Source organism: Vicugna pacos, chromosome 11 (genome assembly GCF_048564905.1).
Source record: "Vicugna pacos chromosome 11, VicPac4, whole genome shotgun sequence".
Taxonomy (NCBI): domain Eukaryota; kingdom Metazoa; phylum Chordata; class Mammalia; order Artiodactyla; family Camelidae; genus Vicugna; species Vicugna pacos.
The window spans coordinates 98,896,838-98,967,733 of NC_132997.1; the positions used below are offsets into that span (position 1 = coordinate 98,896,838).

General features: G+C 52.2%; 3 long non-coding RNA genes across 5 annotated transcripts; 1 reads left to right on the top strand and 2 right to left on the bottom strand.

Moving 5' to 3' along the window:
• Positions 1-14,264: 14,264 nt before the first annotated feature.
• Positions 14,265-15,300, bottom strand: LOC140699481 (uncharacterized). Its single transcript, XR_012077687.1, has 2 exons — positions 15,021-15,300; positions 14,265-14,578 (listed from the first exon to the last, which is right to left on the bottom strand). It is a non-coding gene; the product is annotated as an uncharacterized lncRNA (long non-coding RNA).
• Positions 15,301-29,679: 14,379 nt separating this feature from the next.
• On the bottom strand, positions 29,680-34,577 carry LOC140699480 (uncharacterized). 2 transcript variants are annotated; one of them, XR_012077685.1, is made up of 3 exons: positions 33,446-34,565; positions 31,373-32,297; positions 29,680-29,970 (listed from the first exon to the last, which is right to left on the bottom strand). It is a non-coding gene; the product is annotated as an uncharacterized lncRNA (long non-coding RNA). The 2 variants fall into 2 exon arrangements; XR_012077684.1 differs by lacking the exon at positions 29,680-29,970 and having other exon boundaries at positions 30,329-32,297; positions 33,446-34,577.
• LOC116278685 (uncharacterized) lies at positions 34,540-37,379 on the top strand. Of its 2 annotated transcripts, XR_012077686.1 has the most exons (3): positions 34,540-34,712; positions 34,800-35,517; positions 35,948-37,379. It is a non-coding gene; the product is annotated as an uncharacterized lncRNA (long non-coding RNA). The 2 variants fall into 2 exon arrangements; XR_004188017.2 differs by having other exon boundaries at positions 34,540-35,517.
• Positions 37,380-70,896: the final 33,517 nt, after the last annotated feature.

Below are 70,896 nucleotides of genomic sequence, written 5' to 3' on the forward strand. Positions count from 1 at the left end.
GGTTTTCCTCTGACTGGAATTAGTCAATAGAGGGGGCTCACTGCTGTGTGGCATTCTGTAAAAGAGTATCTGAAAAAAAGAAAAAGAAAAAGAAAAACTCGGGCATGCTGCCCACACATGTATTTTGTTTGGAAAGGACCATTTTCCGAACTCCAGGGATGAAAAGGGATCTAATTTATTAGCATTTCAAAAATCGTCACGGCTACAGGATGGGTAAACAGGGCAATTGTGATTAATCTAAATTGAAAAGGCACATTTTGTTTATTAGACCCCTAAACTATCCAAGCTAGATGTTTTGTAATAGTTCAGATTTTTCCTTCCCTCCCTACCCTTCAGAAGTGACAGAGAAAAATCTATGTCTTGGCTGAAGTCATCTCAGATAAATTAATATCATTTTTCATATAAATTTGTTTGGGGACACTTGAAACTGGAGCATAACCTATTGGTTTCATTATCTGAATGAAGTTTGAGAAACCCTACAGCTGTTTGCTGTCAAAATTTAAACCTACTGTCCATTTCAACTGGTTTTCACTTAATGTACATTTCACCTGGTGGCTCAATAATGTTTTAATATAAAAGTACAGGCTCGTGAAACATACGCTTAGGGCTCCTCTGAAGCTTAATGGCGACAGAAGGGGTAACAATTAGCAGTTTTGTTTTCCCGGGCTTGAAAGTTTTTCCTGGGCTGCTTCCAAAAATTTAGTTCCTCATTTCTTGACCTTTTTGGAGTTTGGAACCAATGAACCACGTTGCCTTCCATAAGAGTGTCAAGCGTAGAATAAAACATTGCATCACATCATTTTTCATCATGGCCAGATGAGGTCTGAGTGGGGGAACAAGAAACAGGAAAGAGCCAACATCTGAGAAATTGGCTCTGTAAGCTGGAATGTGATTCTGCTCGAAGGGGCCACTTTTTTTCCCCCTTTCTCTCCAGAACAGGCAGGTTGTAGACAGATCTGGGTCTTAGCCTGCCACCCCAAGGGCCCCAATGTCAAGACATAGTGATAGAACACTGTTCATTTGTGCAACATCTGTAACACATATAGCAAATTATTAATAGCCCAATATGCCAATCTGCCACTGTGCATTTTTGACATAGTGGGGCCGGGAGCACGGAAGTTTTGCAGCCCAGAAATGAAAACGGTGCTCCCGAAGAAAATTAAACACAGGTGCTTTGAGGTTGCGCATTGGAACGTGAGCAGTGCCGGCTGTTTTGGGCGGACCGAAAGTGGCAGCTCTTCCAGCCCAGCTGAGAAGGTGAACGGCGCTAATCTCCTGCGGCCATGGGCGTCGACGCTATTTACATGGTGCTGTGTCACTGGGCGCTGGTGTCTGTGATGCTGGCGGTCCCGTGAAGAGCCCATTATGCACGGAGGGTGCTGCGGAGGGCCAGGGAGGGGAAAGCCCTTTGATTACAAAGAAAACACAGCCGAAGCCACAGCACAGATCAAAGTCCACGGCAAGTGGGAGCTGCTTTAGATTCACCACGTGTCGTCCCCCCTAATTGTTGGCCACCACTCAGGATTTCTGAGGCAGGACTTTCCTCATTCCACTGCCAACCTCCCCCCTTGTTTTCCGTTCTCCTTCTTTTTTTCAGTCGATAAAATGTCCTGTTCGTTGCTTACAAATTAACACACCACAAGCGTCCTTTTTGTTTTTTCTCCTGGAATGTCATCATTTGAATTTCTTAACTATCTACATCCATATCCCCGCAAAGGTGCGTGTGCGGCCTTCCTTTAGAAGCCGCGTTGCTTAGCGTCTGCAGATTCAAAGACTGTGCTTGAACTTTCCGCCCTCATTTAGCGGTTTGCCCTTGACTTTGCGTTAAATCTTGAAGACGCGGCTCCAAGGAACTCAGGGAGCCCCAGATGAGCCCACGTGAGCCTCGCGTCTCCTGGTTCTCACCCTGCCAGCCCTGTTTCAGGAGTGGGCGCTTCAGGGATGAACCCACCACCTGTCCGCACACCATCCTGCTGCGGGGCGGAAGGCGGTGAGAGAGAGAGAGAGAGAGGACGCGTCCCCAAGGCCAGCTGCAGCAGGGCAGCATCCTGAACCCTGTCAGCGTGGGGGTCCTCGGTCTTTGCCAGAGCTGCCTCGAGCGCCCAGTGGCCTGATGGGTCACTGGGAGTTGTCCCCCAGGAAAGGACGGTTGAGCTGGAGAGTATTTAGCTCTGTGCATGCAAACAGGAGACGAGGAGGCTGCCAGGAAGGAGCTTTGCCAGGAGGACAGCTGTGGCGAGAGGGCGCTGGCCAGGCTTTCCATCACCTCCCTTTAGCCTGTTCAGCCGAGCCTGAGAGACTCAGCCCACCTGCCCGTGACAGGGCTGGACCACCTCCAGGGCAGGAGAGGACGCAACCCGGGGAAGGCAGAGAGCAAAGCTGCCCCACCCCCAGCTCCAGGGGAGACGGGGAGACGGTAGGAGAGCGGGGTGGGCAGGGCTCATCGGGGACCTTAAAGGAGGCGTCTTAGTCGGTTTGGACTCCTGTAAGAAATGTACCAGAGGCTGGAGGGCTTCTAAGTGACAGAATGTTATTCTCGCAATTCTGGAGGCCAGAAAGCCCAAGATCAAGTTGCTGGCAGAGCGTGTGTGTGGTGGGGCCCTCTTCGTGGGTCATAGACAGCTGTCTTCTCTCTGGGTCTTCTCGTGGTGAAAGGGACGAAGGAGTCCTCTGGGCCTCTTTTATAGGATGCTAATCCCATTCGTGAGGACTCCACCCTCACGACCTGCTTACCTCCGAAAGTTTCCGTCTGCCAATACCATCCCATTGGGCATTGGGTTTCAACATGTGAATTTGGGGGAGGAATTAATACTCAGTTCATTGCAGGAGGGGCTCTTGTCCTCTGTCCTGTCTTGACCCCAGGAGGCAGCTGCCAGTGACAGCCTGGCATATGTACGGACTCCAAGCACCCGCAGAAGAGAGTGAGGCCAAAACATGAAACTCCGCCCCAGCCGACAGGAGTGGTCACGGCAGAGAAGGCAGGATGCCCTGGAGATGGCTAGACTGCCGGGCACCCCCGCCACACCCCTCCGCAGACCCCTGGGTAGGAGGGAGGGGAGGCGAGGGCAGCCTCGGAGCAGCTGACCGCTTCTCTCCGAGAGAAAACTGAGAACTGCCTGAAGGGCTGCTTTCAATCATCGGGTCCAAATGAGCTGAACACCAGGCTGGTTGCTTAGCTCTTTTCCCTCCTAATCAATAGGTGGGTGGTGGTGAGCAGCGCTGGATTAGTTACAAATAAAAGAATGCTGCATTTCTCCTCGCATGAATTGCGACGTGTCAAATTCTGGGAGAGCTCCCCGATCCAGCAGACTCTGGACCTGTTCACCGCATTTCCTCCCTGACCACGCAGAAAGGCTCTTAGGAAAACTGCTGGGACAAGTGGAGCCCCTGGGACGTGAGTGTCTTCTGCGATTACAGCCGAAGGATCCGCTGGGTGACCGGAGCTACTGGGATGGGTCAGACGTGTCCTGAAACCCCTGTGTGCCACGCCCTGTACTAGGCACGGAGGGAAAATGAGGCAACCTTGGGAGGCCCATAGGTTAGGGGCTGAGAAAGTCACCAAAGAGGAGCTGCGATCAGGCTGACCCTGAACGACAGGGGTGTCCTTCCATTTTACGGGGGAGCACAGTCCATTGGCACGTTACTGACACGATGTACCTGGATTTGCCACTTTTTATCTTTTTCACCTCCTTGTTTCTTCTTCTTCCTTTGCTTTTGCTGTTGGGACCCAGGTGCTAGTCATTCCGTCTCTCCTTGTCGACGCGCACACTTGGCTCCGCATTTTCCTCCCCTCTTGGTCACTGTGTGCGTCAGGCCTCTTCCACTCACCCCCAGCCCGCCTCCTCCCCCATCCTGCGCCCTGTGCCAGGAGGCTGAGCTGGACGCAGCATCAGGCTTCTTTGCCCTGGGCGTCCAGGTCTGGGCTCGGGCAGCGGGAGCATCTGCTGGAAACTAGAGGTGGGTGGGGTGCTTGTGCTCAGCCTGTGGGTCTATCCCATTTCACCTCCAGCTCCCAAAGATGGTTGCAGTCCTTGGAGGAAAGACCCTAGCTCCTGCCGGGAAGTCCCTCCGCATCCCGTCTGTGTCCAGGCTCCGCATCCTGCTGGCCCTGCTCCGGGCTCTTCCCTCCAGGTTAGGAAGCAGTGGGACTCACTGGTCCTCGGGTCCCTGCAAAGAGACCCCTGCTCATCCCAGTTTGAGTGTGCCCACTGCTTCCTGCTGGGACTGCCTGAGAAAAGGCCTCTTCCTTGGAAAACGTCAGGTGAATATTTCTCTAAAATGATGTAAGAACAGATTCTGAATCTTTCCCCCCAAGATACTCTACTCCTCCACTTCTGTCGTGACCCTCGGTTGCCTTCCGTCCCTCTGGTCCTGCAACAAGGCCTGGGAACGACTTATTTCCCCTTTTCATAGCCCTTCTCTCACTCCTGGGTTTGCCAGGTAATTTATTACTAGATTTCAAGATTTTTATTAGGATTTCCTCTGCACTGGGTCTCTTCCGTGTCAGGAAGCTCAGGCCTCTGCAGACAATCTCAGATTTAACCTCACAACGCAAGACACGGCTGGCAACCGTTTTTTCTCTTTATTGTCCTCTGTCCCTGTTCTGATAGGTTCATTTGAACATTATTTTTAGATTAACCGTTCAAATAAGTGTTCTGGATCAGTGAGGGGGACCCTGCTGCTCAGATGCTTATGGAAACACTCGAGCTGTCCGTATGGAGCACTTGAGCCCAAGGCCACTCGTCTCTTACCTTCATTTTCAACGACCCAGTTAGGAAACCTGCGCTCCACCTGTCTGCTCCTGGGATCTGGGGTCTGGACGTTCGGTTTGAACATGGCCCAGGAATCATGAAGAGCTTTCTCTCTGAAGACCAGAGCCGTTGATGTGCAGTTTCCTCAACAGCTGAAAAGTGGGATTATCTTTCAGTTTGGGAGATAATAGTGAATGGATTCTTAATCCATTGTTTGGGAGTATTTGGCTCCAGAAAAAAAAAAAAAACTTTTATACCGTTTCAGCCTTTGGATGCAGTTTCGGAGAATTCTCCCCAATACTATGTAATCAATTTCTTTTTTTCAAAGTGCGATAAAACCATCAAGTATTAGATAGACTCTGGATGTTCAGTGTGTTTGAGCCACAGTCTGATCTTAAAAAAAAAAAAAAGCCACTTGAGCGTGAATTTTAAAAATTGTATTTCAAGCCTAAAATGCCAGATTCAGGCAGTTCAAGAAACCAGGACTTCGCTGAGCCGTGCCTCTGGAGTGAGCTACTCAAGGTGGCTGGCAGGCGCCACTGAGGCCAAGCGGGGGTAACCTAACACCGTCCCACGTCCCGGAAGTTCAAGGCTTTTCCTCTCATCCTTCAGGGCATTTCCGTGGGGAGAAGCTGTGCGGTGCGTGCTCTTTGCTCAGAGGGGAAGCGTGCGGCCCCTCACTCTCCCTGCTTGGCCCCGGCCCAGACTGCCGCTGCCTCCCGTGAACCCAGTGGGTCTGCGTAGCATCAGGTGCAGTGACCCGTGTTCAGGTGCAGTGTGATCCAAAGTCCTGTTGCAAAACAAGCTTTTCAAACGGATCACGGTTTACAAAATAAACATTAACTAAATTAAACATCTCCTCTCCAGTAGCATCCACGGGCTGCGACGAAGTGTCGACTAGCTGGAAGGCGGTGAGCACCTCCTCTGCCCAGGGGCCGCGCCATCCTGCCCTCAGCGGTCCCTCCCGCCTGCCCAGCCCAGCAGCGCTCCCCTGCTCGCAGGCCGGAAGTGTCCCTAACTTGGGCTGCAACGCCAGCGACACCACGGTGGCCAGCGGAGCCAGGGGCTGCTTCTGCGTCCTTCTCCGGCACCTCTGCGGCCGGGGATAGACGTGCTCCAGCAGAATTGCGGCTGAAATCCTTTCTCGTGTTTTCCAGCTCGAAGTGTGTGATTCTGAAGGGCGGTTTCTTACATCATCAGCTCAGACTTCAGTGGGACACTTGAGCTACTTACTCACTTTTAAAAAATTATTTGACTACAACAGAACATTATGCAAGAATGACCATCGTACACAATCTCAGGTGGCATAAAATTACGTGGGGGCAGGGGAATCACACGGAACGAGTGTTACCGGGACAGACTCTCCGCAGCGCCGTGCACACTTCAAGAACGCAAGGTCACGGTCAAATCCTGATTATTTTCACAGTTCACGCTCATGGAAAGGACACAGGTGGAACTGCACCTTGGCTCTTTTTCCTCTGAAACTGTGATTTTTTAACTGCTGGGAACCACCTGGGGGCCTAAGGACCACACAGTGTAAGCTGCAAAATCAGGGCATTGTCCCCGGCGTCCCCTTCAGTCACCGGCCTCCCGGTCTTGCCTCTGCGGTTGAGGCCATGGCAGGTCAGCCTGCTGACCCTGGGATTCCTAAGGCTCCCTCTGCCCTGTGAACCAGCGAGGCCAGCTCCACTCTGCACACCAGGACGCCAGCTATGGGTGCTTGTCTCTTCCCAGACGTCAAATGTGACTCATCCCCGAAGGCTTCCTCTTGTGCCAGATTCCACCTCTAACTGCGACTCTCAGGGAGAGTTTATGACGCCCACTTCGGATTCCCACAGGCGACACCTCAGGCTCTTGTTCTGCTTAATCCACTTGCCCTCGTCAAGTCCAAACCAAAAGCTGCAGAAGATTTGATACTTTAATAAATACTGACTGTATTTCATTATCACTGTCCTTCCATGGACAGAAAAACATTTAATATGTTTATCCTAAAAATTGTATTTGCCTGAATCCTTTGGAAGCGTCCTGCACGGCACATTGAATATTAGGTTTTCCCTTCTGGATTACAGATAACATTGGAAACCCATTTCTTATATTAAAATGTTTCCAGAAAAAAAAAGAAATTGTGTTCCCTTGCAAATCTTAAACCATGGTGGCATGGCCAAAAGCATTAGAATAATCTAGAAAAGGGCAGAAATACTTTCCCAACACCCTTCTTCTCTTGCTGCTTCTATTCTCTGGAACCCTAAGCAAGCTCTGTTCCTCCCCAGTCCTTGACCTTGATGAGCGGGTGGCCAAGGCCACTCAGAGATGGATCTCTCAGTGACGCTGCCACCCAGGCACCAAGCAGGAAGAGATGCGGCCGCAGAGGGAGTTGGAAAGCCCCTTCTGGATGAGGTCCTGGGACAACCTTGGCATCAGCCAGAGAAGAGGAAGAGGAGAGAGAGGGGAGGAGGTGGAGGGGGGGACTGAAGGAGGCAGAGATGCTGCAGTGAGGAAGGCGGTGAGTGAGGGAAGCCAAGGACGGTTCCCAGCCTGGCCGGCTCTCCCTGCGGACCCCGCATCCTGGAAACCCAGCAAGGCGTCCAAAAGGGAACATCAGGGGTGAGAGAAGCCTCAAGGTCCGTGCTTTCTGGACCAGGCCTGAGCCTTTAATGATGCATTATCTGGTTTGTCAAAAAAAAAAAGAAAAGTTTTATTCCATAGGAAAGAAAAACTTCGGCTGAACTGCTTGAATTATTAAGGCTCAGTCCAGCAGTTTCCAAGGGCTTTTGAACTTAGATTCTTTTACGGTTTTATAATTTCGTTCTTCTGGAAACCTCTCTGAATTTTCTCCCAGTATAGAAGAATAATGCATCACCATTCCAAGATGTTTTTATGACAAGGTGATTTCCTCCCGGAGTGCGAGGTAAATTATGAGGTTGAAAATCTTGTTGCATCGTGAAAGCACTAATATTTCATATTCATGTGGAGCGCTTTACAGTTCTCAGACTCCATTCGTACTTGTTCTCATTTCATCCTCCCAAACACACAAGGGGAGGGGGAAGCCTCGTCTTTCTTGGCTCCGCAGATGAGAAACTGAGAGTCAAGGCGGCGAGAGCTTTGCTGGGATCCAGCAGGGAGAGGGCATCTGCCTCGGGGTCGCTGCCCTGCCCCTGCCCACCAGACCCGTGCTCCCCAGCAGGGATTGCTGCAACAGGCAGCGGGGATGCGAGTTTAAAGATTTTCATCCTTAAGTCACCGAGGAGGGTGCTGAGGGTGGGCGACACCCCAGGACCCCCTACCCCAAGGGGAGCAGAGTCATAGGGGAGTCCAGACCCCCAGCTCGGGGCCCACGTGCTCTCTCGAGTCTCCACTCACTGCTGCGCCCCCTGCTCTGACAGCCCCTTCCCCTGAGAACGGTGGTGTGCCTGGAAAACAGCAATTTGTTTTATTGCGGTTGGGATCAATATCGAACCCGGAAATCATCTTTGTTCTCCTCCTGTCTTAGTTCCAATGCCTTAAAATAGAAGCACGTCTATGTCGTGTTCAGTGGTGCAAATTCCCACCTCTCCTCGGGCAGGGAGTAGTTGCTAAGTTAAAAACACTTTCACGCGTTTCCAAGGCAACCTGGAAACAAACGTGGTCCCCCTCAGAGCCCGGCTGAGCGGTGCTCGGCCCCAAATTTCCATCCAGCTCTGCGGGCTTCAGGTGCCAGAGGGGAATAGGGAGGGGAATCCTGGTGAGCGGAGCTGGCCCTCGGGGCTGTCCTGAAGGCGGGGGCCTGCTGCTGTCCCGCTTCTGTTCCCGTGTGCACGCTTCCTTTTGTCACAGGACGCGGGATCAGTAGGCACCTCCACCTTCTACTCGTTTCTAAAATAAAATGAATTAGATCTTGGCAAAATCAGTAAAAATGTTTGCAGAAGCAACATTTTTTTGAATAGTGCAGAGAAAACCGGAGAACAGTCGTGAAGAGCATTAAGGTCTCCCATTACTTTAGGCTATGAGGAAAATGAGGGGCTATGAGACTATATTAGAGAAAAAGATGTAATATTCTATTGCTGGGTTTATAGCTACGTATAAAATCCAAGTACACTGCTCCCAGCCGCTCGCCCTCATCCGTTCAAGCCACTAATAAACGGTGAGTTTCTTTAGTTTAAAGATTGTGACTCTCACGTTTAAGCTTTCGTAACTGTTGGGAGGAAGAAAATTAAAGCTGCATAACGTCATCTCTTATTTTCCAAAAAGGCAAAACAGACAGAAATGCATGCAATCCGAATCTTCTGCAGAGAAGAGGGACGTGTCTTCCATGGGCGTGACACACACGTGTCCGTCCTCTCTCACACAGAGAGGGCCTTATTTTGGAAAGAACAAGGGAGAGCTCGGAGGGACTGCCGCGTCGGGGGGCAGAGTGCGGAGAGGAGCCCCGCGGGGCGGGCTCCATCCTGGGAGGCAGCGGTCTGGGCCAAGGAGGCCAGAGACACTTGCTTGTTGCCAGTGAGGCCCTTCAGCAAAACCAAACAAAGGAGCTCGCCAAGAAATTTTTTTCTTCTACCTAACTTTCCCATAAAAAGATTCAGGTAAATGGAGCATGACGGGCCCATTTAAGCCAATTTCAAAGTTATTTGAGTAATTGGTTATTAAGATAACAGTCTCAAATTTCAATTCAGCAATTATTGTCTTAAAGACACAGACTCAGGCATCAGGAGAAAAGCGGGCGTTTTAAAGGGAAAGAGCCCAGTTTTCAGAGAAACAAGGCGTCTCCGTGGGCCGGGGGCTTTTCCCTTTGCCCCAGAAGGGGCCTCGTGTGCTCGCAGGGGGCAGAGTCCAGAACGCAGCATAACTGCGCTTCCAGGACCAAGACCGCTCTCCTGGCCTGGTCGTTGTGGAGACCCAAGGGCCTGACATGTCTCTCTCTCACACACACACACACATGCACGTGCACACGCACACACGTGCACGCGTCCTCACCCGAAGTTGAGGCCCACAAAGGGCCGTCTCCTCGTCCCCTGGGAGACAGAAGCGCAGCCTCGCACGGTCTCCTGATGGGAAAGACGGCGTTGGCAGGGGTTCCTGGTGGAAGGCCAAGTTTGCCTTTCTAATGATGGGTGGGATTACCTCCAAAAAGCCTCACAGTAAAGAAACACAGAACGCTCAGCTGACTCCCAGCTCATCAACCCCCTAGGACGAATGCCTATGGCCGACCATTATGAGCTACCAGATAATCACTGAGCCCAGGCTGCGGGGACTTACTTTTAGACACTGGTTGCTCAAATGTTTTCAAAACAGACAGAAATCCTTGATCCTGAGTAGACAAGGGAAGCCGTTCATCAAAGCTGCCAAGCAATCCTTTAGAGAAAGCGAGCGGCCATAAGAGGTACCACTGCCCGAAAGTGGGTCCCCCGCGTCTCCCAGGCGCCAGACACAGCATTTTATACGAATCAGACTCCTCTCCTTCTGCAGCGGTCCCAGAGGGGAGGGCGTTATCAGCTGGGGAATCTAGGCTTCGAGAGCTTGCGTGGCCTGCCCGAGGCCCTGGGGTAGCAGGGCACGTGTAGGTCAGAAGACAGTCACCGAAGCCAGGCTCACAGTCACCAGACTAGGTCGTCACTGGAGTGTCGTATCTGATGCTCCTTTTCTCGGGGACGCCAACCTTAAGAGACTTCCCGGAGCCAAGCAGCTGACTGTCCACACGCTCATCACTCGTGCATTCACTCAGGCACAGACATTCACTGAGGTCTTACACTGAGCGCGCAGGCTCCTTGAAAGTAAAATAAATGCCCACAGAAAGGAGGCGTGTTTCCAAACTAAACAATGGCAATTAGTCCATTCAGTTTTGAAAGTCACTGCTGAGCTCGGACAACGGGGGAATCGAGCTCCCTGATCACAGCAGGGTCCATGAAGGATGCAGGGCTCACGTCCAGCTACGTGACACATCACTGCCACCACACTGCGCCCTTCCAAGCTCTCCCAGCTGTGGTTCTGCTCTCCAGCTACAAGGAATGGGAGGGTCTCTGTGCAGCAGCACACAGAGCTGCCCCAAATGGGTCCGCCAGCAAAGGAGTCTTTCCAGTCGCTGCTGAGCAGAGCAGCTCAGCCTGCAGAGACCGGAGGGAGGTAAAGGCAGGGAAAGGGCCGGTGTAACACCTGCCTGCCCCACCCCGCATCTGCCCCCCCACCTCCCCCCTCCTGGCCCCCCCACATCTGTCCCCCCCGCACCTGCCCCCTTGCACCTGCCCTCCCTGCGCCTGCCCCCCAACCCGAAGCTGCCCCGCCCGAACCTGCCCCGGGAGCCGACATGTACTACATTTTTCATCAGAGAAAATTCTTTTCAGGTAGGCAGTTTAAAAAGTGGAGGTTTCCAGCAATTCCTGAACCTTGCAAACAGATGTATCCATTAGACTCACAGTTCATTCTCCTTACTTTACCTCCTTTGGAGCTTCTTCCCAGACGTAAGCAGTCCCCAGCAGGGATCCGACAGTATGAACTTAAAGACAGATATTTCTTGAAGAAGGGACTTGAATATACAGGAGAGGTGACCGAGTGCCAGCACTTCTGGTCGGCTGGTCGGAGGTAGAAAAGATTTCAGTGATTTAGGGAAACTATTTGGTCTTACAGCTTACACCTGCTTCTTAAAAATGTCTTTCCAAAGATTTATGGTAAAGCACAGGGAACCAACTGTATTCAATATCTTGTAATACCCTATAATGGAAAAGAATCTGAGAAAGAATATGTATGTACATGTATAACTGAATCACCTTGCTGTGCACCTGAAACTAACACAACACTGTAAATTAACTATACTTTTGGGGAAAAAAGTGGTTAAAAATGTCTTTCTAAGATATTAGAATCATAATGCCCCATAAATATCATCTGTTTACTCTAAATTTTCAAACTTTTGTACAACCCTTTTGTTCAAACCAAGTGTTATGGAGAGGAAGGCTGATCCAATGTAGCGCACACACAGACACACACACAGGCACACACACACACACACGCTCACAGTGAATGAATGGGCCCCATCCCTCCCACCACCTGTGGCCCATGGAAGGGGTCTATGGAACTTCTAGGACCTGGGACCCGGTAGAAAAACACTGCTCTGGTCCATCATTGATCTAATAAACAGGAAACCGCAAAGCAGACCCTCCTGACACAGAGCAAGTAGCAGGACTGGCTTTGGAACTCGGAGGCTGGTTCCCCAGCCTGGGCCGTGGACCGCCCCTTCTACAGCATGGCTCTCCCCAGTCCTTTCCCATGTCACCTCCTCCAGGGAGCAGCAGGCCGGCCAGGCTTCCCCACGCCTCCAGCCCTGGAGGCTTGCGTCCCCTCTGTACCCACTCCTGCGTGAGCCCACCCAGGCCCGTGGTTCCAGGAGCACCTGCCTCCCCAGTGGCACGCTTAGCCCTCCCCTCCTCCTGGACCCTGGGCGGGAACCCGCACCCACGCATGGTCATCTTCTCCCTGCGCATCTCCCGGATGCGGGCGTCCTCCTCCACTCCCAGAGGACGCGGGCTTTAAACGTCCACGCCTCACCCCCAGCCCCCGGCCGGGGCAGCCTCACCTTTGCAGGTCCTGGCTGTGCCAGGGGCCTCTGGGGACACAAGGAGTCACATTTACAGGAATGTGTTAAAGGACACCAGCCGATGGTACCTTGTAGGAGTCCGACGTCCCTGAGCTCGGTCTGTTTTTATGTGGCATTGGGGTTTTGGGGGGGGGCAGGGTGAGGTAATTAGGTTTGTTTGTTTGTTTGTTTTAATGGCGGCACTGGGGATTGAACCCGGGACCTCATGCATGCTAAGCACATGCTCTACCACTGAGCTATGCCCACCTGCAGAGCTCAGTTTATTTTTATTCTTATTTCCAAATGAGGAAAGTTTTGGCCCCAAGCAGAGACATCCTGGGGCAGGCTGGGGGGTCCCCCAGGTAGTGTGGGGCAGGCCAGGCTCTCTGGAACCTTCGGTCGGGCTCCATCTGCTGCAACACCAGGCCTCCTTGTGGAGCGGGATCAGCCCCTCACTCACTGGGGTGGCACCCAGGGCTCAGGCGGTGCCCGGTCCAGGGCAGGAGGGAGCCCTCAGGCCTATACTCTCTAAGGTCACCTGCTGGACTTTCCAGAACTCTCCCTGATGCTCAGACTGGCCCAGCGGGTGCCCTCTGCCCAGCTCAGGGCCCCCTCCAGGCCTCCAGGAGAATGCGAGGACCTCAGCCACAGACTCTGAACACCTGCACTGAGATCAGAGCTGACTCTGACACAGGCCATCCTTGGAAAGCACAAACAAACCCATCAGACAGCAGCCAATTATAACACTGTGTTATGGGCACGTGTTTCCCTTAATTCCGAGACAAGTTGGATTTCTGTTTTAATTATTATTATTTTTTTTTACATTTTGAGATAATTGAAGATTCACATGCATTTTTTAAGAAATAACACTGAAAGATCCTCTATGTCCATTCCCAGCTCCCCGCTTGGCACCATCTGGCAAAAGTGTGCAGTGTCACAAGCAGGAAAGTGACATGGGAACAACCCACCAGCCTTACTCGTAGTTCCCGGCTATGCTTGCACACATTTCTTGTGCGTGTGTGTGTTTAGGTCTAGGAAACTTTGTCACATTTGGAGGCTTTGTATCCATCACCATGGCCAAGACACAGAGCACTTCCATCACCACATCGTCCCAGCCCCCTTTTATAACCTTCCTCTTGGACCACTCTCCCAACCACCACCTCCCACCCATGGCCAGCCAGTAATCTGTTCTTCGTTTCTGGACTTCGGTCACTTAAGAAGGTTACATGTCAAACTACAAATAATGGCATAAATATCACAATTAGCAACACATCTCTACACTTACTGAACAACAAGAATGTTACATAAATGGAATGAAAACATCTAACTTTTTTTTAAATTGAAGTAGAGTCAATTTACAATGTTATGTTGATTTCTGGTGCACAGCACAGTGATTCAGTTATACACCCACATATATGTTTATTCCCTTTCAAATTCTTTTTCATTACAGGCTATTGCAAGGTATTGAACGTAGTCCCCTGTGCTGTACAGTAGGACTTGGTTGTTTATCTATTTTATGTATAGTAGTGTGTATCTGCAAAGCTGCCGTAATCAAAACAGCGTGGTATTGGTACAAAAACAGACATGTGGATCAACGGATCAGAATAAAGAGCTAGAAATAAACCCACACACCTACGGTCAGTTACTCTTCAACAAAGGAGGCCAGAGTATACAATGGAGAGAAGACAGTCGCCTCAGCAGGTGGTGTTGGGAAAACTGGACAGCAGCACGTAAACCAAGGAAGTCAGAGCACTGCCTCACACCACACACAAAAATAAACTTAAAATGGCTTAAAGACCTAAACATAAGACAAAACACTATAACCCTCCTAGAGGAAAACATAGGCAAAACATTCTCCAACATGAATCTCAGCAGTGTTCTCCTAGGGCAGTCTACCAACATCTAACCTTTTGAGATTGGCTTTTTTTCACTCAGCATAATTCTCTGGCAATACATCCAAGCATTGGCGCAGATCAATAACTTATTTGCTTTTTTATTTATGAGTAATATTCCCTGGGATGGATGTACCGCAGTTGGTTTTACCATTTACTTTTTGAAGGACATAAAAATGCACATGGTTTACACAGCAACTGCCATTTTTAAGAAGAGTGGAGCCCGGGCAGTGGCTCTGCACCCTCCGTGCCTGGACACCAGCCCTCTATCCAGGGTCCAGCCTAATTAGCACCGTGGACAGCAGCATCCACAGATGACGGGGTGTCTGTTCAAACAGGCCGGCATGATGTCATTCCCTCTATTTCATAAATTGTCTTCACTTCCCTGGCTCCGGCTGCAGAAAAGGAAAAACCCCAAATGGAACACATCAAGTAATATGATCATAAGGCTTAACCCCGCTTACTTTTAAAGTACAGAGAAAGTGGATTATCAACTTTTTATTAAAAACATTTACTGTCTCCATGGAGAAATTAAAAAAAAAACTAGGGCAAAAGAGGGACGAACGATGTAAGGTTTGGTAAAAAGGAATTAACATCCTGTAAATTAGAACTCCTGGAATATTCTAATTATGAAATGAGCAGGTAATCCAGTCAGCCTATATTCCAGGAGAGCAAACCGGGCCTTTAAATTATTAAGTCCTAAAAACCATCCTCTCTTTCCCAGTCTCTCATGTGCCTTGAAACTAATTCTCGGCATTAGTGTATTTGGCTCTAAGTTGGGTATGTGCTCGGCCTGAGAACGCTTGAAAGTGCCAAGGCATAAAATTTGTCGCTCACCAGAGAACGCACTGTGGGTTTGCCATTTGTTTAAAGTTAGACAGTCTCCTTCTAATTGGATTCAATTACGAGCAGTTGACAGTCTTTATGGGATGACAACAGGCTTCCAGTGGGCTCCCGCGGGGTGGCACAGGTCTCGCCGGGTCCCCGGGATCCAAGGTGTCCCTCCACGTGGGATCAAGGATGCCCTGGTCTCCTGTTCCAGGCTCCAGGCCTCTGGCCTGCTGTCCACTGACTTCCTCTCTGCCTTAGAGCATCACCAGCAGAAGACAAGGCTGTCTTCCCCTCCAGAGAGCAGGTGACAAGATGCAAAGATGAGAAGGTGGATGTTAGAAAGGGAAAGAGCGTGGCCCATTAAGGAAACCAGGAAATCGAGCCTCTAAGACACAGAAACTCGTGCCAAGGCTAGAACGGTCTCTGGGCCCTTCTGTTCCCATCACTTATTTCTGACTTCATGGGCCCAGACCCTGGCTGGGGCCCACACCGGCCAGTGACAGAAGTGGGGACTTGCACAAGCCAATCAAGGGCATTTTCAGAATTAAAGTCAACCTGCCCTTTTGAAGGCCACTGGAAAAGGGACACAGAGTGAGTAAGAGCACACGGCTACACCCCTCCCAGCAAGACCCTGGGTGCAGGGTGGGCTGCCTGTGGGGTCTGGAATCCTCTCTGGGAGGGAGGCCAGGAGAGACACTGACCTGCTGGCACTGTCCGCCCTGTGGCTTGGCTGCCTGCCTGCAGAGAGGCAGGTGCCAGCCATTCCTTGGCAGAAGGGACAGTTCCCTGACTGTAGCTGTGGGAAGGCCCCAGACTCCACCAGCCTCCAGGCAGAGTGACAGGCCTGCAAGAACCTGGGGCCGGTAAGAGGAGGGCGCTCAAAGCCCTGACACCTGACCTGTGTTCCCGGGGCCCAGGCATCTGACACCACCTCGCGGATGACCGATGGGGCTCTGAGGGGGAGATGGCCTCTGAAAAGCCTCGTGTTCCGGGGGTGGGGCAGACGCCTGCCCGCACAATAACTGGGCAGTTCTGCCAGGGCTGTGCCAGGCAGCCCAGGCCTCCTTCCTGCAAAACCCCTCACTCCGGCAGGAGGCCTGGGAGGGCTCCGGGTGGCCAGAGCTTGAGCCAAGTTCCCTCAGTTTAAGACCCACAGCATCCGACTGAGGGACCCTCTGCCTCGGCCTGTCAGACGCTCTTCACCCGTCACCTTGGCTGCAGGGATGTGGGTACCTGGGAAATGCAAGCGGGGTCATCGTGATAATGAAGCCGACTCCAAGGGCCGTGGGGAGGGCGTGCCTGGCAGGACTTGACACAGGTGTCCCAGTGGATTGGTCTACAGATAAAAGGACCCAGCTTGGCCCATGACCAGTCCCATGGGGCCACCAGGTGGAGGGAAAGGATGATGCAACAGGACTTCTCTGCTGACTGGCATCTTCCGGAGGCTGCAGGTACAGCCAGAGCAGAAAAGTAGCCGTCTGCCCTCCCTCTCTGCCCAGAGGCCATTGGGAGAGGCCGCGCTGGAGGGACACAGTACAGTTGGAGGGATGGAGTCCAGTGAAAGGCACTCGGTCCCACGAGAGGGACACCCTGCATGGCCTCTGCAGGGGACACCCAGAAGCCGCAACTCAGGCAGCTGGAGAACGGGACCATGTGCTTTCACTTGCTTAGCGCCCTCCACAGTCAGAGGGGTCCTCACCTGATCAAGGCGGTCTCCCCTAGGAGGGAACAGGGCCCCTGCCGTTATAGCAGATTCTGGACTGGCTAACCAGTGTGGCTCCAGGCTCAGACACGGCTTCCTGTGCCACCGGGGGTGGGCGGAAGTACTCAGGTGAGCTGTCCCCACAGGGGCCACGTGGCACCTGGCTGAACCTAGAGAGTTCGCGGGCCGACGCCCTCCCTGATGTGCAGCACAGGCGTGTCTGGCCAAGACAACTTTTTAAGGAGTGGAAAGCCCTGGAGGACCCGTCAGTTGCCCACAGAGGCTTCCCAAGACTGAGGAGGGACCACGGCTAGCAGCGGCTGGGCGGGAGGGGCTACCTTTTACCGCTGGTGGCTTCTGAGGACACAGGTGGGCCCAGCTGAACCGCAGGAGCCCTAGGACCCTGGGGGCCTTCAGTGGAATCCCCAGAGCGAGAATGGCTGATGGAGGCCAGAGGCTACTTGTGCAGTGAGTCTTAGAGTGACCGTGGGGCTGGGGCCACCAGTAACCCCAGTACTGGTCACTGTCCCTCCATCAGCTCCTGGGGAGAGGGTGCAGCACCCCACGTGGGCATGTGGCCCCGACCCCAAGGATGTGCAGCCAGACCCTCCCCTCTCTGCAGCAAAGATGGCGCCTCCTTCCCAGCTCATTCCAGAAGCAGCGTCCGCAGACCATGGCCACAGCCCCGAGGCCCGGGTCCTCCATTCTCACTGAGTAGCCCTTTCTTTAGAAGTAAAATAAATGTTAAAACACTTGACATTTAAAGTGACAAGATGTCCAGCATCTCCAGCAGCAGACCCCCGGCAAGTGCTCCTTGCTTTGAATTTTGTCCAACAAGGATGCAGTGACCCTGAGCACTACCTGCGGGAGAGACGGCCGGAGGAGCCCCGTCCCCGCACCCCCTTTCATGACCGTGGATGGTTCACACTGGCCGTGTCACCAGAGAGGGAGCACCTGGCATCCTGGGACATGAGCTCCTCCAGTCTCCCCATCATGGTGCTCAGGGCCCGGCTGCTGCCGGGGGCTAATTGGTCCCCAGGTGGTCCAAGGAGCTGGCGCCTTGCCTGGAGCTGGCCCGGCCCGGGGGACGGGGCAGACCCCACAGCCTGCCATGTCTCCCAGGTGTGCAGGGGCCCAGGTGACAGCCCCAGGGAAAAAGGAAAATAGCAAAATTGTTGCTGCTAAATCAATCCCATTAAAGGTGGCAATTACCCACACTCCCAGTGTGGGCGACAACTCCCAGGGCCGTTAATGAGAAAACCTCTGTTCTTGGCCCCTTCTTATTCCAGCAGCTCTTGGCTGAGTCCTGGCGCTCCACGAGTCACCCGTGGACCCGGGTGGAGGAGAGCTCCGTGGGAGGGGCCGTGCCTCAGTCACAGATGACACGGGTTTACAGACACCCTCTGGCAGAACTTTCTTGTAGGTACCAGGGCATTTCCGGGGGGTCATTCCTGCTCAGTGATTAAAGGTCAGTTTCTGTGCCCTGAGAAGCACCTGCAGAGCAACCAAGAAACCAGTTCTGGGATCTATCGTGGGCCAGCTCTGTGTCTAGGACCTCAGTCTCCTCACCCGTGAAATGGGGTCATGGTAGAGTTGACCCCAAGGAGCTGAGAGGAAAGCCCCCTTCCAGTGCCCAGCACTGGGTGAGAACCCAACAAATACCCTTTATTTCTGCATCTGGGCACCCCACAGGGTCCAGTCCCGTTTTGCACACTGTAACCACTGTGCCTGCTCTGAACTGATGGGGGTCAGTGCCTACACTCATTCCTTTATTTTTAATCTGTCATTGATCTAGTCAACAAACATTTATGGCGGCCAAAAAAGACATCTTCCTCCTCCTGAAGTTTACAGTCTAGTGCAAAGGCCTGGAAACAAGAAACAAGGTAAAAGCTGAACACTGTGGTTTTAAGGTTCTTTTTTTCTTTTTAATTAACAAAAAATGACCACCTTGGATGCTGGTTGATGATGGTGGTAAAATGGATTCACTTCTCCACGGTACCCGACGTGGCAACCTGGGCAAACACTTCACTGGAATATTCCATGGGAATGTCTGAAGTCATACAGACAGAGCCGTCCTTTGATGCATGAGGAAGTCCAACCTCATACATTTACCCCACTTCAGGTGACAGGGCGGAGAGCGCCTAATCGCACTAAAATGGGAATTTGGATCCTCAGGGGAGATACAGACGAGAGGCTGGAGGGGACAAGGAGTGAGAGAAGTGGTTTCTGACCCTGAACCACGACCACTGTGGTCACGAGGAGGATGCGCACGCCTCTGTTATGGGCTGGACTACGTTCCCCAAAAAGATGTGCCGAAGTCCTAAGCCTCAGTACTGCCTAATGAGACCTTATTTGGAAACAGGGTATTTTGGGTCACAGTCAAAGTCAAGATGAGGTCGTTAGGGTGAGCCTTCATCCTGTGTGACCAGTGTCCTTATAGAGGAGAAGTAGTCCCGCCTACGGAGGATTGTTCTACATGAAGACACGGGGAGAAAAGGGCCATGTGGTGAGGGAGAGGGGAGGGGTGCACCTCCAAGCCAAGGGCTGTCGGCAAACACCAAGCTGGGAGAGGCGGGAAGACGCCTCCCCTCCAGGCTCCAGGGGGAGCGAGGCCCTGCTGACACCTCGGTTCACACTTCCACCCTCCAGAACTGTGAGAGCGTGAACGTCTGTTTTTTCAGCCACCGGTCTGTGGCACCTATTTGTTATCGCAGCTTTAGGAAACTAACACCTACTCTGAATTTCAGATTCTGTATCTTTAAAAGAGGAAAATATTTTTCTTTATAGTAGAGACTCTGTAGGCTTTTAGTCCCTGAACTAAACTGCTTTGTCCTGGAGAGAACGTCAGACTGCTAGCAAGATTCTGAGCAGACCTGGAGAGAACAGAGGTTCTCAGGTGTAAGGAACCCAAGGCTGAGTCTCACTTGCCTGTTCCCTAGGGCAGCTCACTTTTCTAGCTGCACAGAGACCTTGCTTCCACGCTGGTTTCTAAAATTAAAGTTCATCAGAAATGAGTGAAATAAAATTAAGGTACAAATAAATAGTTTCTTTACACCTCCCAGTGAACCCAGGACCTTGTGCATGCCAAGCGCATGCTCTACCACTGAGCTATACCCTCCCCGCCTTGAGCTATACCCTCCCCTAACTTTAAAGTGTGTACTGCAGTATTGTTGACTGTGTTTCCTTTAATCATTTATTTTTAATTTATGTTTTACATCTGTTTTATGAAGGATAACCTATAATAATTCGTATATTATATACATGTATACATATTGGGTACATTAATATATAATGGGTGTGTGTGTGCGTGTGTAGCATAAGCAGGTCTGAAGGTGACCATTTTAATAGTGCTGCTGGACAATGAAAAGTTTGGAGGTGACTGACTTAGGGGATCACAAATGGTCACCTGGAGTCATCATCTTAAAACGTCAGGGTTTTGAAGTTCATTTCCCATCTTCTCTGTGTAATCACAGTGCATTTGGGATACCCAGCCAGGTTTCCCAAAAGCCATGCCCTGATTCACTGGGAAACATTGAGCTTTTGCAAGTGCTGGAGGGCGCTCTGTTCTAGCACCCCAACCACAGGTTAACAGATACAGGCATTATCTCTTCCAACTGATTCCTTTTAAAGGTGGGAAACTGAGAGCTAGGAAGCAGGAGAGGCAGATACAGAGAGAGAGGAAGGAAGCCAGTACCGCAAAGTGAAGGTTGCCTCTGGACCTGACTGCGGTCGCACTTGGGGGACCCTGGGAAGGATGCCTGGGTCCTGCTCGGGGCCAGCATTGTGCTGGGGGCAGCGCCTTGTGCATCAGGATGCACGATGCTCAACCCCTTTGAGTCTCAGCGTCTTTGAGTGTAAAACTGCAGAGAAGCCTCTGTCCCGCTTACAGCATCATCAGGAGAGCATTCTCCATCAATTACATGGCGCTGCCCACATGTGAAGGACTATCATCATCATTACAATCGATACAGGGCTCTTGCGAGGATGATGTCATCCTGCGTGTGTGCGTTTGCCCAGGAACTTCCGGGGGTCCATGAAAAACCCATGCTCTTATCTCCGGGGGGGGGTTCTCAGGGGCTAGAAGTGGGAAGGGTCCTATGTTCATTGTACACTCTTTCACATTGTTTAAACTTTTTTTTAACCAGATTTCTTTCGTTTTTATAATAATAAAAAGAATGGATGACATTGTACAGGGTAACTAGATCACGGTTCACTTGAAAACACCACCTGGACTCTAGCTCGGTCCTGTGCACTGCGCCAAGACCCCAACACCAGGGCGAGTGGCAGACAGAGTCCCATCCTTAGGGAGCTCTGCTCTGCATGGTGCTGACGGCCCTGCTCTGAGCAATCGCACTGATGCTGGTGACCACATCCCAGGTGGGGACCTCCATCCGTCCATTTACTCACCTGTCTTCATCTGCCCCTCAGGTGAGTGTAACAGAGCTCATCGTGGCTCTCGGTGCGTGGTACCACATCATACTGAGCGAAGTAAGTCAGACAGAGAAAGACAAAGATCAAATGATAGCAGTTATATCGGGAATCTGAAAAAACAATGATACAAATTCGATTTACAAACCCAGAACAGACTCAGGGACATAGAAAACAAACTATGGTTATTACCAAAGGGGAAAGGGCAGGGCCGGATAAATTAGGGGTTGGGGATTAACAGACACATTACTAAATATAAAATAGATAAATAACAAGGACTTATATTCAATTTCTTGTATTAACTTAAAATGGAAAAGAATCTGAAAAGAAAATACATGTGTGTGTATGTATGACTGAATCACGTTGCTGTACACCTAAAACTAACACTGTAAATCAACTACACTTCAATAAAAAATTTTTTTAAAAAGATTCCATGATGACAAAATGGGAGGTAAAAAAAGAGCTGGCCTGGCCGGCCTTTTCTCCCTCGCTGTTGATAACCGTCTTTCTCTGTCCCCATCCCACGCCCGGTCTGAGCTCTGGGAGGTGGCTCCGGGCCTGGTCCTCCCGCGGCTTCTCCGTTCCTATAGAGAGGGGCGCCTCTGTTTTCGTGGAATACAAGGCAACAGAACCACACCTGACATTACAGAACAAATCAGAACTGCCCCGTGGCCCCTGGTTTGCCCTTGGGCAGCGAAGAGGCAAACTGGCGGAATCCGGCTCAGTCAGGCTCCCCTGGTGTCCAGGTGTGTGGGGGGCCTGCAGCAAATCCTATGGGACAAACCTGGCTCAGAGCGCCGGCCCTTGGGAGCAAGGTCGATGACCCAAATGTGTGGCTTGAGGAGGAAATGACCCCCAGGGCGGCCCCCCGTGGACGTCGAGCTTCCAGGCCCACGCTAGCCTGCTCCTCCTCACAAACACAGACCCAAACACACATCACGCACCCGCTGTGTGTCCCCATCTTCCTCGGAGGCCGAGGGCGCTGCAGACACCCACAGAGGGCGCTGGAGGGAAGGGGTGCTGGACATGCAGATCGCATGTCCCTTCATTAAAACACTCGGTCCTGAGAAGGCATTTTGAAATATTCATTGAACCAATTTTTATTGAACCTACGTGGCCCCATCAAATGCCATCCACCCGGGCTCCCGGACGCTTGTCAGGAGAAGTAAATTGAACTCCTGATGGACCGGAGCCGGAGGTCAGCAGGCGGGCTCCTCTGCCTTCACCCGCTTTTCTCGAAGCGTAGGACGGGAGGGCAGCCGTCACCCGGGCGCTGCGGCAATCATTACAGGTCTGCAGTGAAGCAGAAAAACGCTGTAATAAACAGGTCCCGCCGCCTTCCATCACTCCATCCATCCTCCCTGCAAGTGCTCGGCCCTTCTGGCCTTGCTGAGCGTTAAATCCCCGTCCAGCTGTTTGACCCTATTACACGAACATGATGGGCACCCCTGTCACTCGAAATGCCTGTAACAGTCGGATGCACAGAATCTATCTTCCCGACAGGTAAACCTATGGATAATTTATTTTTATGTGCTTTCAGAGGATGTTGACAGCAGTCAGGAAGGTCCACCGCGCTCTCACGGGTTGCAGGGGAGAGAGTCTGGAGGTCCGGCGGTCACTGTTAATGAGCACGACGGTGGATGCCAGAAGAGCACCCTCTCCACGTGTCTCCGGATGTGGGGCCCCGGCCCCTCCAAGGTCCAGTTCTGTGCACGATTATGGTTGTGACCCAGAATCAGGCAGGGACACCCTGAGTTCCCTTCAGCAAAGGCATCTAACAGAAACATCCGATGGGGGCGGGGGGTGGCGACACTGCGCACAGCGGGACAAAGCCTGTTTCACGCCACGGCCACACTGCCCTAGTGTGCGCGGGGCTCCGTTAAAACGTCTCCGGGGCTTGACACCTCCCACCTCACTGCTCCACACTGGCAGGACACTGTCTCCAAGAATGTTCCCAAAATGTGAGAGAGAAGGCGCATCAGGCTACAGGAGCATCTTCAAGTTCGCTATTGCAAATGTCACAGGAGGTGACCGCACACTTGACACATCAGCCTTTGCAAGTCAGTTCCATGCAATCATTGCGACCCGGGCGCAGGGGGGCCTGGAAAGGGAATGACTTCTAAGTCGCCCTCCGGACTGCTGTTTGACCGTGGACCTTCACAATGGGTGCCATTTAAGCCTCCGGAATCCAATCAATGTGTCAGTTAAATTGCTACTCATCTGTCGAGATTAAGCGTCCGACTATTACCTCAGATTTAGTAGAAGACTTAGATACTGGCACATTTCACTGCAGCCATTAGTAACACCTGGAATCATTCACATTAGTTTAAGATCTGGCCCCATAAATTCCCAGCCATTAATGATTATTCTGACTCCTCAGGATAAATGGCTTAACGTTTTTGATAATGAAAATATACATTCTGCAGTAGTTCCTTCTTAAACCCACATTACCTTTGTAATGCACTTCATGGCTGATGGTAACGGACGGGGCCATAACTCTCACAAGGGTTTTTTAGTGGGCTGTAAAGTGTTGAGGATCTGTTGTACTATTCATTTAAAAAAAAAATTAACGAGATATTTATTTAGCTGTTTGCGTTCGGAAAGGTAATTAAGTATCTTAATTGGTGCGCTTGTCACACAGAGGGACACGGGATCTCGATTTGGGTTATTTCTGCCTCTTCCCTTGTCAGTGCCAACGCACAGGGCAGGGTCTGTACAAAGGCAGGCAGGCAGCGAAACCATAAACTTCTGTTGGATGTTATCAAAAATAACAGAAAAATACCATTGTGAGAGCCGAGGGTGTCCGCTTAGTGATAGCTGAGAGAGATTATTTAAATATCGCAAATAAATCTTTTCATTCCCGGCACATTCATCTCTTTTAAGTGCTCATTAAGGTGGGGTGTGACAGTCTTAGAAAATGAAACACTAATTCTTTTCCTCTGAAGCCTGAGTGCGCCGCTCCCAAGGGCAGCTGCAGTTAGGGGATTACAGGGCTGGTGCAGAGAGGGGCGCCTCGCCGGCATTTCATCCCAAAAAGTGATGGGGGGTGCTTGTTTGATGCCCCGTTCTTCTCGCTCATATTCTGTGATCTATTAGATCTGAAGGAAACGGATGTCAGTTTGTGGTGTGTGATAAACGCTCCCCAGAACGGGGCTGTGCCGACCTCACCTCACTGCCATTCAGCATAATTTGCAGTCAGCTTGTCTTTGCTTGATTTAGACTAAGTTTTCCAAAGACAGAAACTGAAGGATGGGGCTAGAGCTTCACGCTCTGTCTTTCCAGCGGCAGGATTTTTTTCTTTCTTTCTCTTTTTTTTTCAGTGATAAAGAAACTCTGTCTAAAATTGTATCCCAGCATCAGTCTGCCGTTAAATGCAAACAAACACATGCATTCACACCACACTGTTGGAGGCATTCATATTCCTGGATCACTCTCAGAGAGGCCCTCAGGATTCTCTTAAACAATAAAGGTTCATTAAATAGTACCCACCAACTCCTTAATGAACTCAGAAATGGTTATTGATTCACGTTAGGCCTGAATTGCTTAAATTCAACTCAGAATTTCACAGGCCGTATCAGAAAGCAGTGCCCAGGCACCAAAGGGGCCAGCTGGAGTCCCTCGGCGAGCAGAAACCCTGTCCGTGTAGACGGCACCGCCCGGCATGGCTCCTCCCAAGCTCTCATCTTCCACCCCAGCCTCTGAAGCCTTCCCCAAACCTGGGCTCATCACAGCCCCAAAACACACTGTGGAGTACAGATGGGGAGCTCCAGAAGATTCTATACCAGGACGGAACACACAGCACCCAGCCCGTGTGTTCAGCACAGAAGGCAGAAAGACAGAATGGAGACCCGTCCTCAGCCAAGAGTTCTACCTAGGGCAGGAGGGTGACCTCGGAGTTGTAACTGCCAGCGGGGAACCTGAAGGGACAAAAGGAAAAAAGAAAAAAAAAAGCCAGAAAAATGTGAACCTTACAGGAAAAGCTAGAAAGGTAATTGCAGGGCGCGCAGGGGAAGTGTCAAGGCACAGGAAATCGAGAGATGCGAACGATTTAATCCGAGAATCTAAAAATCATCAGAGCTTCACCTGGAAGGTGATTAGGATGAGGACTGAAGTTCAGGACCCTGCTGGGAACTGCACACATAAGGTCTTGCTGAAACATTAAGCCTGGAGCGTGCTAGGGCCACCGAGGGGCGCGCGATCAGTAGTAACGGATAATGTTGACGACACTCGTTTAATTCCACGCTCTCGGGAAGAGCTCCAGGGCTCCGCTGCAAACATCCTCGGGACCCCGCTCCAGCTCCTTTCACCTGGGTGGCAGCGTGCACGCTTGTCCCCGATCGCCCCCCGCGCTGCAGGCCTGAGGAAGGGGACCCCCGGGACCAAGGCTCCGGAGAGCAGCCCCTGCCCACTGCACTGGTGAGTGGACAGAGGGCAGGAGGGGCAGCGGCCACCTGCCCAGCATCGCGTGGAGAGGAGGCTGCACTGAGCCGCGGGGCAACCGGACCAGGCCTGCGCACAGGCGTGGGGAGAGGGCTGCCGGTGGCAGGGCGCCGACCAGGCCCATCTCGAAGGGGAAAATCTCTAGGCTTCACCCTTCTTCCTGAGCCTCAACAGAACAAGAGCCACTCCTAGCCGGGCCAGCACGGGGGCCCTCGTGAAGACAAAAGAAACCTGCCGGGGCGAGCTCCAAGACAGCCAGTGTCCACACGGGAGGAGCTGAAGCAGGAGGAAAAAGACGCGAGAAGCAGGGAAGCTGAATAAGCCAGAAGGAAGGAAACAAGGAGGTGCTAGAAGCAGGGGGCGGGCGGGCGGCCCACGGCTAAGCTGCGGTGTGTGTTGCCCCGTCCCCCATCCCCCGTCCCCCGTCCTGGGAACACGCAGAGTCTGATGGGCCAGCTGACACGGAGCTATTTTTAAGCAGCATGAAACTGACTAATTATGAAAGGGAGGGCTTAATGCAGAGACACCGAGAACATTCCAAAGCCTGCACGCTCTCTGCTACCGCCAGCGAGCTGTTTTTAGAAATCATTTTTGTGTGATTTTCTTTAGAAGGCAAATTTAAACGCATACGAAGCGGCAGGCCTTCACCCGGGCTCAGTGTCGGAAATACACACATGTACGTAGACACACGTGTGCACGAACACACACAAACACAGATAAACACATTCAGGCACACATAGACACATAGACACATAGACACACACGTAGGATGTATGTTGTGTGCATGCACCACACACACACGCTTTTCCTGTTTTTTTCTGTGTGTGCACCACGCACATCTACGCATGCACATTTTTCCTATATTGTGTGCATGCACCACACACCCCCATTTCTTGCGTTTTACACCTGCGCCACGTGCACGCAGACCCACACGCCTCTGCGGGTCTGTACTTGAGCGATGCAGAGAGTGACCTTCCCTCTAGGCGTTCCTTCCATGATCCCTGGAAAGTGTTAAGAAAGAAACCATTGGAACTGGAGCTGTATCAACCCAAATGAATAATGCTTTCAGCGGCAGGCGATCCTTTTAGACAGCGTGCCCCAGAATTTGGGGAAGGTGCAGCGAACTTGTAGAAATGATGATTCTGAGGAAGGAAATGCTGTGGGGGGACGGTTCAATTTCTACGAATAAGTGCTTCATAATAGCTCAAAAGAGTCTCTGTCAGGCCTCTGCCTCTTTCGCAATGCAAATGGGTAAGGACCCGCTGCAAAGCTCACTGCGCGCCGCGGAAGGCAAACAAGCGCAGTATCCACTCTGCGTCGTTCCAAATGGTACGGAAACAACCGAAAGCGTCCCGGCTGCGGATGATCACGGAAGAACGACGGGCTGGTAATAAGTTCTCATTTAGGAACCCCTCAAACGCGGGAGGTGCGGGCTTGGCTGATGCGCCGAGGTTCTGGAGTTCGCGTGCCGCCCGCATGAGCGAGCAGGTCTCGGAAGGGGATCCGGGGCTGCGGCGGTGCGCGGGAAGGGGGGCCTGCGCGTGGAGATTTCGACTCAAAACCCCCTCATTTTATTAACCTGGAAAACTAACCGGTGTCTCAGCGGGGGGTGGGGCGGGGGGCTGTCCTGACACACTCCGGCCACACCACCAGCCCCAGGCACCAGCCCAGCGGCCACTCCGATGCCCGCCGCCCAGCCGAAGCCGTGCCTCTCGGGCGATCACTTTCCTGGGAGTAGTTACTCACCAGGGTACCCGATGTTTTCTAGGGTAAAAACAAACTCCGCGGAGAGACTGTAGGAGGCTGTCAGGCTTATAGTAGATTCAGGCTGAAGCCTGGCGTCACTGATGCAGATGATCAATTACCAAAAACGAGGAGGAGGACTGTTGAAAGTGGCAGTCACATGTGGCTGGCTGCCTGGCTGGGCTGAGGCAGGCTGGATCGGGTGCGCAGGGGACCGGCAGTGCCGGGCTTCGTACACCACCCTGGCTTCGGAGGGGAGTCCCCAGTCCCGGGCAGCTCTCCACAGGGACAGCTGTTCTCCCAAAGCTTCCGCCTCAGCCCAGGGTGCCCCCCACTGCAGGCCTCACTGACAGCAGGTGGCCCCCACGGCGGCCTGTGGGGCTGCGTGAGCGCTTCCTCCACTCTGGAACCTTCCACTCACGCTGGGCTCTGCACGCTCCTGCCCTGGACACCGGCCACCCAGGTGTGCCTGGCAAGGGAGCCCGGTGCTCCCTCAGTTTCCGCCTCCCCTCCGGGGCAGGGCTCTTGGAGGGCAGGCACGTCTTGACAGCTTTCTAGGGCAGGGACTGTGTCAGGGGATTTGTTGGTTTCATGCAACCCGGCTCTTCAGGTGGCCTTTTCCATCCGTCTGCCTTGTTTTATGTTTTAGAGAGAAGAGGTGTCTGCACGCTCTTCTCCCCTTGCCCCCTCCGCCATGCTACTAACAACAGAGCCACCCACACCTAACAACTGGGGCAGGGAGGAGACAGGACCAGGGCCCTGCGAACTCGCCACGGACGGGAGCAGGCGTGGGACCAGGGTCCTCGCCCGGCCGCAGCACGTGGTGTCCTCTTCCGACTTCTTTCTGTTTTGTTTAGTTGCTACGATCGCGGCACGGACTCAGAACCGTGAGTCTGCTCTTTGTTGCCGGTCAGGCGCTCCGGACCCGCAGGTAAAGACATTCACTGCGGCCCGGCAGCCCTGCCTGAGGGGCTGGGGTTGCCTCCATTTTCGCAAAGAAGACGCCGGAGTCGGCAGGCACCAGACCTAACGAGCCCCAAGCAGGGCTGGAGCCCTGATCCCCACCGCGACCCGGCACCCGGCTGGGCGGCGCCCGGCGGGAGGGAGGGCAGGCTGGGGCCGCAAGGGCGAGCAGAAGCCGGAGTCGTGAAGCCCTGCATGTGCAGGGCGGCATCCGGGATGGCTGCCCCGGCCAGGAGCAGCCGGCGCCAAGCCGGGCTCAGGGCTGCCGCGGTGCCAGTGTCCCCACGCACCTGCGGCCCTCCCAGCACCGGTATGGACACGCAGCCCAGGGGGGCCCTGCGTCCGGACGTGAGCTGTTCTTGCCTCACCCCTGTGAGAGCAACACGTGAAGGATAAAAAGAATGGCCAACGTCCCTGCACCCTCGTAAGCCGCTCAGGTGACCTGGATTAATTTGAATTCCGTCTTCCAGGTTACCCAGCAGAGGCCTGACTCAGGGGAAAAGAGCCCAAAACCAGCATGAAAGTTTCGCTCATACTTGAGCCGACCCAGAAGTCACTCATTGCTATGATTATCATTTTGCCTGGCTGCCCACGATGCAGAGCAATGATTCTATTTTACACAAAATAAATATTCTAGATGCAAACTAGCCGCATTTGGCTAATGTAACACATTCTAAAAAATAAAGCGAACCAAATAGTTAAAAGAAGATCCTTGGCTGTCTGACCCGACCTTCTCCTGTGATTATTCTAATTATTCTTCTATTATTTAGGCCATGAGCCAAAGGTTCCCGAGTGCATAGAGAGTTAATAGCAGACTTGAAGTGGGAGGGGAGGGCAGACCCGCGTATGTTCATTAAAGCCTGCTTTCACTTAAAGGTTTTGCATCAAGGCGGCTGTGGGCACCAATAATTTATCTTGAAGTCTATTTACTCAGTGCTACAGGGAAATAAAAATTTGTCCTAATTTCCCTCCCCGACCCCAGAAGTGGCTGCCTCTTGCCTTCCTTCCCCGCAGCCCCTTTGGTGGTCAGTCTGTTGCCCGGGAACCATGACAGAGATGCCCGGATCCCACTTGGAGGGGAACATCTCCAGGGTACCCTGTGGCTTCCGGCCAGCGTGGGTCAATGTTCATGAGAAGCACGTTCCCGAGATGGTGCTGCTCGTGGTGGGCAGGCAGGTGGGAAGAGCAGGCGACTCAGGAAGCACTGCAGCCGGCGGGCTCACACGCGCGCTGCGCATCCCGGAGCCCAGCTTCTCCCCCACTGTGCCAGGACCCACGTCAGCCACAACCCACAGCCCTTGGGAAAGTCACCCCAAGAAAAATCCTCCACCAACAAGGTCCACGCCTGCTCTAAACATGAACCTGGGATCTAAGGTGTACGAGACAAGGCCCATCGGGCACAGGGCTGAGAGAGCTGGGGACAGAAATGAACCGAGATCGTCCTTACTGCTTCCTCCAAGTTCAACATTTTTAGAGCCTTGGCCAACCCTAGCAGCGCCATTTTGCGGTCACTCAGAGCTGCCTCCAGACACATCTTAAAAATTCCCACAGTCCCTGCCCCCGTTGGGTGATTGTCCCTGAGATTCTGGGTGAAAGACTGGTGCCGAGAGAGCATGACCCACATTCTCTGCCAACAAGACTCAGAGAGAGAGGAGCGCAGGGGAGGCAAGGTGGCAGGAGCTGTGGAGAGAAAAGAAGGGCAGAGACTGGCCTGTGGTGAGGCAGGACATGGCACGAGTCAGGGACCATGAACACCCTGACGCAACACGGCCGTGCCCACGCCCTCAGCCACAAGCCTTCCAGCTCCCCATGGCCATGCCCCGCAGGTCAGTCCCTCCACCGACCACAGCACAGCAGACGCGCTGTACCTCGTGACCACCGTGGGCAGCACCTGCTGCATCGAGAAGCCAGCAAACCCTTCCCAGGGAAGCTGGGGCAGTGGTTCATAATGAAGCCACAGATCAAGCCCCAGACCCACGTGCGGCGACAGCAAGTTGGCCAGGCAGGTACAGATCAAATCTTGAGATCTCTCTGCATGTCACTTTAGAAGATCTTTTAAGTAGTCACTTCCCTGGTTAAGATGACACGGAGCAAGGGACACACCCAGGATGGGAGCATCCAGAGCGGCTGGGAGGGTGATACAATCCTGCTCACAGGTAGCCCTTCCTCGGTGACACCTGTGTCTGATCCTACACTGATGCAGCTTCCATTTTCCAGGGTCTGGGGGGCCAGAGAGAGCGGACACCCACTCCAAAGCTATTCTTTCCTGAGCGCTACTGCAGAAGGTATTTTTTTAAGAGGTTTCCACGTGGTGTTAACTCAAACATTTACCAAAATTTCTTCCATTGAATTTCTTTAGTTGCCTGTGTTTGGGGGTGGACGGGCAACGGGAGGGGTCTGCAGAGGACAGGTGCCAGCCCCTGGGGTGCAGAGCTCAGGAGGCGCCAGGCAGTGAGGACTGTGGCCATCAGCCCACGATCCCAGGAGGTTCCTTGTCCCCAGTCTTGCCTGCCACATCGTGCGATTGGTCAAAAGCTTTCTGGTTTTTTCTTGGCTCCTTGCCCCCAGTCTTGCCCGCCACATCGTGCGATTGGTCAAAAGCTTTCTGGTTTTTTCTTGGCTCTGTGGGCTCCCTGGTGACTTCTGGTGCGCTCATCTAGACAGACCCTGAGCTGGGCCGACAGAAGGCAGTCTCCCCCCAACAGAAGCTCCTCTCTATCCGGCCTCATGCATGCAGGTTCACATTTATTCATTTTGAGCAATTCTTGCTTAGACGGTTTGCCCGAACCAGCCCTGCCCGGGATGTCTTCTTCAATCAAAATTCTGCTCAAAAGAGCCCAGCTGATCGAGTGAAGTGGCCTTTCCACATGCTATTGACAATCTGTCTCGAGCATTATCTCAGGAGTTTCGCTTTATTTTCTCTCCCAGCCCAGATAGCCTCTGCTTTGAACCATTGCTTCTGGACATATCTGGGTTTGAGGCAGCCAGCATGTTACACCCACCTCCCGGCCTTGCTGAATTTTGCAAAAGCAACATGAAAACTTAAAACCCAGGAAGAAGAAAAAGTGCTTAAATGACTCACCTCTTCCCTCAGTGTGACTTCTGTGTGGAAGTGAGGTCCACAGGGAAACGTGATGTGATTTCTCGAGGCAGCTGGCCTTAGAGATTAAGGCCATCAGGAGCAGATCCACAAACAGAAAGAACGGGAGAACATATCACTTCAGGGGCTGGGCAGCCCCGGACGTGTGTGTGTGGACACAGACACTGCCTCCGAAAATAAAGGAAGGTAAACTCACTCGTGCAAAAGTAGATGTTTGTGAAACAGGCACTTGGATTGACCTCAGGGAATAGATCTAACCCCCAGCTCCCACCCCATGAATTGTTTTATTTACTTCATCCAGATAGATTTTGGAGTCAGTCTGAACACACAGGCACACTCAGTAAACGTTTATGAACGAATCAATGCGCTGCCAGTTTTCTCTTCCGAAAAGCGCAGACGTTCCTGGCCGGTGTCTAAGGACCCCGTGGGTTGGAATTCTAGTCTACACAAAAGAAGGCACGAGTGTGTCTGCAGCCAGCCTGGGCCCAAGACAGCCTGCCCGCTCCCCAGACACGGGGCTGAATACACCCACCCCTGCAGCCTTGGGCTGGATGTGGAACAGCATGGGGAACAGAGCCAGCGAGCCTCAGGAACCAGACAGAAGAGACATAATGTCAGAAGGGGGCTTGGAAGAACAGAAAAGCACCACTAAACCTGGGAGGGTGAGACAGGCAACGGGAAAGTCCTGTGTTCAGGGCCTCAGGGAATTCCAGGAAGTCAGCAATACCCACGCCAGGAGCACCTCTTAAGTCAAAAAGGGAGCAACATGGCCCTGGAATCATCTCTCTCTCCGTGACTGGTGACGACTTGCGAGGGAGATATGGGATCTGGAACCTGAAATTAGCCACTGTAGGAGCTACCAGCTCAGTCACAGAGCGACACTTCTCTTTGTCTCACGAAAAAATGCCTGTAAATGGGAAGATTTTAGATCAGTGGCTTTGAGGCTAAGATGTTTGCAAGGCTGTTTACAAGGCTGTTTATTTGTAATCCCACCTCATACCAGGAAAGATTTGAGACACTGAACTTGCAGGGCCAGAGACGGGGCCCGAAAGGCTCAGTCATGGAAGCGAGGTCCCACAGAGCCACAGACCAGACAGGACACTGCCCTCGCTTTTCTGCCCGCACCCTCTGGGCGGAACGGACATGAATTTTAACTTGTGATAAAGCTGAACAATGTTTTTATATTCGACGTAACCACTCCATTGGGTGACAGAGTTGTGCTGCTGGTAAGTGGACTTCGGCTTGGGCTGCACGTTTCTCCGGCACAAAAGAAGCCGAGCGACGGGTCTGAGGAGCTAAACGCTCACTATTTAGATAACACTGTCATTCTGGTCATGAGGAGCATTTCAGCCTGGGATCCCTGACGGTCACCGAAACTGTGTGCGTTTCTCCAACCTCAGCTGACACAGACGAGGGGAGAGGAGCTGATTAAACTAGGGGCGCCTGCGCCCGTCCCTCTAACGCAGTGTTTATGGGCGCTTACACACAGAGAAGGTCTGTGCCGTTAAAGAGTTTACCATGAAATGGAAAAGAAAGCCAGATTTTTTCATTACAGTAGTAAGAAGATACAGGGCCAAGTATAGAGTATTTACTCTGATTACCCCTGATTAGGGGACATGTCATAACAGGTGGATTGAATCTATTTCTTTTTACTAGATTCCCTAAAACTTTACATCATTCAGTAGCAAGAGAAACATCCGTTTACTAGGACGACGTGATGGGCTCTATAGAACGGACTTGTGAACAAGGGGTTTTAGCAAAACTGAAAGCCTCTCGGCCCCAGAATCTTCAAGTCCCTTCCCGGGGTTTCTGTACTTCAGTTTTTCCTTCTTCATCCTTAATGAGGAGCCCAGTTAGAGGCTGGAATTAATTTTAAAATGCGCCTGCCTATTGTAAAAGGTCCCTGAACATGGAAAGGGTTCTTCAGTGATGCTCCACGCCTCCTTCCCAAGGTACACCTTCTAAAGAGCTCTCCCCTCCCCTCCCCCCACACAGTGCTGCTCCCTTAAGGACAGCGAGCACAGCGCCAGCTCCCTATGGGGCCCCGACAGTCACCTTGGCCCACGGACGAGTCAGTGCTGCTGCGTGGGCCAGGGGGGCAGGCCACGCACTGTTTCTTCCAGTTCCATTGCATCGATAAGGATGAGATGAGGCGTTGGCTGCCATCCCTCCCACCAGGGAGGCTGCGCTGAGGAAAGAGACGGAGGACGTGGGCCAGCGTCCCAGCACACAGCCCCCGCCGCCCATCACAGGTGCCCACGCCGCTCTCTGTGCTCATGAGGTCAGGTTTGGGATGGACGTTGGTTTGCACAGAAGCATATAGGGCAGATGCTTTCCTTTACGTTTCTCTCCTTTCCCCGTTCTTTGCGTGCTGTGCTCGGTCTGTCACAGGAGTTGCTAAGTAACTCTGTCTGCCTGGAGGGAATGGGAGCAACTTCCTCTCTCCAGCCCAGCTCATGGGGCCTCAGAAATCACCACAGACAGAAGGAACTTTTCACACCGCCCAGTAATGCAGTGGCAACATGGGCATCTTCCCTGTTGGACGGTATCTCTCACACCAGACAGCAGGCCGAGTTCACATAGTAGATGAGAAAGGACATTCTGTCACGTAGGGCCTGTCCCAGGAATAGATGGTCAGAGCAGTGGAAGTTGTTCAGATTTCGTCCCCAAGGCCATGCGGAAGCGCTGAAGACCTTGGAATGGCGGGGGATTTCGGGAGGACCCGTCTGGGCGTAGTATGCGTGGAGCGGGCTTCCTTGTTCACCCTCTCACTCGCTCTGCCGGTCCCTTCTTCCCAGAACTTGTTCCCAACTGAAAACAAAAACCGCTCCCCGGCCTCACCCCAGTCGTGCTGTCCCAGAGACCCTCCAGGGCCTTCTGCCGTGCACACCTCGCGGGCGGCCAGCAAGTCCCAGCCCCCAGCCCTCCCTCCCCAGAGGGCAGAGCCGGCTGGGGCGCTGCTCAGTCTGCAGAGCTGACCAACGTATCACGGCCGAGGTGGCAGGATGGAAACGCTCTGCTGCCGGGCTCTCGGGGCGGGAGGGCTCCGGGCGGGTCTTCAGCGGTTGAGTATGTAGCCCCGCCCCCAGCCCGCGCAGGCTGGCCGAGGCGCTGAGCCGTCACCTGCGCTCCGGCGGCGCGGGCGCGGGGCCCTCCCGCGCTGAGCTCCAACCATCGGTCTATCCGCTTAGACGTTAAACTGGTCAATTACGGTTGCCGGGCAACCATAACTTCTGCGCATGTGCCTCCTGTGGTTTTGGACGCCAACCACAAAGTGATGATAACAGGGTTCCCCCCCCCCGACCAAGATCCTTCTTTATATGTAAATTTATGCTTGAGTTGTGTATTTAAAAATTAGTTTCTATGAGTCATGAGCCTGAGGTCTGGCTGAGCTTTCCTTTCCCCCTAGGTGTATAAAAATCAAGCTTGAAAGTTCTGAGATCACGGAGATGGTGTAAAACAAGGCCAAGGCGGTGACTTCCAAGGAAGCCGTTTGTTCCTGCGTACAAGCTCCGGACGACACGCATACATGGGACTCGGGCTCACGGGGCAAGGAAGTGCCTGCCTCCTGCCACGTCTGCCCCCGCCCTCCCCCCGCCTTCCCCTGCTAACACTTCCCCAGTGCCCCTTGGTGTTGGGCTGCGGGAAAGACCTCGCTTAGATCCAACCTTGCCCTGCTCTCTGGGGACACATGAGGTAGCAGGCAAGATGCAAAGACCCGTTCTGTTCCTAGGTAGTGGGAGAGGCTCCTGCTGGTGGTTTCCAGGGGCTTCTGAGCCCCACGAGCCGGAAAGGAGAAGGAGGAGGTGTCCCGCAGGCCCTCCAGAGGGGCTGAGCCACTCGAGACCACCACAGGCCTGCTGTAAACTGGCAGGAGTTCTGGGGTCCAGGGAGGGGCTCTGATTCCTCCCACAGAGTCCAGACCCGCTCCACCAGCTAGTGCGAGAGTGACTGAGACCCTCAGAACGTCAGTTTCCTCGCCCAAAGGAGGGTGACCGTCATCACCTGCGTTCAGGGCTCCCGTGGAACCCAGCGGTCCCCTCCTCTTCCCACTTTCTTTCCTGTGAACTTCAGCCACTTCGGGGATGGAGGACAGGGACCAAATGCAGCTGCATTGTAAATACTAGGTAAGTGTTTCCAGGTTTTGGGGGTAAGGCAGATCATTCCAAGTGAAAAATAAATAGCTACGAGGAAGATAGATAGCACGTTTCCAGAAAGAAAACACTCGGAGCCAGCCGTACTGTACTGTGCTATTAGCCTCCACTGTTTTCCTTTGCTGGAGTGTTTGACTGGCCCGGCGAGGGAAGGCGGGAGTGGAGGGGCCCACAAGCAGCCGGGAGGACATAAATATTGATGAGCACATGGGTTTCACATTAGCTTTTGATGAAATGTTTCATGGGCCTGAACCAGTTTCCCAGATTAAGAAAAGCCCCTCCCCGCCCACACACACTACTTATTTTCTCTCCAAACTTTGGTTTGCGTCCCATAGACATGGACATAATTGGCTTTGAAAAATCACTCATTGCTTTTTATCTTTCCATCTCTCCTCTTTGTCAGTGCTGTCCCCCTCGCTTCCCGAGCCATCCGGGTGTGGAGAAATACAAGGATTCGATCCGACTGAAGTCCAAGGATGGTAAAATACACGACTTTCTTCTGTGAAATCTTATCATCTGCACCTAATTATCAAAGTTCAGGATTACCATTTGGAGGGAATTGTTCACAAACATCTGCTCTTCAAAAATCTGAGCCTGGCTAGAATGTCCCTCCTCCTCCGAAATTTCTAAGGCCAGACTTAAGGGAACCGCTGAGCCGGGGGGGGGGGGGCTGGGAGGGACTGGACAATTAGCACCGTCTGCCTCTGCCGGGTCCTCAGAAGCCATTCCCGCATCGGGGCTGACAGCCAGGATGTTCAGCTGTTGAAACTCTTGGTGACAAATGCAAAATTCCAAAGAAAACCAAACCAAATTCCTCTGATTGAAAAGATGTGTGGGCAACTCAGGAAAGGTCTCACATGCCAACAGATGTAAATGCGGTGCAGAGAGGCGATGCCAGCCGACCAGAGGCAGAGGAACCTGGGGGCCGCCGCCTGAGGACGCAAGGTGAGCTTGGCGGGTCAAAGGGGACAAAGAAACTGACACAGATAGGAGAGGAAGGAGGATTCAAGCCCACTCAGACCAGATCTTGTGCCAGGAATGATGGTGGGTCTGGAACTGGCATCCCTTTATGAGAAAATAAAGCCAGAACTCATCAAGACTGGCTGAAGACATTCCCATCCTGGCTGGAGGCACTTTCTAAACAAAGACCAAAGCCGCCAGTGAAGAGAGGTCTCCTGTGGCCCGACTAAATGGGCCAGCTCGGCTGGAATGAAGAAGGTCACACAAGGACGCTCCACCGCACATTGCAACGGGAAACCTTTGCCAAAGTGAAGGCAGGAAAGTGTGCCTGCAGGCATGGCAGTGCCTTCTCCCAGGTGAGGGGGACTTGGGAGTGGACCTTGGGTCATTCTTCCAGACATAACTTTGCAGAACTGAGTCTCTAGGCAAAAATGCCATCGAGTCCCAGAAGCGGCAGGGTGCTTTGGATGAAGCAGACAAGTTTCTGACTGGAGGCCGCCAGCCAGAGGAGGGAAGAGGCTCCAGGAAGTCACCTGCAAACGCAGGCACCAGGAAAGGCTTTCGGTGCCTAAACACTGTGGGCGTGCCGGGAGCCCAGACACCCCGCCGTGTACAACCAGCAAGACTAAAATCAGCCTTGGCTGGCGTTGCAGCTTCTTCTTCCCGTTGAGACAATGTGGCCGCAGGTGGGACCCACCTGAGAATACATTAAGAATATAAATACTTTAAGAATACTTAATATAATTTAATATAACATGTTAAGAATAGTGCCGACTATTTAAACTGTTAAATATCTAATTTGGCTTTTAGATTTACTGAAGTCAATGTACTTTGTTTCCATTCCGTCCAAAATGAAAGCTGAATGATGAAAGATAGTTTTTGGGTTTTGTTTTATCCTAAGGAGGCATTTTGAGTCAAAACTCTTCACTCTCAGGGTTGTGACCAGGACACAGAAGTGAACACTTCCTCTGTTACTAATCCCACACGTCCCTGAGCCTTGCCTGAGCCCTTATCTGGTCCCAGGGGTCAGGCTGGGCTGCCTGAGGGTAGGGGCTAGAGCCCCCGCCCCTCTGCACAGTTGTATGTGGAGTTGTGCGTCCTTCTCACACAAGGAAAACCTCCAACACCTGAAGGAATGCAGTAAAGTATTTTCAGACAGTGTGAAGGAGTTTTACAGCAGGTTTCATCTCTACAGATGGAAATCATCCAGGATTTTTTTTTTCTGGTCCATCATTGATTTTTTTATCCCTTCAAGAAGGTGTTATCTGATCACTGTGGGAAGAACAAGATCGCTGGACAGAAGTCCCTCTCCTCCTCTCTGAAACGCAGCGCACACTGGCCGAGATAACCCTCCCTGATTGGCTTACGGGTTCTCTGATTGTAGATGTTTCTATTGGCAAAAGTTGACTTTCCATCAAAACCCAATGCCTGAGACATCAATCTACTTCAATAAACAATTATCCTAAATAACCTGCAATTATACGTAACATTTCCAAAGAAGATTATCAAATACTCAAAAGTTTGTGGGTTTTTTTTTTTTGGCCAATATTTTCATCCCTTGCTGGTCATAGACTTAAAAGCTCGAAATAGAATTTCGTCTCCTACCAATTTTTTCCCATTTATGTTTAGAAAATATTGATTTTTTTTTAAACTGGAGTTTTAATGGACCTTGAAATTAACATGGCTTTTATTTCTCTGCTGTGACCCCGTCATCTCTGATGATGTCACTGTGTCCCCCAGAAAAATCACTGGCCAGCAACTGGCATGTAGCGTCGAGGCACCAGGGGCAGATCAACAGCTCCTGTTTGTTCAGATGTGGTCGTTCTTCCCTGGAAGAAATGATCCTGCTTCAGAGAAGCAGCTGTGAGACAACAGGAACTTCTCCCACACCAGGTTGGCATGACCTTCTCAAGAAACAGCACTAGGTTGCAGCTTGAAATTGAGGGCACAGCCAGCGCGTCTGCATTTTTCAGAAGCGCCACAGGTAACCTTCTTGTGCAGCCAGGGTTCGGCCCCGCCACCCACAGAGCAACGGTACAGCACGTGCTACAGACGCTTGGCAGACTTCGCGAGCATGTGTTGGACACCAAATGGGTGGCCCTGTCTGGGTGAGGATGGGGAGTAAGTGGACCTGAAGTCCAGACAGACAGGAAAATAAGTAACTAGTGAGTGGGGGAGGTGGGCTGCAGCGGACAGCTAGGGCCCAGAATGTCAGGCTGGCCCACTGGGGCCAGTGAGCCCTGGCCGGCTGCTCTCCCCGACAAACTCAACCGATGGTTGGGGTCGACAGTGCGCAGGAAGAGAAGAAAAATCTCAGAGCCAGAGAGGAGGCCGCCTCCCCCGTTGAAACGGCCTCATCTGGCGCATCAGATGTGCTGGAAGGGTCGGCAGCGTGGGGGGGATTCGTGGAGGGGCCGGCATCTTTTATTAATCACACAGATGTGGATTGTAGAGTCCCTCTTCAAGGACAGCCCGAATCTAGGGAAATACCTCCCCAGAAGGTAACAATTTTAAGGACGATTAAATCCAGAATGTAAGCCACCACCCAGGTTGCATCCATCCTCTGGGATTATGGAGCGAGGAGCCAGCATTTTCTAGAAGAGGTCTGCAGGCTTCTGTGATGAACATACACCTGGGAAGGGCCGCTCCCTGCACACCTGTACCCCTCTCGCCACTTCAGCCATCCTTGAACCCGAGGGAGGGAGCAGCGCCAGGGGGGCCCGGTGTGGCCCCTGAGCTGACTCAGCTGCCAAGGTCAGCTTCGTTTGTCAGATGCAGAATTGCCAGGAATAAGGCAGTGCACCTTCGTGGGTAACAGAGTGACCAGGGCCCAGAAATGGGCACCGTTATTACCCCCCTGTTGCCAGCAGTGTTCCGACTCCTGCAGGGCTCTGGGGAAAACCGTGCTCCCATCTAGTGGGTAATGAAACAGAAGGCTGAGATCTTGGCCATGGGACTGGAGGCAAAGCTGGGAAGCCTGGTGGCCTGCTGGAATTCCAGGAACTACCTGCTGTGCTCCCGTGTCAGACAGTCCCTGTGCGGTGTTCATCCAGCTCGGTCCAGGGCGAGGACCACCTGCCCTAGAGAGCACGCAGCCTTTCTTAAGGGATCTGATGAGACTCCACTGAAAGGATGGATGAAGCATATGGGCAGGTCTGGTGCCGCCTCCCACCGACTGGAGGGGACCTCTGGCAGGAGAATCACCCATGCCCTGCTCTCTAGTCCCCCACCCCCGAGCCCTGCACTGGCTTGCCCATCCCTCCCCCCAGCCCCACTGCCAGCTCCATGTCCTTGGGAACCAAGGCTTCTTAAGATTGGGTTTCCCTAACAACCAAAGCACTTAGATGAGCAGAGGCCCAGCCAGCTCCCAGCTTCCAACCCACCTTCTGTACAGCTGTCAGGCCCAAGCCAGCGCGGACCATCCGTGACAGCACCCCTCCAGCCTGCCCTGGCACCTCTGCACAGGCCCGGTCCCAGGCCCTCTGCAGGGACAGGCCTTCCAGGCAGCGGCATGCCTCAAGGGAAGACGTGCAGCCCTGGGATGGCCTGCCTGCAGGGCGTCTCAGCTTCCTGCAGAGTCTCGGGCCCAGGAGCAGCCACTGGGCACAGCCTCAGGCGGAGACAGGTGTGTGTGCACGAGGACGTGTGTGCGTACATGCGTGTGTGTGCAGGGACCACACACGCAAGGGCCCCGGGCAAGCCGGGCTTCGCCTTTGGGAGACACAGCCAAGTAGCACAGGGGTGCCTAGGGCCATCCCCTCACCCAGGATGAGGGTGGGAGCCCGCAGACGCCCCTCACACCTGAGGGTGGGTGTGGGAGGTCTTGTCAGCTGCTGGTTTCTACGCCGCGGTGTCTTTTGAGGACGAGCCCCCTGAAGAAATCCACGTGGAGGCTGTTGACTCAGTGCAGCAGCCTGGGGGAAACGCCCGGCCATGTACAATCCAAGCTGCTGGGAGTAAGAGGTCAGGGGCTGAGGACAGTCCTCGGTCAGTTTGCTCAGCGACTCCCCATCCCCCATCCCTGCCCCCACACTCTGGGTGCAGCTTCCGGGGGCGTTCACAGCATGGAACATTCTTTCAAGGTGGTGTGTCGCTGGAGAACAGCAAATACGCCTCACCTCCCGTCAGAGCCACTGGGGGGCGGGGGCGGGGAGTCCTGCAGCCCCCGGAACACCGGACCCTCCTGCGCTTTGCTGGGGGCGGTGCACCCCTAGCCAGGCCAGCTGGGGTGTCCCAGAGACCTGAGTGCAGAGAAGAGTGTCCGTGCCCGGGAAGGGTGGCGAACAGCTGAGCCAGCCGCGGGGGGCACGTCTTTCTGCTTTCACGTGACGGGTAGTCAGGACGGTGGCTCCGAGGCGAGGGGCTGATGGGTCACAGATGCCCACCGAGGCTGGGGCCTTCGGCAGAAACATCCACACGCGCTGGATTCCACAGGTGCAGGGAAGTCCCCACTTTGAACTTGGGCCCAGCATCCCACACAGGGGCCCAGGAGCGGGGATGGCTCAGCGATTACGACTGTTCACCGGAGAGGCTGCTGGACTTCTCCGCCACAGCTGGTTAGATGTGCAGATGCTCTCTGGGAACCGTCTGGATGAAAGGTCTATAAACGTAGTCTCCAGATGACAAGGGGAGTAATGACTCATATTCCATCCACTTTGTACCTACTGACCTCGGCCTCCACGGGGGGCGGGCTCTGCTGGGCTGGCGCCCTTGCTGCGCGCAGATGGCAGCCCCCGGAGGCGGGGATCCAGGGGGACCTGCAGGGATTCAGCCGCCACCGGCGTCCCCTATCACCATGCGGAGGAGAACTGTCGAACGAGGGAAGAGGACTGTCCCAGGAGAGCTGAGCGAGGCTCACCAGAAATCCTGGAGCTCTGAGATGGAGTCCTAGGAGAGCCCACACATCCTCCAGAAATTCTGGAATTAATCACGAGCAAGCTTGCCACGTCGAGATTTCCTCAGCTGGCATCCTCACCCAGAGCTGAGGAATCACCGCAGCCAACTTTGCTGTAGGAACGAGTATCTCGTAGAGAGCCCTTGTTGGAGGCTCCAAATTTCCCATGAGTCACGGGTTCTCCGCTTCTCCAGATGCGCCGGCTCAGGTCGGGACATGGAGCGTCCCGGTCATCTCCCCACCCCCTTTCCCAGCTGCGCACGGATGGATGGCACTGCAGGGAAACCCATCATGCAGATAACCTGCGCAGGAGAATCGCGACAGCGGCACCCAGCCAATTGACCCTTGCAAAGCCGGGGGAAAGCGCCGGTCGTGTGAGTGAATGCTTCCCCAACTAAGCAGAAAATGTAGCGAGTTGCCGAACGTCCTTGACGACACAGCACTTATGTATAAAATATGCATATCGGCAGAGATGTTTTCCCTAACAATGCTCTGGGAAATTACATTCAATTTCAAAATGATCCCCCGCTTCCCCGCGTCGCCCGCAGAGACTGGCACCAGCGGCGCGCTCAGCAGAAGCAGAGCGGCGCCTTGTTACCGCTGCCTTCACGAGAGCCAGGGATCAAATATTTTTTCACAGTTTTATGTGGATAGTTTCATGAAAATTGATCAGGTCTAAAAAGTCACAGTCCAAATGAAGCTAAGGTTAAAGATAATTTATACATGATATTCCTAATTTTATTCCGAGCCCTTTTATGACTATGTAGGCCTTTACGGCTTTAAAGAAAATGTCAGTGGCTGCAAATGACATTGTACTGAACAATCTGGTTATGAGGGAGAAGACCTTTAAAACGGCTCCACAGCAGCAGCGGGGCTGGGTGGTGCTGAACGCACACTTTCCCTCGGCACAGCCACCCAGAATTCCTCGCCGCAGTCTCCAAGCCTTCACGTGACTGTACGTTAAGCGGAGGGTCTGCGGGCACCTCTTTTTTCTCTTTTTAGGCCTTTTTATTGCCCTCGGATTCTTCCTGTAGATTGAAGTTATTTTTCAAGGCCTCATTTTTCTGTCCATCATCAGGAAACCGAAACCCAAAGCTGCTGGGAAATCTGATTCCAAATGCCACCTGAGTCCTGCGGGAGACAGACAGACGGACGCGCCCGCGGGGCCAGGCCGAGTGTCAGGGAGCGGCCACTCCACACTGCTTGCCGGCCTCTCGGGGACCCGGCTCAGCAGCCATCCGTGTCCAAACTCAGGCACATCCAGCGGCAGCCGGGCCGGTTCCGCCCTGCCGGGCCGCTCTCTCCTCCAATAACTGTGGCTTCTCATCTGATTGACAAGAGAACCTTGCCCTTGGCTGAACTTTCACGGAAGAGTTAGTAAAAAGCACCACTTCCTGCAAGCTGAAAGGCCAGCCTTGACCACGCCTGAGAGCCCCCGGGCTGTGCTCAGCCCCCGCCCCTCCCGCAGCGCTGGCAGGCCCCAGGGCCCCAGGGATGCTGCTGGCCTGACCGCGCACCCGGGCTCCGAGGCTGCACCCGAACACCCTCCCGCCACCCAGGTAAGCGCTGGAAGGTTAAGCGGGAAGCACTGAGTGGCAGGCGGCTGCTTCCTGGGTGCCGTCCCTCCCTCTGGTCACCTGTGCTGCAGACACGTGGCCACGTGGGGACTGACCTCCTGGATTCGGCTCATGTGGACTCACACTTTGGCTCCTCTCACCTGAACACAGTCACACAGACAGAAGCACCAGTAGCTCACGTGCGCTCACTGCCGGCTCTGCACCGGGTCTTTAATCCTCATCCCCTTTAAGCGAGGTGATGCTGCTCCCCCATCTCACAGAGGAGGAAGGAAGGGTCCTGAGTGTTCCCGGGGCTGGGCTGTCTGTCTCTCCCCCTCTGTCAGGTGAGACTACTGACAGGCCTCTCGGGGCCACTGGGAAGAGCAGGTGGGACACCTGGACAAGGTGGGTTCCCAGCTGAGGCCCCCACGAGCGTCGTGGGTCAGTGAGCGCAGCAGCCAGCGTGGCCCCGTCGTTGGCAGGAGTCACCGTGTGGTCAGCGAGGGGACCATCCCACTCAATTACCTGCAGGACCAGCCACTTCATCAAGACCATCCCTGTCACCCCTCCCTGCAGGACGGGGCCAGAGTTTTTCATCTCTTTGTCCAGAGTTCCAGCCACTGCTGTCTCACACCCCACCAACACCTCATCTTTACAGCACAGGTCAGCCCGCAGGGACACAGATCAGGACACTGGGAAAGCTGGACCAACACTCACCCTCATGGGCAGGCACACACACACACACACACACTATACGCACCTCACAGACACACATACACACCACACACACCACTATCACCTCGCAGACATACATGCTCACACACTTACTCTGGGGTGCCTGGTCCAGAGCCTTCTATGAGAAAAACTTAAAGCTTCATCCCAGCACACACGTGTGTGAGTTCTGTGCTCACATTTGGTGGAGGCAGAAAGGGCCCGGTCAGTGCCATGAATCCCAAAGTTCTGAATCAAGCCTGTGGCTTTGGCCTCTTACTGGCTGGTTTTCCCTAGGGCCACCAGGCTGGGGACACCCGTGCAGGATGTGGGAAGAGCCCCCTCTCCAGAGCTGACCACCTCTCTGGGGAAGAGAAGGGGAGACCTGGGGTGGGGATCCTGGCATCCCCCCGAGTGCCTACAGGTGCTCACCTGAAAGTTAGTTCCCAGTGAGTGTCAACATCATACCCCTGGCTGAGCAGGAGCCGCGGGCCTGCCGAGCTGAGCGCTGGGGCTCCCGAGTGGGGAAGTCACAGGTTTTCTTAGGAAAACCACATACTGGATGTCAATTTCCTTTTCCTTGAAAGTGCAGAAGATCAATCAGAGGCAGAATGTGCTCCGACCGGAGCTGCTTTTCAGGATTTACTCTGCAAGCTTCCCCAATCCTGTCCCCATCCTGCGCCATCAGAAATGGGTTTTGCTTCATCAGAAAAGTGCAGCGGAGTCCCCATTAGATCCCCATTAGATCGATCGCCTCCGCGAGGCCGAATCCACGACGTGTCCAAGGATGTCGTGCACTAGCCACGACTCAGAATTCAGAGCCGGATAGAAAGGAAAGGAGATGACCGATGCTTCAAAACCTGGCAGGAAGTTTGAACTGAAACCCCTTTCGGGAGTGGGCCTCCTGGACCAAGTTCTGGAAACCACGTCGCCCCAGCTGGGTTCTCCCAGCGTCCTTCCCGGCTCACTCCGGCTCCTCCTGATCTGTCCTTAGTCCCTCCTTCAGCACGTGCCCACTGGGGCGGCCCCCGCTGAGCTCCGCCCTCTGTCAGGCTGAGCGGTGATGGGAGGGGCTGGTTCTATTCTCTCTGGGCTCTCCCTCCTGCCCCTCCACCATCGACAAGAAGGGCCCTGAAACTAAGCATGCCCACCAGGGAGTCAGACTGGAAACAGCCCCTCTGCAAAGAGGTGAAGACACACCCAGCCCGCGTGGACACTGGCTTCTCAGCGTCGCTGACGTGTGAGGGGTCAGGGGGCCCTGGCTGGGCTCTCCATCTCCAAAAGGAGCGCCCTCGGACCAGGCTGGTGCCCTCCGCCTGCAGGGCCTCCCTGTGCCCAGGCTACGGCATCCGCGACAGCACAGGGGGAGCATCTTCCACAGCCTCCGCTAGCCCGTGAACATCCGAGCTACAGGGAGGGGACAGACGCTCACGGGACAGCTCATGAGTGCCAGCAGCTCCACCAACAGCATCTCATTTAGATCAGTGGGTGTTCCGAAAGCCAGTTTTCTTCCTATTTAACTCATGAGAAAACTGAGGTTTAGAGGGAAAAAAATTAGTAAAAAAGAAAAATTAAAATATGGCCACCAAGTGGCAGAGGTGGGAGGGTCTGTGGACTCCAAGGAGCCCAGCATTCCTGCTGCGATGCTGGGGACACTGGCGAGCAGACAAATACAGACGTGCGTGTAGGTCCCCCACCCGTCACTAGGGCACCCAGCAGAGCCCTGCACCCAGCAAGGTAACAAGTGAACCCTTCTCCAGGGTCCAAGTCAAGCCCCTGGACCAGCAGGCCCCGAATGGGTACTGATGCCAGCGATGATGACTGGCGGCTGCTTTGTTGAACAAGACATGCAGGGTGGAGAGGCCAGTCTCACTTGAGGACCCACTGTGTGCCTGGAAGATGGGGAGGAAGGCCGCGTGCTTTCCAGCAGCCTGGTCCTCAGCACAGTTAGCTCTCTCTTCTGCGCGGGGAGGATCTGGAATTATTTTACTCAGTTCTGCAGAGAGGCAGAGGGGGTATGTGGATGACTTGTCATGACAGTGAAGAATGCTTTAATCAGCGTCTGTTCATTGTATCCAAAGAGCTGGAAAGATGTTTGGGCATTCCTCATCCCATTGTCCAGAAGAAAGCTCTAAACCCAAAAACATTCAGCGCTGAACTGATTCAGAACTTCCTGATGGAAACGGAATAGATCAGGAAAAGGGGTTTTGGCCAGGACTCTAGGAGGCCGCCCTCCACGCTGTCCACCGGCGGGTGGAGGGCAGCTCCAGGGTGTTTGATGGCAGCTGAGGGGACCGTGTGCACAGAGCACTGTGGGTGTCCTACCATGAGTGAGACCAACTCAGCCAAGATCCTTAAGCCACCTTCACAGAATTTTGCAGCATCTCGATTTCAGGAGGGCCCTTACACGAGTCCTGTTCAACCCGTGGGTGCTCAGAGTGGGACACAGAGCCCAGAGAGGAGTGCTCAGCCTTAGACTCAGCGGAGTCTACGCAGCCTCCCCGGACCGCCAGGCGGGTGAGTCACAGCCCGGGACTGGGCCCCCTGTGTGGTGCTAAGGCCGTCACTCACATTCTTGAACATTTGCAACACTCGGAGATGAGACCATTCTCTTTTTTTGAGGAAACTGAGGCTCCAAGAAGCCAAGTCTCTTGCTCAAGGTCACCGGCCTGTGTTTGCAGCCCCCATCTGCTGTGCCACCCGCGGCCACCCTGACCACGGCCCACCTGGCGGCACCTGTCTCCCTTCCTTCTGTCCTCAGGGCTTCTCTTCTGGATAGCCGTGCAGTACCCGGTCCTCCAGCCGGGTTTTAAGCAGGTGATGTTACCCGGTGTGTTTTAACATGTTGACTCTGTACACATAAGGAGAACTCCCTGTGTTCATGCGAACATACAACAGAAGAGGAGGGGTGTCAGCTGGCATCAAGAAACGAAACAAGCATCTGCCTGGTGGAACGTGGTCCAGTTCCTTCCATGATGGGATTTGTGTGACTCTGCGTCCCGTTCTACATGGCGCTGTGAAACCTTCTGGCGTGTGCACGAGGATCAGTCCATGACACGCACTAGCCTCGCGCCCAAGTTCAGACGGCCTGGGCCAACTCTCCCAGCTCCACTGTCCCATGACCACCCCCCACCATGACTTCCCCGCAGGCCTGGGCGGGGGCACCGCACGCTTTGGAGGGGGAGCCAGTCCTGAAAGGAGACCTTTTTCCTGACAAGGGCCCCCTGTTAACCCTTCCCATGACAGTGTCCCACCCGTGTTGATCTTTAGGTTAAACAGAAAACCTCACGTCTGTACTCCTAATGCATCAGAAGGCAAAGCTGTGAGCAGGGACTCCGCTCGGGCTTCGGCTCTGCCGGCACCGGGCATTAATCCACTTGGCAACTGTGCCCCTTGGCACTAGAGGTCCTGCCGAGGGCGGGTTCCCCTGTAGGACGGTGGGGCCAGCCGCAGTTCAGAGGGCCCCTTCCTGCAACGCCTTCCAGCATCCCTGACGTTGACAGCGTGCAGCTCTCCGAGAGGAGAGTGTAGCACACCCTGCGCCCAACTGCCCTTCTCCACGGGGCCCCGTGAACGAGCTCACAGAAGAAATCCAACCCACTGGACATCACGCTGCCCCAGGCTGGTCTCAAATGGGAGAAGGGAAGGATTCACCCGAGCATTAACTGATCACCTCAGTGGAAACACCTATTACACATTAGCGAGTTATAGTCTATAATTAAATTAATGGAATGTTTATTTCTTTTAAAATTATAAAAATTAATAACCACCAAATCCACCACGCTCTCCTCCATTAGATTGGAGGTGACGATTGAAACAGCCAGGGAAGCTTGATAAAGAACTGGGTATTAGACCTCTCACATCGCTGTATTACATTTCCCAGGTAAGATATAGTGTTGTGAACAAATAAGTAAACATCCTTGCTCTTAGGACGTGTGTGCTCAAGGATTTGGGGGCTGAAGGGACGGGACATCTGCCACTTTAAGGGGTTCAGGAAGGACACACACAGGGTGATGTGTGACCGTAGGTGAAGGGTGAGCAAGGTTCTCTGCTTTGTTCCTTAAAGTATTTTATGGGCTTGAAATTTCTCAGAACAAAAACGGGAGGAAAGTTACACCATTTGGAACTGGACTTAAGAGCGGCCGGCTGGCTCCCGTAGAGGCCACGCCCCCACGGAGCGGCCGAGGGACGGGCCTCGGTTTCTCCTCTCAGAGGGAACTTCAGGACGTGCTGCCGGCAGCGGGCCCTGCGTCCCTGTCCCAGCGTCCCTGTCCCAGCAACGGCCAGAACGTGCTGAGACGCCCGCGCCCCGTCCCGGCTGAGCTTGGTCACAGGGGAGGCTCTCCTAGGGGCTGAGACGGAGCCCTGGGAGCCTCTGTGACCCTCCGAGGGCAGTTCCGACATGAGGGTGTGCAGTGGCCTGGGGGGGCATGCGGAGTCCAACTCTTGGGGTCACGCCACCAACATCCAACCAGAGACGGAACTTCTCACCACATCCCTAAGACCATTCCGACTCTAAATCTTGTTTTTGAAAGTACCCTTGCAACATGCTAGAGTTAAATACGAAGAGGAACCAGTAAACTACATGGGGGCAGACAGAAGAAGCAAGTCGGAAGCCATGGACTTAAGACGATGAGACATCGTGTTCTGATCTGGGGGAGATCTATGTCTAGAAACCCAGGTGCAAAGGACCAAGGCAGTGTGGGAAGCGGCTCCACCGTAGCCCCGAGTCACCCCTTGCTCCCCAGCAGCTTGAATTCCCAGGTGAGCCTGCACAACAGTAACTGGAGCATCGGCCCTGGAAGCCAGCTTAGGGTGGACTGCCCGGGCTTCCCACGCGCCGCCCAGCAGGAGTGGGCGGCCGAGCCCTCCCGCCCCGGCCAGCGGGTCCGCATCGCGGTCTGCAGCGCGGGGCTCTGGGGTTGTGCCTAACTACTCCTCACTGGGGCTGGCAGCCTGCACACGGGGCCGGAGATGCCTGCGTCTGGAATCGAAGTGACCCCGCGTGGATGCCCCCCTCTGCCTCCCTGCAATCTGGCTCTGTCTTCTCTTCCCTTCTTTCCTGCTGCCTCCCTCCCCCCGCTTTTCTCCGCATCTGAACCTTCCTTCCCCAAGCTTCCCTCATCTCTGCAGCACTTTGTTTTATTGTATCTTGGATCAGAAACAGGCTCTTACTTCCTCACATGCCCCCTGCAAGGACCTGAACCCTTCACAGCAGCCATGCAGGAGGTGCAGCCCGTGGGGTCCTGGCAGTCGGAGGAGGAGCAGAGCCTCCTGCTCAGAGGCGGGGAAGGATGGAGGTGCGGAGCTTCCTCTAATGCCTCCCGCCCAGCTCGGCGAAGTGCCACTCCTTGTTCAGCTGGGTGAGCCCGGATGGGGGGCACGGGCAGCGCCCAGCCCGCAGGGCGTGCTTCTCAGCTGCCTCTGGTTCTAACAAAGTCTTCTGTGTGCAGGAGGCTTACGGTTTTCCTCTCTGAGACACTGACAAGTTAAACGGCTCCTCTCATCTTCAAGCTGTTTTGCATTGTGGGAGAATGAGCACAAATAAAACCATACGACGCATGGGGCTGGGTATAAAGTTACAAAGGGGTTCTGTTATTTCTTGAAAATGGGACTTCACGACATCCATGCAAGGAACTTCTGTTCGAGCGTTTGCATACTCGAATTCTCACAATTTTTACATGTCTTCTTTAAGAGGGGCTCACTAAGCCCCCCTGATTTTGCATAGCCTTCTCCCCCAGTAATGCATCAAACGCTTTCTGTTAAAAGACAGAGGTGCTGCTTACTCTGGTCCTTTAGACTCGTCAGAAACACTGATTGACTAATGAGTGAAGCAGCTTTGGGTAAAACATCTCTATTGAATTCTCTTGGCTTTTTTAAGATCAAGAAAAAAAAAGAAGAAGAAGAAGAAGAAGAAGAAGAAGAAACTTTTTCTTCCTCTAAATGCAAATCTTCCCTGTAACACTGTGCCCATTCTACTACAACTAATTAATCTGCTGGAGCTGATGAAATGTTACCTCCGCATTTTCCTGTTCCTTGTATACAATTATTGTAACAGTGGCGAATAAATCAATATTCCCAATCCAACTGTAAAAAACAATCAAGAAAAGCAGTGCTTCTCAGGGAAAAAAAAACACCAAATAATATTTATTAACTCTGTCTCAATCCGCAACAGAACCAAATACCATTCAGGCATTTTCTGCAAGTGTAATAAGCAAACTCAGATACATGATGAAGGTGGCACATGCCAATAATTTCACCATTTTACACTGCAGAGTAATTGAAGGATTTAATGAGAAACAAACCAATAAAAATAAATAGACCATGTTAGAGGAGGAGAAACTGATCTGAAATGGAAGTTGCTCCATTGTGAGTTTAGGGGTTTTTTGCATGCTTTGACCAAGGGGGAAAAATGGGTATCGGGACGACTAGCTCCTATCCACTTTTTCAAAGGAAAAAAAGAATAATATTTTGGTTCTCTGGATGAGATTCCTGGCCACGGTAACCATCAGTTGTTAAACAGCCCTCCAATCCAGCCGTGGACCCCTTCTGAGAAGGCCACTCAGGGACAGTCCCACCCTGGGCTAGTGGCCAGGGAGCTGCAGGGCTCACCAGTGGGCTCCAGACCGCAGAGAGCCTGGCCCGAGGGGTGCCCCACTGGGCGACCGTGAGGAAGCACTGCCCAGCCAGCATGCCCACGGCTGCAGGCGTGTGGAACACGTCCCCAGCATCAGACACAGGCAGAGAACCTGGGATGCAGAAGCCCCATGGCAAGAGAAGTGGCACCCCACGAATGCAGGCTGAGCACCCACCACTGGGCAGACAGCCCCCCTCCAGGCTTGGGGGTTCAAAGACAAACACAGCGTTGTCCCTGCCCCAAGAGCTCTTAGTCAAGGTCAAGAGTAGGAGCTGTATCCCAAGGGTGTTTCAGGTCATGGCTCCCTAAACCCGGGGGGAAAAGAGCTTGAAATGCTGTTCAGAGGACTGACACCTGGCCCTGTTGGGGGACATGCCCATCAAAGCAGGTGTGCCAGCTCCCCTGGGAAGGAAGCAGGAGAGGGTGGATGGAGGCATTGCAGGGAAAGGGCCGGAGTCTGCAAAGGCACCAAGGTGCAAGCAGGCCGTCTCCAAGAAGGGATGATAAAGTTTGGGAAGGTGAACGGAGGTGGGGGGACGTCCGCCAGGGCCAGGTCAGGAAGCTCCCACCTAGACGACCTCAGAGGGCTTTGGGGGCCTCAGGGGGAAGCAGCACCTGGAGGGTAAATCCCCAGGAGTACAGGCAGGGTAGCAGGTGGAGCCGCACACCCATAGCGCCAGCCCGGTCCTATTTTGGTGCGTGGTGGTGGGGCCTCCAGACACGCCCACTCCCATGCCACAGCTGCCCCTGGTCCACACTGCCGTGGACCTTCCCAGAGAGGAGACTGGGTCATCCACCTGAACCTCTGTGTTTAGAAAAACTTCAAATCTTGAGTCTTTTAACTCAAATCAGGGGACGTCGGCTTCGAGATGGTTTCTTTAAGAGATGCTATTTTCAACTGCTCTGTTTTGATGCCGTCCCCCATAGGCACCATTGAAAACACTCAATTGTAGTAAGTCATTGCCTTGTCGGCGCTCTGGGAGCTTGGGAGGGAGACAGAGGGTTCAAAGCCGGGAGCCGAGAGGGCCTTCCCCAGACAGGCGCGGGCCAAGCCGGCGGGGCAGGCCAGGACCCTCCGCTCACGTCTTTGGAGAGCGCTCTTGAAAAGTATTGACGGCTGAGCGGTTTATTTCCCAGCAAGTTCAAGGGAGCCCCTGTCTGGCCTGGATGCCACAGACCAGGGAGCTGGCTCTTTATTCACAGGACTTGGATGGGCTGAGGGGGTGGGGGCTGCCTGGGCAGAGAGGAAAGGTCTGGGCTAACGGGCTGACAGCCCTGGTGGGAGGGCGTCCCCCAAGCTTGTCCCAGCCACGGCGGCCTCACCTCCTTAGCGTTTGCAAGGAGGGTCATAGCCAGAGAAAGTTCCAGAAGGATCAGCTCTTTCTCTTGCCGCTGCCTCACCACCCCCAGGAGCCACACTACTGCCTTGCAGCTCGTCCTGGAACCCAGCTGGGCACTGAGAGGCTGGCCACAAGCGGAAATGGGATTAAGGCATCTCCCACCAGTTCTCGGGCTCGCCCTCAAAAATGAAGGAGGAAGAAAGATCCTCTGGCTCTGGATGCTTCCAGGGCAGGTGCCCGTGGGGCGCAGACATGGGCCAGGCCCTGCTCTCACCTCCGGGCTTCCCCCTGATGTGTCAGCGGTATTGCCCCTGCTTCCTGCAAGGCTCAGTTTCCCCATGTGTAAAATGAAAGAGTTGACAAGGACCCAAGACTCACAGCTGGAAGGGCTGGTAATTCTGAGTCTCCTGGAGCCTGGGAATGACCCCAAGGTCAAGGCACCACTTCCCACTGCAGTCCCCTCCCGCAGGACCCTGCACCCCACGACTGGCCGAGGTGGCTTCTCTGCAGCAAAGGAGGCTCCACTGCCTTCCAGAAGGGTGACCCCAGTCCTCAGGTGACCCCAGGTCGGGAGCTCCGTCAAAGATAAACCCTTAGCAGGCAGACTGCGAGGAAGGGGCCTCGTCCCCAGACACACTGCTGTGGACCCGCGTCACTCTCAGACCAGAGGCCAGCCCTGTCCCCTTCGGTCCAGGGCACTGGTGCCCCCTACGCTGCTCCTGCATGCCCAGCTCCCTGGGTGCTTTTACAATGATGTATCAGGACATTCCTGCCCCCACCCTGAGGCTGCCTCTCTGTAGAAGAGGCAGCAGGCTCAGGAAGTGAAGCTCTTTGCCAGGTTTATGCAGCTACAGTGGGAGACCTACTTCAGGGCCAAGGATGTGTACTACAAAGCCTGTGACAGACACACTGCCCACTGCTCTCGATCTTCAAAAGTGTGGGAAACCCAGCTAGGTACCACCCTTGCTCCGTAAGAGGTCAGGTGTAGCTGAGGAGAAATGAAGATACCTGATCATATCAGGGTGTGTGGATGAGTGCCCAGGACATTGGACCAGCAAGACTGACCATCCAGTGCAGGAGCAATCTTGAGGGGCTTCACGGAGGAGGTGCTCACCAGGGAACTCACACCCTCCACTGCCCCAAGTTTATGCACAAGCAGAGGAAGTGGGAGGTCATGGGCTGCTGATCAAGTGAGTCTCATCAACCAGGACAGCTCCTGGGTGAGGGCTGGACATCTGGCTTGAATCTCTATGGCACATCCTGCCAGATTTGACAGATTAAGGCAAGACAGACATATTCTGCCCACAGCCTCAGTGGTGAGTGACCGAGAGGCCAAGAGGGGGCCCCACGTAGGGGAATAAACCTGCAGAGATGTCCCAGGTTCCACGCTGGAATCTGACAGCATCTCAGGGCCTCCCACGGGGTCACCAACAGCCAAGGTGAAGGTGGCCACACTGCTGCTGCCAGGAAATTAGGGACCACGTCAGGGAGGGCGAAGGGCACCCCCATCCCCAGGGAGCTGGGTGGGCCAGCCCTGGGATGGTGAACCCCAAACACTCCCAACAGCCCGCTGTTTTCACCAGGAAGCCTCCCAGCAGGTGAAACCTCCACACACGAGGCGCGTGTGACAGAGGACCTCCTGCTCCCCTGGGGCCTGGGGGACCGTTAGGGAGGTGATGCTTAAAATGTGAGTGTGGGTCGCAGAGAGGGCAACGAGGGGGTCCCTCTGCCAGGCAAGGCCCTCTCCCAGCAGCAGGCTGGTCAGCCGTGGAGAAGAGTCAGGGGCCGCAGGAGCTGGCTGGAGACCCACCGCAGAGACTTGGGCTCAGCCCCGAGCTCGTCAAAGCATCTGTCCCGGCCAGGCGGGCTCCGGGTGGCTAAGATGGACTTTCTCACATCCGCGCGCCGGTGGCTGCGGCAGGCCTCTCCCCTCTGCCTCCCGCGCTCGCCGCCCCCGGGCCCCGTCATCTCCGAGCTCACTTCCCACCCGCTGGGATCCCAGGTGCCAGCTACAGGCCAGGAGGCTTCCTGCGGGAGGAGCAGCAAGAGCAGCAGCAAAGCCGGCCCCTCCCCTAGACTTCTCGCTGCCCCAGCGCCGGCTGCGCAGGGCTGGCCCCCTCGAGTCACATGCATCCGGCACTGCCTTCTGACCTTGTCACGCTGCCATGGAGAGAAGGGTGTCGGTGGACTTGGGCGGACGTTTGTTTGCCCAGATGCCCCTGGAAGGAAGGAGGCCCTCACACCGCACCAGGGCGTCATTTCCGCTAACGCGCGCGCGATTCCACACGCAGGCCCCCGCGCTGAGCCGTGGCGGCGGGAGAGCTGCCGCTACAGCCGCGAAGCCCCACCTCCCTCCCTTGCGCCGGAACTGCCTTTTCCACCCGGCAACACGCTCGCCGCTCCTCCGGTCGCCGCGTCTCCGCGTCTCCGCGTCTGCCAGCGCCACTCGCTTGGAAAAGAACGGCCGGCCCCACGCCCGGCGACACGGCCCCGCTGCCGCAGCGGCCAGGGCCCCCGCGCGCCGGGCTCCAGCGCGGGACGCCAGGGCGCGCCGCCCCCGGGCTCCGGGCGGTGGCTCAGCCTGGCCGGTCTCTTCTCAGAGCTTCCCGGGAAGGAGGCATGTTTTACTGAGCGCCTCGGCGGCAAGTGCCGAAGCAGTCTGAAAATTCAGGACATCAACCAGGTCTCAGGACGTGATAAACACGAAAGGGGCATTCCTTTAAGTTCTTTTTTTTTACTGAAATGTAATTGGCTTACAATACTGTGTTAATTTCTGGTGTACAGCATGGTGATTCATTTATTTTTATACACACACACACACACACACACACACATATATAGTCCTTTTCATTTTCTTTTTCATTATCGGTTATTACAAGGTATTGAATATAGTTCCCTGTGTTATATAGTAGAACCTTGTTGTATATCTATTTTATATACAGTAGTTAGTATCTACAAATTCCAAACTCCCAATTTATCCCTCCCTAATCCCTTCCCACCCCCCATAACCATAAGTTTGTTTTCTATGTCTGTGAGTCTGTTTCCGTTTTATAAATAAGTTCATTTGTGTCCTTTTTTCCAGGATTCTACATATAAGTGATCTCATATGGTATTTTTCTTTCTCGTTCTGTCTTACTTCACTTAGAATGATGATCTCCAGGTCCATCCATGTTGCCACAAATGGCATTATTTTATTCTTTTTTATGGCCAAGTAGTATTCCATTGTGTAAATATACCACATCTTCTTTATCCAGTCATCTGTCAATGGACATTCAGGTTGCTTCCATGTCTTGGCTATTGTAAATAGTGCTGCTATAGACTGATCCTGTGATCCAGCAGTCCCACTCCCAGGCATATATCCTCAGTGTTTATTTTTAACTCTCAGAAGCATGGTCCCAGGCATTGAACATTGCCCACGGAGAATCAGGTAGACGAGGGCCAACGCAGTCAGGGACCCAGGGGTCAGAGAAGAGCAGGAGGAGGGGAGGCCCGTGGCCTGCCTGGGGGACAGAGGGGCCTCCACACAGATGGAGAATCCCGCTCAGCCTCGAGATGTGGGTGTGACAGAGCCCGTGGCGGTGCAGGGTAGAAACCCACGGTCGTACCCCACACGACGCACATACACTCCGCACATGCACACAGGGGTCCGTGCACGTGAACAACCAGCAGCCTGCTGGCAGTCTTAGGGTCCACGGGTGCAGGGGGAGTGGAAATCCGATTGCAACCAGCCAAGAGGGAACATAAAGTGAGTAATGAAAGCACAGAGTTGGCCAGTAAAGGGAAAACAAAACACAGGTGACCAGAGAGGACAGCAAGATGCCAAGAAGGTGATTTTTTAGGAAGAAAGAGACTTAATGGAGGATTCCTGCATCAGGAGACAGGCTGGACGGGGTCTGGTTGAGTCCTTGAACCACAGGCATCTCTGACCCTGAGCCCTCAGAGCAGCAGGAAGGAACAGACGGGGCCAGAGAGCATCCGAGGATGATGGACAGGACGTGGGGCAAAGTGGGTCCCACAGGACAGGCAGCAGGAGAGGAGGAGGGCCTTGGCCTCCCTGTGGTCAGGGACTGAGAGATGGTGCTGACACAAGCAGACGGGCAAGTCGGAGAAAAGGTGAGGAGGGGAGGGGCAGTAACCACATGACCAAGCAGTTGTCCCGCCAAAGTGGCCCCATTTCCACAGATTAGACATTACATGCAGATTCAACATAAGCTAATCTTCTAAGATCCCAGAGCAAAAAGCAGGAGCCCTCACCCACGGCAGCAAGGGTTTGCAGAACGCTCTCACACCGTGATCAGCTGTGATCGCTTATGAAGGGCCTTAAAAGAGAGCAGATATTATCTTCAGTGATGAAAAGGAGAACTCGGGTAAGTGGCACCATAAGCAAATCTTTTTGTTCCTGCCTTGAATGATCCAGTTTCCTTGGTGGCCTGTGACAAAAGCCCATTCATCTAAAAGAGGAAGTTTCTGGCTCATGTTACTGGAAAGAGAAGGGGTGTTGCTGAGCCCGGGAGCAGCTGGAGTCAAGACCCCTCACCATCTCCCAGCACGGCTCCGCTCTTCCTCTGCCAGCTTCTCCCCTCCAGCGGGCCTGGGTGAGGGTGGCGCGGGCCTAGGAAGCTCAAGGAGAGAGGTCCCATGCGAAGGCTATCAGAAGAGCCCCGGGGAGGTTCTCAGCTTGGACCATGTGTCCCGTGGATTCAATCGCTAAGTCCATCCAGCCATTCATTTGAGGAAATGTTGCCTGAGCACCCCCAGCCCACCGGCCGCACGCCAGGCGGCGGGGATGTGGGCGTGAACGAGGCAAGACAGAGGTCTCTGCTCTGAAGGAGCTCACAGTCTAATGGGAAAAGAGGGACCATTCAAAACCAACCACAACAGAAAGATCAAGAAAACCCAAGTACAGACACCCATGGATCTGTGATTAAACCGATCCCAGGGGTCCTGGAAAGAGAAGGCAGAAAAAGACTAGACTGTGTGTGGTAGGCGGGGGTCATGGCAAGGGAAGAGATATGAAGAGCGTTTCCCCAAAAGGACAGGATTTGATGTTATAACTAAGAAAAAAGGGAAGGCTGCAAGGCAGACAAAATAAAAATGCAGAATTATATACATGTTTTTGCCTAATGGTTTTTAATTCTGAAAACAGGAATATGGGAGAGATGAGGAGCGGGGAAGGCCGTGTGAACTGCTCCAATGTGGAGCACCCTTCCACACCAAAGACGCTTACCAAGATTTGGAAACAGCCTTCTCAGGGGATCCTGGTCTGCAACCCCGACTCCACCCCTGCCTCCTGGAGCTGCCCACCCGGACGTTCACAGGGTCCCCCCAGTGGGCCACCCTGTAGTGAGTTACAGACTCCCCTTCATTTGCCTTCAGGGCCCATGTGTTTGGCACGGCTCCCGGCATGTAGAATGCACTTGCTCATTCAGGCAAGGCTGTTTTTCATTCGTTTACTCTAATCGGCTACATTCAGCCATCATGACACGGAGTAGTATACGAAAAAGTCCTGAGAGTCGTTTGTGACCTTCTGTTCATTTAACTGTCTTCCTTTTTAGCATGAATAACAAGACTCCAATTTTAAGGCCTGTCCAGTTCTTGGAAACAATGTTTGGAGGACCATCACAAAAATGCGCACAGTGCACAAAACGGGAGAGGCCCTGGTTGAGGCGACAGCACAGACTCTGAGCCACTGGGTTGTGCCTCCCCCCACACATCACGTGACAGGTTGCCACATGCGCTCATTGCTGTCCAACCTATTGCGCCCCTGAAATCCTTCATCTTAACCCTCCACTGTACTTGGAAACCTTCTGTGGTCCAATCTGGACCCCACCATGGAGCAAGAGCTCAAGCCGAATTAGCCTCGAGTGCTCAGAACTGATGGGAGCAGCGACCCAGCTGACTGTCAGCCGCTGGAGGTCTTGGACCTAGGAAGTCGCAGCTAGACAAGCAATGTAGGTCACCACCCCTGAGATGTCTCGAATCCATTCTTTCGAGCCTAATACATTGTCTAGCGTGTTTGTCCAGAAGAGTTCCTCTCCTCCTGTCATAGTTTTACATCTCAGATACCAGCCAATTCTCAGGCAGAGCAGTGAAGTCCGCCACTTCCCAGGGGACAAGACAAGGTCATGAGGCACACAGACAGATGTGGACGATGGATCCCCACTAACGGAGGACGGAGGGTGCAATGTGTGTGCCTGGGAGCCAGCGCAGGCAGGCACCCCTGGCTTTCAGGAGCAGTACCAGGGCCCTGCAGAAGGGAGCTCAGGTCCCTGTGCAGTGGGCTTGGCTGATGGCTACATGGATAGATGGAGCCTCCAGCGGTGTTTTCTCCCAGCGAAAATAACTCAGTAGGGAGGATACGTGTTGGCCATTGAACAAAGGTCTGTTCTAATCACCAGACGACAGACCAATCTCTAGGGTGCATTTCAAAGGCCTCCACTTCTAAGGACCATTTTAAATGGCGCTCCAGCCCCCTTTGTTTTGAGGTTCTCGGTCCCTGTGCTGACATTGCCTCAAGCGCTGTCAGTTTGTTAGCTCTCACTCACTTCTTTCTTCTCTAAGGAAGTCCTCCCCTAAGAGCAGAGCCAGCCGGGGCTCCCACGGGCAGGAGGATCCTTACGTCTGTGGGGCTCCTCCTCTCCTTCAGGGAGGCCACTCCTAGCTGACCTGCTGATGCGTGAAGAGGCCCATGTCTGAACTACAAAGCGCACGGGAAGGGAATGCTAATGGTGGTCAGTTTTCCTCAGGACACCAGGAGACAGTGCCTCTGGAGTTAGGGCCAAAGTTGACAGAGAAAGCCAGGCGAGAAATGGGACTTCTCAGTCCTCTGATGAGGGCAGCGTTATAGCCTGGCGCCTTGGTTGGGACCCAAAAGGGGACCACACTTATGGGTCGGTAAAGTCCCTTTCAACCCAAGTGTCACGCAGGCCCGAGGCCCAGTCTCATGAGGTCTGAGGCAAATTTTGTGACCTGCAATGAGGTCACGCTGTACACACCTGCCTCCCATCATATTTGCTCAAACTCCTACCTTTCCATGGGCCTTGTTTTGTTTTATCTGAACTTTATGTTCAAGAAAGAAGATGGTGAGGCAGTTGGCCTGAGAGCCGCACAAGCTACACCCCCAGTCTCCCTCAGCAGGGCAGGTGTGAACCCCATTCCTGGTTACCCCCTGCTCCTTGTCACAATCCACAGACCTAAGTTCTCACTCCAGGGCCCTGCACCTTTGGGTTCATTTGACCCAGAGCTGTTGGTCACCCCTGAAGAGCTCACAGCCTCACATAATTAATTTGGTTGATGGTTATATTACAAATGTGAAATTAATGCCATAAATGTATTTTTTCAAACTGAAGGTCCTTAGAAGTTCCATTTACCTGTCACCTGATATGATTCCAACTTATTTCTGGATATCTTCATTTCTGTGTATTTCAATGTATTGATTTTTATTTGTAAATTATTAGGGACTTATGGACTCCTCCGTTCTGTGATGTTTTGAGAGACAATCATGTTTTCAGCACTGAAAATAAATGTTGCCATATTTTCCCAGGTGACTCAAAGATAAGGCTCTCTGCTTACGACTCTGGATTTAATCATTCCTCATGGCTACTATTGACTGTCTTTGGCATAATTCATGCCAATAACATGAAGTCTTTATATTTTTCTCATTGAACCAGCAACATCACAGTTAACAAACCATCGAAGACACAAAATTTTGTACATTTTTTTTTCATTTTATAATTAAAAGATGACAAAGATGTGCAACTTTTAAAAGATTTCTAGCCCGTTATTAAATTTTTATCCACTGAGTGGGTATCCTAAACCCTCCCAACCACCATCAGAGTTTTGGATTTCCAGCAATGCTGTGAATTTTATTCTTTTACAGATAAGATTATTATTCTGATAAGATTTCAGAAAATCAAAGCCCTGTCCCCCAGATGACAAAAGACTCTGGCCTGAGCACAGCCAGTGTGGTGGGGAACAAACCAAGCTCGGTGTCTGGAGGATGTGCCCAGTTATCAATCACCTGGAGAAGCAGAGCTGACAGGGTGCCGAGGGAGGCACCTGGAGCCGTTCATTGACTCCCGATGACAAAGCCGTTCTGCATATCGCCTTTCTGCTAATCAACCGAACCTCTGTGGTGAATCACACATCAAGGTCTGCTCTCTGTGGAGATGCAGGAAGGGAGGTGGGAAGCAGAGAGCGGAAGGGCTGACGTGACCCAGCGTATAATGGAGGGCGTCAGGCCTCCTGACGCATCAGCTCTGTGGGGGGCAGTGACCCCCCTTCAGGCCCCCGCCCTGGGCGGGTGTAGATGCCTCCCGATTTACCTTTTGTGTGACAGAAACAGGAGGGAAAGTTACCAATCCTAAGCAAATATTGAAAATCCGTTGGAGGGGAACAGACAGCCGCTCTTCCGTCTGGACTGTTCAACTGGCAACTCACAGGCAGTGGCTGCCCAAGGTCGTGGACACCAAGCAGAATGATCAGGAGGGTAAAGGGCTGAGACAGGGATAGAGCACGAGGCTTCAGTCAAGGAGGGCAGGCCCAGGATACAGGAGAGATGAGCAAGACTGACCACCTCGTCTAGCTTCAGCTTCCTGGAGAAGGAGAAGGACACCCGTTTCCCCACACCCGACACAACAGGTGCCAAGGAGGAAATAGGCTGAGCCCGAGAACCTTGGGCACAAACCCAGGAGAAGCTGTAGTTCTCACTATCATCTGAATCGCAAGGTGAGGCTACACCCTCAGCCCAGTTATTTCCCAGAAGCATCCTAATTCTCAGGCCAAGATGACTGTGAACCACAGAAAGGTAAGAGCCGCCCTCTGCATGTGAACACTGAGTCCAGGTCTCCCAGGCCCAGCCCTTGCTCAGCACTGACATTAGCATTTCCCACCTGGGGGGCATAATGCGTTAGACCTTCAGTTTGGTTGGCCAGATGGATTCTTCAAAAGTAAACATACACATTTTCATAAGGGTGTATGTTGGATTTGCTTTCGTTCACAACTGCCAATCATCAACACTGAAAATACTGCACGAAGAGATTATAAAAAAAAAAGAAAAATTGAGAGCTACTGAGTCAAAATGGTGTTTGTATAACTTTTTTCTTTCCTAAGAGGGAATTAAAATATTTATGGAAGCCCAGCACCAAAAAGAAATAGAAGGAGGTCGTCAGCAACTAGGAGATTTTGACAGATTTCTGGAAGAGCAAAAAAAAGGGGGATCAAGAAGTGGTGGCTGGAAAACTGGAAAAACCAAAGCTCAAAAAATACAGGAAGCATGAATCAGTTGTGAAGGGACCAAGGTGCCATGGGAGGTACCAACAGGTTTCAACATAACATGATGGGAAAGGCATGCATGGCTCTTGGGTCTGAAAATCAAAAGGATTAGTTTTCAGACATCCACCTCTAGGAGCAGAAGACCCAGCAGCAAAGCGTTCATCTACTAACACCTGAGGACGTTCCTCTAAAGAGTGAAAATGAACAGTCTGGGGCAACTAGGCAATTGGGCAATTGTGCAGATATCAGTGATCTCATATAAGCCCTTAAAGTTTTGGCAAGTGTTCTTCCAGTTGATAGCTGACCTCTCACTGAATTAATATAAAACAAAGCTGCCAGACAACCAGCAGTGAGGTCCTGGTCAGCTTGGCTACATCCTGCTCTGACATAATGGGACAGTCCAGGTGAATCTGCCAGACAGATGACTGTGTGATAATTCAGGATAACAAACACAATCACCAAAAGACATCCTACAATACAATGCAAAAAATAACAATCAAGACAAACAGAAACCATGATTCCAGAAAAAGTATGCATATTTCCAGTAAAATAAGAGAAATTTACACATAGACATTGACCAATATTCTCAGAGGGATAGAAGATCTTGAATCCACATAACAAGAACGAGATAGGATAAAAAAGAACAAAGAATAAGAAGCATTTCTTAGAACGTTAAAAATAATCTATTTCCTGAATTTGTTGTAAAGCAATAGACTGGAATGTAAATTTGAGGATTTTTTCCCTAAGAAGAAAAAAAAGGTCAAACTGAAATAAGGTAGGAAGCGGGAATTTTGTAAAAACTAGTCTAACTTGCAAATATAAGTGTTGCAGAAAGAACACAGAAAACAGAGGAAGTGACTAAAACAATGAAAAAAATTCTCCAAAACTGAAGAAAGCATGCCTTAAAATCAAAAGTGTGCCAACCACAATCTTTTCCATAAAATACAAAAAACATCACCATGACATCAGAACACTAGTAAAAGGGAAAATGTATCCACTGCTACGAAAGAAAAAAATGCAGGTTGCCTACAAAGGGAAAAGGGCACGAGACCGACAGCAAACATGTCAAGAGCAGCATTTCTTTCTGGAAATTAATGGACCAATGTCTTCGAAGTTCTGACGTTCTAGTTTCAACCTTCAGTTTTATACCCAGTCAAACTATCTCTCAAATATGAAGGCAGAGTAAGAACATGACGTGTAAGAACATGGAAAGCCTTCCAGCAAAATTTTTGGGGCTTATTTAATTATTGTTAAAATACACCAAGAAGAGAGTCCAGGAATCAGTAGATTCTCCCAGGAGAGCACAAAGTTATAGTCGAAAATTACAGCTGCCCAATTCATTCTCCAGACTGAACAGTACAGATTAGAACTGCAGGATGGATCTGGGGAGAGGTCTCCATAAAAGTAGGTAAGGTAACATCATGGAGAGGTTGGATAGAAGTTGAGAATTTATTGTAAGTAAAAGAGAAGAATCAGCTTAATCCTAGTGTCAGAAACATTTTGCACAGCAACTTGGGGCCAGTTGGACATTCAGAAAAGGGAATGTAATTTTCGCAGGGCATCTGCTTCTGCTGTGAATGCTGTTTCCAGAATCATAGCAATGTAAATGCTACTTGTCGGTTTTGAAATCTTGAAATCCATTTTTAGACAAAATTCACTGAAGACTAACTAAATCCATGTGAGCATGCAAAGACTATGACCTTGATAATATGAAAAGAAAGACAGCTGACAAAATCGAGAAGTGGGAGAAAGAAAGGCAGAGACATGGGTGGAGGGGGTGTGAGTGGGTACTCAAGAAGCACTTTCAATGGGAAGAAAACTAATCATGCTGTTTGGTTTTTTGAAAATGACCACTGGAGGAACTTAAAATGGTAAGTTACCCAAATCGGAAGGACAAGAGGAGTGGGAGGAAACTGACGCTGCAAGTGGATAAATACAAACGCAAAAATAAACATACACAGCTTGTGGGTGTGAAGCCAAACAAAATTTACCAAAAATTACAGGTGATCTCCCCTGGAACACCGAGCTAGAGGAACGTAAGAAGTTTCTGTCCATTGTGAACCTTTCTTGATGCTTTGATGTTTTTTTTAAGTCCATGTTACATTAGGAGTATTTTTTTCCGAGTAGAGTTTAGAAATTCTTTCTTTCAGAAAAGGAGTGTTGTAATGTATAAAAGCAAATAAACTCTGGTCTAGAAGGTCCCATTTTAATGGCATATCCGGATCTGAATTTTGAATAACTGACTACGTACGTTACCCCACTGAACTAGAGTCAGCTAAGCTGATTACAGGATGAATAGGCCCGTGGCAGCCCCAGACCAAGCCAGACTCTCTGGGACCCGGACCTGGGAATCTCACCATAACCATAATCCCAGGTGGTTCCCCATGACCTACAGCATGGTTATGGCCACTCTGACCAAGTTATACAAGGGTGGATTAGGCTGTGGTGAAAAAAGGACCCCAAAAGTATGACATTCATATGCGACAGACGTCGTATCTCACCCACATACACAGCGGGTGTTCCCGCTTGGCGGGCGGCTCCCTCCACACGGTGACAGAGGGCCATAGGCTCCTCCATCTTGTGTGCTGGCATCCCTTAGCCTCTGCAGTGGAACGGAAGACAGGGGGACTTTGGCTTGGAAATGGCACACATCTCTCCTCTCAAACTCTGCCAGACAGGACCCAGCCACCTCTACCTGCAGGGCAGGAAGGCAAATGAAACGTGTCCCAGAGAAGAAGGAGAAATAGATTTCTGATGATCAGCCTCTATGTAGAACCACGGCACAGGCCACAGAAAACTTCTCTCCCAGTTGACCAAGATCATTCTCTGTCAACAACCTGCAGAAAAAAACTCACTGTACGCAGGAAGGGGGGCCTGTTTGGACCAAGACACAGTGAAGGTCTGGCTGGAATTTTCACGTCCCTTCCTGGATAGCTCCTCGGGCTATCCTTCATTCTTGGGAGTTGCCACCAATCACATTGTTGACGTCTACACTTAGCCGAGCATGGCCGTCCGAGAACATGATCCCAGCTGCGGTAGTGCCTTTGAAGTTAAACTGCTAAATTGCCAGAGGCCCCAAATAAATAGGGTCCAGGCCATTTCCAAATAGGATACCTCCAAGGCACCTCCGCACTTCAATGCAATAGACAGAGAACGTGACCCTCTTGTGCTGGTCTTGGCATTTACACCATAAGCGATTGCAAACGGCATTTTAGAAAAGAATAAAATGTTTTCACCTTTGTGCCTTCCTCTACAATGTGACGGAAAGCAAGATAGAAAAATGGGAAAATGTTGTTACTTTGGTATTTAGTGTCAAACTGACAACCTACAAATCCTGCATGTCTATCACTCAGTGACACGCAGGTACTCTGCGAGGACTGTCCCGTGCGTGGATGTATCTGTGATGTATTTGTGGGAGAAGGGGAGCCCCGTGTCCTTCTGTTCTGCCATCATGAAGCCCCTCCTGGGTGATATTCAATTTAGTGACATTCAGGATAAATATTTTTATCAGTTCCTACTGTGAAATCTCTAAGATATTTTCTAAATATCAGTTCAAAGTTTCTTAAAGTTAATCGACCACAGGGGGAATTTTTAAAATTTTTAAAAATCCATATCTCTACCTATAACTGCTCGAAGGTCAAGTCTTTTCTTCATCCTAAACACACAGAAAGACATACACAGACAATGGTCAGTTTTCTCCATCAATTTAACATGAATAAAATTGAAAAGAGCCCAAGAACACGCAGCATAGGATGGACGGGAAGCTGACACAATGATGCAATATTTATGAATTAAAAAGATTGCAGTGAGGTGGCAAATCTCTTTCAAAGGCTAGTTCCAGGGTGGGTAAGATGGATTAAATCTAAGTACACATTCAGAAAAGGCATTCACCTATTTTTCCTTCATAGAGTATTTTCTCTTTCTAAAAAGGAGTTTTGTCGTTTGGAAATGGAAAATTTTCAGAGGAGGAAGATGGAAAGTGAGCGCCAGGATTCTGCGCAGTTTATTCAAATGTGTTACTCTCTTTGGGCGCAGGAAGCCCAGCTTCACTCCTTAGAGCAGGGAAGAGGGCACCAGGAAGATCCCGCCTCTGGGGCAAGAGTGTGGGTGTCGCCGTGGCAACCTCTCCCCATGCCGGTCACCAAGGCCCTGCCCTTGCCCCTCCCATCTCCTGGCCCCTCTGCCAAGTTTCAAGAGCCCCCATGACTGGGTGGTCTCCCCGGTTCCTTGGGCCTTAGACAGTTGCCTGGTGTGATAGATTAAATATGGCCGCAAAGAGCCTCCCGCTGCCCCCAAGTCTGGGACAACCGGGTGTTGTGTTTTGACCAATAGATGGCCACAGAAATGGTGTCACATAATTTCAGCCTCCAGGACCTCGCAGCTCCCGCTGTCTTCTTTTAGGAATGCTGCTGCCTTGTGAGGGGCCTGGAGGCGAAGGCCACGTGGAGGGGGAGAGGCCTGGCTGTCCCTGGGCTTGGTCACACAAATGAAGCCACCCCAGACCAGCCAGCCCCAGCCACCCCACAAGGTGGCTGTAAACACATAAATGAGTCCAGCTCATACACGTCCCAGCTGAGCCCTGCCCAGAGGGTCCCCTCCCAGCACTGAGATGGCTGCTGCCCTCCAGCTCACCCCGGCCAGTCACCGTGGACCAGAAGTTTGCAGACCTGAACTGCTGGGAGGCTCAGTCCTGGACGCGGGGGCCAGACCTCCACTCGTCCTTGGCCATGAGGGCGGCCATGAGCAGGGCTAGGGAGCTGGGCTCAGGCCCCTGGGAGTTTAAAGACCGAGCCCCTCGAAGGACGGTGGCCAGGCCAGCAAAGTCCTAGGCAACCACAGCAGCTCACTGCACCGCCTCTTCTGTCTGCGTTCAGCCGCCGACAGTGCCGGGGACCCTGCCACCAGGCGCTGGGTCTGCCGTGCCCACCGCCAACCCCTCCGAGAAGAGCCCCGTCACCACACGACCCTCCGCCAGCTGCCCGCCACAAACCTACCGCGTCTCAGCGGACAGTCTCCACCCAGCCCGGGGCCTGGAACAAATGCCAGAGGTTAATCCAGAGGGACTGTCAGTTAAAGGGAGGACTAGTGCTGGTTATAATCAGCGCTATCGGGGTATTAGCACGTGCTCTGATACAAGGACTTACTCATACTTACACGTAAGTATTTGCACATGTGTGTGATACGTATGTGACAAGTGTCCTTTTTCAGTTGACGTTGCTCTATTTGGCCACATTTCAAGGCCTTTTTCTTGAAGATGAGCCTGTGGATTCCAGGCACCCTTCCCCTTTTATGTGAACCCCACCCCGACGCCCTGCCCGCGGTCCCCCGTGCGCGCTCTCCCTTCTGTGCGAAGGCGCCTGGGCGGGCCTCCCCCGGGGCCAGCAGCCACGTTTCTGCAGAGCCCCCGGCCTCTCGAGCCGTCTCTCTAGACCAGCGCCGCTCCTCCCTCCAGGGTCCCCTCTCACCATCACCGGCTGCCTCGCTCAGGCTGGAAACGCCTCCTGTTTGTCCGTCTCCTCGGCCCTTTCGCGCCGTGTCTCTGGCCCCATAGAAGCCACGTTTCTCAGAAGGCTCCTCTGTGGTCCGCACTTACCCACCGACCACTCACTCTCCGACTTGCACTTGCTACAGGAACATACTTTCCAATCAAATATAGCTAAGTAACGCTTGATTTTCACCTAGATTTTTTTACCAAAAATATGGAGGTCCAGGGCATGCTTGAAATAAAACTGAATTTGAAGACAAGGCTTATTTTTATTTCTTAGAAGCAAAAGAAAACTAAGCAGGCCAGAGTCTTATCCGCAGTCTCTATTTAGGCTAAGAAGTGCAAACTGCTTAAAAAAGTGTATGGTGTCACTGAAGATTCTGTGTAGCCCCCTAAACCACCTCCTTGGTAAAAAGAGTTGCATCAGGGGTCCCCGAAAGCACAGAGACCCCACATCTCAGGGAAGGGTGAAGGCGAGTGCAGCCCCTGGGTCTTGGAGAGGCTGCCCAGAGGTGTGGCATCAGATGCGATGGCTGAGCGCTTGCCTGTGGTCAAGCGGCATCTTGTAATTCCATTAGGGCGTTAGCTTTAAATGCAGAATTAGCTGTTGCCTACGCAGAATTATGTTAAACACGGGCCAGACTGAAAATCAATATTCTGCTTAAGTAACTGGCCCTCCGGTAATTTAATGAAGCTAAATTGCATTACACCAAGCCGAGGTGGAGGGGCCCCTTCTGCCTCAACCTTTCCATCCTCCCGGCACTGGGCAGCCATGTCCCCCAAAATAAATTAAACACGTACTGATTTTTTTTCCTGAAGTTGGAACTGTGATTTTAATACTGGATTACCTATTTGTTTCTTTCATTTAAAACTGGAGTAAATAATTTGCAGCCCCATAATTAGGGAAGAACTAGAGAGACTCATAACAAGAAAGAGATAGGGGAGGATATAGCTCAAGTGACTGAGCGCATGCCTAGCATGCACGAGGTCCTGGGTTCAATCCCCAGTGCCTCCATTAGGAAAAGAATAAGAAAGAGAGCATTCTGGTGGATTAGTGGAAAATGTGCTTTTCTTAAATCCACAAGGAAAATTTCCATCAGTGGGGCGGGGTTGGGGAGGGTGGCAGCCAGTGGGAGAAGGGCAAAGTCACTAGTTCTAACATATATATTAAAATTAAATTCTAAAAGCTTTAAATTGACATCGTAATTTACCAGTTTCAGAATTTGAATAAAGACCGTGAAGCAAATGGGAAGATAATGTTTTTAAAACGTTGTATGTAATCTTGTGTAAAATAAGGCTATTGAAAGCGTGTCTTTGGCATGGTGGTCACTCGTGTGTTTTATAGCATGCTTTGTAGCTGCTTTTCGTCTTGCTTTTGGTCTTGGTTTATGTGTGAGGGTGTGTGTGTGTGTGCGTGCGTGCGTGCGCACATGCATGCATTCCGTGTAACAACTAAATCTGCTAAACCCAGAGCCCTTCAACGTAACACCTGGGATGGGCATCTTTTCATTTAAGATCCCACTCCAAGAACTTCAGGCTCTCCACGCGGTCGGCATGTATTCATTATGACACTCCAACAACAGAAGTTTATGCTAAAAATGATTGACAATAGAAAGGAGGTGCCTTTACACCATTTCGAAGTTATTGGCAACTCATTTATTTTTTATTCAGCTGCAAACTTCATCCGTATGAAACACTTCACAGACTTATGTCCAAAACCCCAAATTAAAATGACAATAATTGCATGTTGCTTAGGATGGAATACTAGGAAACACAGAAATCTTTCCTTTATAGATGCCAATTTGGAACTTCTGGGGCCCAAGAAGACTTATTAACCATGTGGGTCACTATCTTTGAGTTTGAAATGTATACGCACTAAGTTAATTAGTATGTATCGCTTGCTTTCCTGACTCCCATCTTTCTTAATCTTTCAGACTGGAAATAATAGAGGGATAGAGGATACCCACAAAGAGAGTCACAATGAAAATCACTCTTGAAACACAGCATAATCTTGAGTTTCAAACCTTTAAATGCCGGCTTCATTCAGTTTTCCATCAGCAACTAAAGTCACGTCAAAGACAGCCGGACTGTCCCCCGAAACTCTGTGACAGCTGCAGGAGAAAGGTTACGCATGGCCTCAATTCAAACGTGATTGCGTTTTAATATCTTACTTAGTCATCTTGGTCCTAGAAAAGTAGTGAATCTGGACAATGAATGGTAACCTAGGTATTTCTCACTAGCGCGCTGAGAACTGCCCATGTTTCCTGCAGAGACCAGGAAGGTCTGGGCAGAAGAGGAACTTTTTTCAAACTACCGAGTCTATTTTGCAAATACATCATATATCGTTGGATGATAATACAAGCACGCATTATACTTATTGTCAAGATAAGATTTTCAGAATTGCCACTTTATAAAACTTCCTAGAAACTCTATAAGCTCTGTCAGCCCCATGACAGACTAAGACTCTAACTGGCACCATTACAAGCACCCCTCTCACCTTTAGTTTTACGCAGCCTCAGGGGGCTGTTCTTGAATTCTTTGAGTGACGGTCTTCACAGCTTTAAGTCTCACTCCTATGTTCCTACGTTACACCCTTTTTAAGCAACAGAACACATGGTTTTTATACTCGAAATAGTAACTGAAGTTAAGAATAATCATCTCAGGGAGGTTTGGCAGTGAAGTAGTTAAAATGTTCACATAGAAATGGCAATAATTAGGTTATCCTACTGTGGGGAAATAGGAATATTTGTTTGGTAAGACTGGGTGCTATTGCTCCTCTTTATTCCGCCTGTGAGATCATCAGGGCGGTGGTGCATTCTTAATGCTTTTTTCAAAAGCAGAAGAGATGGAAGCAATTTAGTGGAAACAAAAAGCAGGAAGAAACGGAGACATTTTTTGCTTGATTCTTCGCTTCCGTGGATTTTTCAAGTAGAAACTTTTCAACAATACCAGTTGACCATTAGAATAATATTCCAAGTGATAGATTATGAAACATAAGCATGTCTACCGAATCCTGGAATTTCCAACAGAGATATTTCTCCAAAACAAAGCAGACGATGAAGAAGCAATGATTCACACTCGTAGAGAAGGAAAAATGTCCTACACCACACTAACAAAAAGATTTCAAATTAAACAATGAATATTATTTGCTTTACCCGCTCTTTTTGATAGACAAGGGGAAAAAAAAATAAAGGAAATGTTCCACAAGAAACCAGAGTCTCCCAGGCTGTTGACAAGAGTTAATCAGGAAAATTCTTCCAGAAGCAATGTTACTAAATCCTCTTATGCAGAAATTCTATTGAAATCTACCCCAAAGAAACAGTCATATACATGGGGCAAGCTTTATACACAAAGATGCTCAACGTAGGGTAACGTCTAATCACAAAAAGCCCCGAATATCCGATAAAAAAAGAAGCAGTTCAGTGAATTATGTTAAATCCATTTGCATTTGGTCTTTTAAAGGATGTTCACAACGATTTTTTATGCAAAATAGGGAAGAGTGAGCCTTGATCGCAGTTGTCACTTTATTCCAAGGATTAGGGGGCTCAGGAACACCTGCTCCTCCCACGGGGAAAGGAGCAGTCCCCCCAGGCTGCTCTGGGTCCTCCCACATTGGCCATGACCTTGAATACGGAGCAGGAGACCCTGAAGGCCCCAGGTTCAGCCTCCCCAAATACTACCGCCTCGCAACACGCAAGGTGTTCCATTCTTGTGAAAGAGGCTCATACCTGTAACACCGAGGGACATCTTCACCCCGAACTTCTGCCTCCATCTGGACTTGAAAATTATAGACTATGAGCATCTGCAGTTTTTTCCAGCAAAAATGAATTCAACCCTTGGTAAGCAATCACCGGGTGAATGAGGTCTCCAGGGGACAGACCAGGGGACAGACCAGGGGAGGAATACCATCCCCACCCCCACCCCCTCCCAGACCCCCCCACCCCTCCGCCCCGCAGTGGAGGACGAGCTCAGGTGAGGCTGGGCAGGTGCGTGGGCCGCAGGGGTGCCTCCCCCTGTTGTGTGGCAGGAAAAGCACTCATTTTGGAGGCAGAAGACGTGACTTTGAGCAATGTTTCTGCCACTTATGAATTCTGTGTCCACGGAAAAGTCACCAAGATCTTCAACTTTCTTAGGAAAGAATTTTAAAAATGCCGTCCTCAGGAAGCTTTTGGGAGAAGAGGCACCTCTTTGTGGGAGAAAGAGAGGAGGGCCCAGGCGGAGGCCGAGGCGGGCACCCACGTGAGCGCCCTCAGCCCTGGTCTTTGTCGAGGGTGAAGCTTCAGGGGAAACCGCTGCGTTCTGACACACAGAGCCCTGGGCTGTTTTACAGTTTATGTCACTGAGTTCACATACTATCACATTTCACGTTCTATCAAATTTCATAGAGTTCTCCAAAAATGTTTTTGGACATCTGGATGTTATGTGGTAAATGTGTGAGTGGTGGGGTCAGGGACATGTTATAACCTGGGGGAGGCCAGGGGTCATTCTCTGCCCCA